Source organism: Lytechinus pictus, chromosome 12, assembly GCF_037042905.1.
Source record: "Lytechinus pictus isolate F3 Inbred chromosome 12, Lp3.0, whole genome shotgun sequence".
Lineage (NCBI taxonomy): Eukaryota > Metazoa > Echinodermata > Echinoidea > Temnopleuroida > Toxopneustidae > Lytechinus > Lytechinus pictus.
The window spans coordinates 8851578-8923666 of NC_087256.1; the positions used below are offsets into that span (position 1 = coordinate 8851578).

Below are 72089 nucleotides of genomic sequence, written 5' to 3' on the forward strand. Positions count from 1 at the left end.
GAATTGCCATCATATCTCTATAAGTGTATTGGTCTAGTTCATAAAACGTGGAAATAAGAGTAACCAAGTATCACTGAACATCTTGTGCGAGTTATAGTAGTTTTCAAAATCAGCACTGCTGCTATATTGAATCGCGTGATGCAGGTGAGACGGCCAGAGGCATTCCACTTGTTTCTATTTTTTTTTCTTTCCTTCCTTCTTTCCTTCTTTCTTTCTGATTTTCTTTTTTTTTTGTCTTTTGTTTTGATCTTTCTTTTTTTTCCATCTATCCTTTCTTTTCTTCCTTATTTTTTCTTTCTGCCTTCCTTCATTTCTTTCTGTCTTTCGTTGTATCTATCTTTTCTTTTTTTCTTTTTTCCTTCCTTCCATCTATCCTTATACCTTTTCTTTCTTCCTTTCTTCCTTTCCTTTCTCTCGTTTTCTTTCTTTCCCTTTCCCTTTTCCTTCCTTTTTGTTTACCTTTTTTCTTTCTTTTTTTCCTTTTATTAATTCCTTTCTTTCCTTCCTTTCTCTTCCTCTCATTTTTTTTCTATTTTTTTTCTTTCTTTTTTCTTTCCATCCTCCTTTCCCTTCTTTCTTCCTTCCTTTCTTTCTTTCTTTCCATCTTACTCTTCCCCGCAGCCATTCTCTCTCTTTCTTTATTTATTTCTTCTTCCTTTCTGTCTTTCTTCTTACTTTTTTTCTTTCATTCTCTCACCCTTTCTTATTTTTTTTCTCTGGTTATTTTCAGTGATTTCCCCTTTTTTAGTGTGTGTCCTAGTCCCCTCCAAAATATATGGAAAATATATGAGATTAGGAAATTAATTAAAGAGCATATTTACCATATATTTTGTCATGATGTTCAAGATAAAAATCATTTAAAAAAAAGAAATACAACTACAAGGTACATCAGTAGTCATGTTGAAAAAATGTATTTTTAAAGCCGTCAGTGGTATGGTATGTAAAACTATAAGGCTACATGTATAACTTGTTTTGAAGCAATAAAACTTTGTTTTGAAGGATTTTTTCGGGCAAGTGAAATCTATATTCGGGCAAGTATTTTCCAACTATTTGAAAATTTACTTGCCCGACTGGGCAAGTGCTTCAAAAAAGTTATGTAGCACCCTGATGATAGGATTAAAAAGGGGGCAGAGACTGCAGTGCGCAGTGCTAGCTAACTTGCTCCCTTTTTTATCCCATGATGCATTGTGGTTCTGATCTGCAATTGCAAGCCAATGCCAAACAAAGCCAGGGGCAGGGTTCGTCTAGTCTGCTGTGCAAACCCTTCACTTGACTTAAGGGTCTGAATGTGCTGCCTACTCATGCCTTGTGTACTGAAGCCAAGGCCCGAATTGAAACGGCAAGTTTTTATAATGTGGTAGTCTTTGCGTGGTCGTGGAGACACACTTGCTGATCAAAGTTTTAATCAGGGTCTGTGCCTGCAGACTAGGGTTCGTCGGAGCTAATGAGTGTTTCGCACCGCTGGCTTCGAGCAAATTTCCCCACCAGAACTTCAGAAGGCAGAAATTGTTCACAAATGTGATACAGGGTGACCAGACGTCCCATATTTCCTGGGATCGTCCCGTATTTTGCTCCTTTGTCCCAACAAACCCTTCCCGTATTTCAGAATATTGAAAACATAATTAGATCTAACGTTAATACAGACTAGAACAGTGAAGAAGTGAAGAAATAACCAACAGATGACGAAGCAGAGACAATAAAATTGATTGCTGTAAACTTGTACAAGTTCTGCGGTGATTTTCTTGCTAGGCCCTACCCAATATTTTCTTCGATCTTCACACAAACACGCAAAGTCAACATGTAGGCCTACTAGCTTCTGCATGCACAAGGCCTGCACTGGCATCCCGCCTGTGTGTGGCAGGCTACTTACTAGCTACGCATGTAGAATCAGAGCAGATTCTCAATGTTGCGAACAATCTCACATGATAAACAGTTTTTCCACCCAAATAATCACAAAATTGGCAGGAAATCTTTATAACTATATCATGGATTCTCAGATTACTGATTTGGTGATGGAATCAGAGGAGCAAGTTATTGAGTTTTCATAACTAGATCTAGTTTCAGCTTTCAGCTTTCGTTTTGAGTCTTGTTATGACCTTGTAATGGGATGAGAGATGCCTGTGTGTAATGCCGCAATGTTTCATCTAATTTTTAAGTTTGACAATATTTCACTCTGAAATTTTATTCATGATTTGTTTTGCCCATGTTTTGGTGTATTATTGTGGTCCCTAGGGTGGCAAAGGGCTGGAAACTTTCCAGAAATTTTTGAAAATTTCCATGGAAAGTTTCCAGGATTTTTTTTTTTTCATACAAACTGCTAAATATATTTTTTTAAATACAAAATTACCATGTGTGAATAGCTATTCTCCATGCTTTAGACTGTATGCTAAGGGTGAAGAGCCAAGATAATACAGGGCCTTCGCAAGCAGGACGGGAGCAGATTGTCCAGAAAATCTAAGCAGGGGGTCCCCCAATCTCAAGAAATTCTCCCGTACCGCTGAAATGTACAATGGTACAGAACCAAACTAGCATTTGGTCCAGCCACAATACCTTGGCATGGAATCAGCGCTGTTGTTGCAATCCTGTGCGAAACAGTAAATATTACTCTTGTGTAGCTAAGCTCACATGTTATGCTGTAACTGGCATTTCCGTACATAGTCTGCGAAACTGTGATTTGGCCGAAACAGGAGGTTCGTTTGGGTATGGTCGCAGTGGACTGATCCCCGTACTCAAGGCTCCTGTCACCGTTTGCGAAAACTCTGGATTTATCTTATTGTACAACGCCTAGCTTATTGTATGCGAGCAAATGGGATACTGAATGTTAAACATTCGTACCATTGCACACACGACGTACCATCCAAAACGTACTGTTGTACGGCTTTAGGGGGTGGCGTCACAATATGATTCAATTCATTTCGCTCAGTAAAAAATGAAGGTGAAATACGCGTATAGCCTACTGGCTAAATGCGCAATGCTGCCCTAGGTCATGTGGGATTTTGCTTTTCACTTTCAATATTTTTGCTCCTTTTTCATAGATTACTGCAGGGAAAAACTCTTTTCTAAGGGATGGCAAGATTCTATTCTGTTTTACATCCTCTCTGCATCCGTAAGTGCAGTGGGACCGGGCCTTTAAAAGAACAAAGTCCTTGCTGGATCACTCATCTTTTGTTCAGTATTGCTTATGCCCTGTTAACATATGTTATAGGATCATTGTAGGGTGATTTATATATCCTGCTTATCATATGGTCTCCTTCGAGTGGCATGCAACTGTTGTACAATTTTCTCACTGATTCACGTTTATTGTATTTGTAGGGTCTATGCAATCTTAGTGCATATATGCAATGCAATGGAATGTAAAGTTTTAAAATATGTATTTGTCAGATGAATAATAAAAAAGATGTACAGTGTTGCTAGAGAAAAACACCAAAGATAATGATCGATTGCCTATTAAAGGGCTCATTAACATAAATTAAATTTTGTACATACTGTGACATTTGTTGTTTTTATGATCCAGTGTGTGACTTTTGATTTGAATGTGATTGTTAACCTTATGTGAATGTATCCTCTAATCGGGCTAAAAGGGTGCATGTACAGTACCCCACCAAAATAGTGGAACTATTCAACAAACAAAGATGAAATTTGTCAAACAGCTGTATAGATTTATACATACATGTAGGAAAGAATGCTAAGAAAATTATGTACCACAGGCTCAGTTTGTAACAGGAAACACAATTAAGAATAATTGTGGCCCATGTGCTTTGGATGATCCCTTTGTGTGTGTGGTTTGTTGTTTCCAAGCAAAAGTACCAACAATATTACAAGAACCATGTGTGTGTAATTTCATGCCCATACACACCAAGCTTGGACCTACTAAGTACTCTCTTAAAGTCCATTGTCAAAACAACAATCATCAAAGGATTTGGGGTGAAGAGGGATTAACCTTAATCCCCTACTTTAAAGCTATGAGGTCACCCCCATTAGGACCCTTACCCTTTATTGAAAGGTGACACAGATGGTTTAGTCATTGGTAGCAGCAGGTTTCATTCATTGGTGACCAGACACAGGATATTCTCAATTCTTACTCAGTAGTTGGCAAAGTCTGTCTGTGCATACCTGTACGTTTTTGCTCCAGCACAGTTTCTTTGTTTTGGTTTGGACTCCGTGTATATATATATTTGTACTTGTAAAGTGAGACAGGACACAGAGCCAAGGCTTGCCGTTCTTGGATGCGCTTGTATTAATAAGAATTTTGCTGTCTGGGGCAGTTCATTGGTGAAAAATATATCTCTTACAGGGATTTTATTCATTTCAGAGATTCCAAAGGTTTGAACAGTAAGTATATTCCTTGTGAAATTCTTGATGATAAACACAGTTGTGTGCAATAAATTATTGAGCCTTGTTACTTGTTGAAATTTGAATTCAACTTGTTCTTGAAGATTTCCTTCCTCCGGTCTTCAGAGATCGGTGGCAAGCCGCACAGTGTTAGATGGTGCTGTCGACATAGGTGAATTTTTAAGATGTATGTTAAGCAGTGACATGTCAAAGAGGAAGCATTATTTGCCTATTTGGTTCAAGGGCAAGTCCACCCAAAATCTAAAGTTGAGTATTAAATAGGCCTACAACTTGAAGTGACAAAATACTCTATGATTGATTCCATTCCATAAATGTCTTGAATTTTACATCAAATTTAGAATGAAATAGTTATCAACACATTTGTGAAAATCAGGTTAGGGTGGACGTCTTGATCTGGATATGTGACTCAACACTCCAGAAGAGTTAAAAACAAGTTGGGTGGGTGTGCGCAATAGTGATAATGTGGAATAAAATGGAATTCTGCTCAATTTCAAAGCTAAAGTAATTGGTATACATGTACAGTAGGCCTAAGCCTTCATATGTCTGTCACACAGTGTCCTGTCTGTCATGTAGACACGTAACTGTCCAGGCTATGTACACTATTACCCTTTGTTATCTGAAGTGATAGTTGAGCCCTTAATCAAATATCACTTGCTCATGCTGCTGTGGACTGTGATTCTTCTTTATTTCATAGAAGTGCCCTCTAAAGCTTTAGTACATCTGTAGTTTGGTCTTTTCATTGCACTTGTACAATGTACATGTATGTCTGATGATATACATGTAGGCCATACATTTGAACTCCAAGGTCATGTAATGTGGAAGATTCAGTCAGTTTAAAAAAATCTTCAAACTTTTAGTATGGCAAACTGAATTGTGTATTAAAAACAATATGCAATCAATATTTCTGGTGTAAGTCGCTTGTCTGTTCACCTGTGTTTATTTTATACCTTGTCCTTCATGATTATGCAATGTGATGTGCATTTTTTTGTACAAATGTACAATAAATAATATTTAGCAAAATTCATTGTGAACATCTATAGGCCTACATGTATTAAACTGAATGTTAAATCAATAAATGTGTATGATAAATTAAATGAGCACGAACTGTTTGAATACAGATACTGGGAATTGTGATGCTTTCAATCTGTCTTAATTCCATTTCCATTCCATGAGCTCAAATTGCCCCAACATATTTTGAGTACAGAGTCACTGAATTTAGTGAATTGATGCTGAAGTGTTTACAACTTGAACTGTGTTCATTCTTCTTTTGTTATCCTCTCTGGGTGGCCTGTTATGCTTTATTGCTTCAGGTAATAGTCTGGAGTATACTGAATGAATAGGAAACCTTTATAATGCATTTCAGAAGATTAAGTGTAGCCACATTAAGTGTAGCCACTCAAAACATTCAGCGTGGCTTTGAAAAATTAATGCTTTGACCCTGTTTACATTTGCCATCCTGAGCTGGTTCCATTTTAACCAATATACAATTGGAATCAGTTCAGTGTGACTGTGATAAAAAAGTGTTCTTGTGAATTGCTAAGAACATCCATGCCAGGAACAAGCTCAGAGAAGTAGTCATTGACTCCGGACAGTTCTTAAAATTTATGGACAGGACTGCTCTTCGAGCATGTCCAAGTTGAGGGCATTTAGCATTAACAAAAAATTACCACTTTTATACTAGTAAAATTTTAGTTAGATCATAAAATTTATGTGGTTTCATAGATCATAAAATTTATGTGGTTTTATTGAGAATATTGCATTGAGTGAATAACTGACCAACTAAGGGGTAATTTGTAACTTCCTATCTTTACTGACACTTCATTGATACCCAATGATTGACTCACCTGCACAACCAGACTGTTGTTGACAAAACCCTGATTACAATCTCTTTATCGAGCTATGTAGGTAGAAATTGATTCATTCAATCAACAGAACTTGATTATATGGTGTGGTATTTGTTGATGGAGACACCATAATGTGAAGTTTGTGTAGTTGGTAACTCACTGGTGAAGCAATGGTTGTCTAAGATAAAATTCTTTTAGTTTTAATATTTTTATATTGCTTTTTTTTTAAAATTAAGTATAAAATGATTGTCTGGAGAGGAGGAATTGTGCATTTCTGAGTGTTGCCTGTTTGGCTCTGTGACCCCGTTTTCATTACCGTCCCAAAACTAGTTTACGTGAAACTAGTTTTAAAGGAGAACGTTTGGACCGGTCTTGGAAGCAATCTTCCAAACTGCTTCAGAAAACCACCTTGCAATGTACATGTAGTTTTCAAGAAGGCTTTGCCTCGTTCAACTGGTTCTAGTGAGGACACAACCCTTCTTCGGGAAGCGATCTTCGCACATGTTCTGTGTAGAATGCCTATGCTGCGATGTCAAATTTCGCACGATACTGAGAATGTGTCCATAGCAACTAGATCTCTTTCCATGAAGTGGCTATCAAATGGGAATGTTAGCAAAGCGATCTTCCTAACTAGTTTCCTGAATCGGTTTCCAGCAAATTAGTTTCTAGGATTGTAATGAGAACGGTGTCATAGATATTATACTGTAAATGTATTGAAAATAACTTAAATATTTAAATTTTTATCAGCCTAAAGCTTTTTATAAAATTGATTTGAAACATATTATAATTTTGGTTTGGCAGGATGGACAATGTGCACAAGGAGAAAATTGATAAAGAATTGAGGAGAAAGAGAGAGAGAGAGAGAGAGAGAGAGAGAGAGAGAGAGAGGGAGAACCAGAGAAGAGGAGAGAAAGTGCAGACTTTAATAAAAACTCTGCCTCTTGCTACCTATACTAGTGGTCACTGACCTATTGCCTGAGGAGAGCTCTGCCCATGCAATCTCTTTAAAAAATGGTTGAATACAAGTCATGAGTTGTTTCCTTTCTCTTTGTGTATTGACTATAAAACAGGCTGTAAAAAAAAATTGAAGGAAGGAAATGGGAATACAATGAGTGATTTTTCATCTGGCAAAATCAATATCCAATATGGTATTGAGTTGGAGACAATGTCCTCCAATTCATTCTTATCCAATTTTCTTCCCAATTTACATGTATATTTATATTTTTGGGGGTCATATACTCCCATTTGCAAAAAAAAAAATTCTTTAAAAACACAAACTTGAATTTAGGCATTTGTTGTATTTACACCTTTGTTATGTACAGTGGAAAAAAACTCAGTTAACCAGGAGGCTAAAATTATGTCCACACTGCTTCTGATGACAGTTGCTTCTTCATTACGTTTTTGGGCCAGCCAAAAATCAGGTCTGCCAAAATATACTACAGGTGGTTTAAGTCTGAACAGGGGAGCCTATAACTGGTTAGGAATCTACTGAACCTTTTGGCCAGACAAAATCTAAGAGATAGGGCATGGATACATTAATTTTATTTATTGGTGTTTCAGCAAGCCCTAAATTGTTACAGTAATGAACAGCTTTTTGTTGGTTTAAGGGTGTGTTTATGCTTTCATTGCGAGGACAGAATCAGTGTAGAGGCAAAATCACGAACTCCAGCTGGCTTCGCATTGTAATTTTCGTTGAGCAGGAAAGCGAGGTCAAATTGGGCGCGCCCTTTTTCGAAAGTTTTTTTTTTTAGTGTTATGGGGAAGATACGTCGACTGTTATTTAAACATCGAACAATTTCCGATATTTTAATCATTGTATGGAGCTACTTGACATAGCCATAAAATTTCCACCATTATGTGCATAATAGTGAGAAAAAATAAGGAATATTAAAGTATACATATTAAATGAAATGATAAAACATCAATTTGTTTATGGTACTGGGCATCTGGCAATGTCTCCTGAGCATTATAACTCCTGTTCCAGGTTGTTTTTAATGTAATTAGACGAAGTGATGATTGGACCAAATGGTTAATGGACCAAATGATTGTAAGACGAAATGTTGATGGATGGGATGGCATTAGACTAAATGAAAGTAGACCATGTGGTGAATGGACGAGTTGGCAGTAGACGAATTGGCAATTTACCGATCTAGCTACATGTAGTACCTTGTTCTTTGGAATGAAAGAGTGGAAATTTGAGGGGGGGGGGTTTCACCATTGGGCAAGGTCAAAAGTGTTAACCTTTTACATGTACTTCCTGAAATGAATTTTCATTTCCTGCTCTAAAGATGTTTCTAAGAAATCAAGGTTAAGAGAGGGGGGGGGGCTGTACTATAAAATGAAAGCTTTAAAATCAGCGTTATTGTATAAAAAACAGAACAATAACTCTCTGCTGGTACATGGACCTACAGTATTGAGTACTATGGCCTATACATATGTAACTATTTCAGATTTTCAGTTAAAGACTAAAGTTACTGAATGAATTGTGTGTGTACTGTTATTGTAACACATTTTGTGATATTTACCGATGACATTTTCATCACAATTTGTCATTGGTCATTTGGCCGTAAGTGTCAAATTATACTTGTATAAATTTCCATTCAAGGCAGTCAGGCAGTGGCAGGACACTTATTGACCTTCATAGATCAAAAACAATTTAGCCGTCTTACAATGTAACGTACCCCACCATCTCTATAATTTTGAGTTTTGTTTTTCCTCAATTCTATATAATAAATCCTTTTAAACAAATCTTAGTATGAGAACGGAATATCAATGAAATTGACTGTCCAAATATTATGTTGACATTCCACTGCTCCCCAATTGTGTTTTGTCACCACAATCCATTGCCTGAAACACATCAGTGCTTTTCCTCAAAAGACTATTCCAAGATACATGATTCACTTTGTTTGCTCTTGAAATTGAGTTGTTTGGTTTCAAATCATTGCCTTTCAATGAATTTGTTTCAAAACTCATTCATGTCAATGTTGCAATTTGTCATTTGAGTAGGGTGCCTGTTTTGAGTGCTCTTGATACTGGAGCTTGTCTTTTGTACCGTAATTCATTGTCCAGTTTTGACATATTCCGAGGGTATTACTAGCAGAGATATTCACTGTAAGTTTTTGTTGTGTTTTTGCTTTAATTCCTTATTTTTTTTAAATAAAAGGATCCTTATTCACTGTTTGCCTTTACCATAAATTTTGAATGAAAATTGTGTTACATGTATGTATTGTAGTTGGGAGTGTTTCTTACTTTTGTTTGTCTGTTATTGATATTTTATGATAATTATCTATTACAAGTTTCAACACATTGACATTTTCCATACATGTATGAATTTTGCTTATCAGGCAAAAAATGAAAATTATGTTACATATACATGTATGTGCTTTATACTTGTGCATCATATTTCTTGGAGGCAAAGTCATTTTTTTGGGGGGGAGGTCTACTTTTATCAAGAAACATACAAGTATCCTGCTATGTTCTGTATAGTATGATGATAAAGAGAATGATATCATAGACACCTCTGTCACAAAAGAGGAACTTGAATTTGCCCACTACCATTCACACAAACACAGGAAAGATCAGAGCCATCAGTAATCCGACCCTCTTCATCCCTCCTCTCGCTGTGCGCAACCTATTCTATCTCGGTGGCGTCTCCTTTCTTATTCAGCTCCATATGCTCTCCCTCGTGCAGTGCTTATTAAATCTATTTCGGCCGGCCACGTTGAGCTTTCTCATGTGCTTCTGGGAAGTTAGTAGTTAGCTGAGGCTCCCTCTTTGCCTGGATGCAGTGCGGTAATTCATCACCACCCTGTGAAACTGTTTTGATAGCGCTGTCGGCATCGCACGGGTCCCATCCTGCAGTGGTTCGGGGTTTATAAGGAGGCAGAGAGTAGCATCAACTGCATCGTTAATCATCTGATTTTGATTTCGAGACTTTTGAGAGTCATCAAGCTTGGTTCGGGTTATGATTGGAGATGATTGATGAAATGGAGAAATAACTGGAGTGGATCTATGGAAATCGTGTAATGATTGGCCCAGGGGAAGATATACACTGTACACTACTAATCTTCCCAGGTCTCGAGTCATTATGCATAAAGAGAGAGAAAAAATTATTGCAGGATATATCAAATCATTAGTGTCAATGCTGTTCATATGATGAATGTTCAAATATCTGGTGGATTTATTTTCTTCATTCAGTGATTTGCTTTTCTACGGTGCATCTCCGCTGAATTCTCCATGTAGGCCTATTTCATACTTGGTGTCTATTTCTTTCATTCTTCACATTATTGGCACATTTTGTAATCATTACATCATAGCAATGAAGGAGGAAATATACTTTGTGATCTGAAGGATTATGGCCAGCTAGAATGGAATTCAGTCAAAGGCCTTGATGAAACCTACAATTAGTCAAACTGACTGAGTTACTGCTTTTCAAATGAAGTTAAATACTGATCTCGTATATAGAAGGACAAGCGTTTTGCTCATTAGCCCTTGAAAAGCCTTAGGAGATACTACTAGAGCATTGAATTTATTCCATTAGACTTGCCAGATGAATGAACAACTTAATATTTGATTGTGCATCTAGATTAATTGATATAGCTTCAAATACACAAATTATGCGGTATTTTACCGCATGCTGATATGAATTAGTTTTGTTGGATCTGTAAAAATATTAACTAATTTTTGATAGGCTTGCTACAGATTTGATGGATATTGGAAGTCACGAGTCCTTGAGTGTCGGGAGTATTGCGAATGATGCGTAAAAAGGATGCACCATTTCACTTCACAGTCAGTCATGCGCAAGTAATTGAGCAATGGGATTGTAGGATGGATTATACTCCAGCTTGATCCATGTATAATTTTTAATTGAAAGATCAGTGTATCAACGACTACATGGATTCTGGATTCCGAAACAAACATACATGTAAGTGCTTGTGCTTTGTTGTCAGTTGGTGATTGAGAGTGCAGCACATAGGACAGAATAGAGTGATAGAAATTAAAAGAAATAGCCTTCAACATAATGATTGCATTCTCTGAACTGGATCGATCAAGAAATAATCTGGATTTTTTAAAACAATTGTTCCAAGTGTCATCCAAGGAATTGTGTCAACTGATTGCTTTGATTTTGATCTTTGAAATGAATTCGTAGTTTGTGGAAGTTCTTCATCCTGTGTATTCTGTGTGACTTTCTTTGGCCATTTTATAAGCATCGGAATTGAACAGCAGGTCAAAGGAACCATACTCACCAATCCAATGGAATTTGTAGTATTTTGTACAAATTCAAAATCTTTTCAATTTGATGAGATTTCATGCGAAATTGGAACCGTCTATATGTTTATTAGGGAGACAATCATCCAATCCTGATGTGTGTAAAGCTTTTACTAGACTGCTCTTTGAGTAAGATTACTCTATATGAATCTTGCCATTCATATTTTATCTCTTTTTTGTAAGAGATAATCTTGCAGATTCTTGCCAATTGTTGGATTTAGCTTCAACTGTGGTTGAACTTTGTATGGTTATCCTCATTCATCGTGATAAACCTTATCCATTCACCATAATACTATTTTTTTCAGCTATGTTCACATACATTGTATGAGTGGTTAAAATTGAAGCTGCTTGACTGTTAATCTTGTGATAAATGTCCCATGTCCTTAAGTTGAACTTGATAATGACCTATTCCATGATCGTTCCAATATCATACCTACAATGTTCAAATATGAATGATTTTAAATGGAATCCACTTTATCACAAAAGTGATCTTACCGTGATCTATTCGAGCTATTTTTTTTTCTACAATATGCTCTGAATTAAATGGAAGCCACATGATTGCTGTGATAAACAATGCACAGTAGAAGTAGATTTGATTACTTTGCTCAATCAATACTCCAAGTGCTTCTCTATCGAATCAGACAATACCATCATGTTTAATTTGCCAATATTCAACTCGAATGGATAAGAAACCCAGACTGATCAAGCATCACCAATTATCTGTAACTCATATCCCTCTCCAAAACTCTATCACACATTGAAAATAGAGAAATTGACACAACACCATTGCGAGTTTACCCAGTCTCGGGATCACCTACATGTATTGTTGGGACATTCTGCACCTGATTTGCCCAACGTGCACTGGAAGAATTTCGGAGCATCCTTGAATGTTACCAATCAATTACAAAGTATCTCTTGGAATTTTCCCTGTCTGATTTTTAGATTTCCATCTAGCGATTGATCTTCAGATTTCTTCTCCATTTGCACTCTGACATCATTTCCCTGAGGTTTTGAGCTGCAATAAAAGGACATGTTTGAAATTGGAGTTCGTAAACGTGCTGGAAGCGTCAGCAGTGCAGCAGTGAGTATATTTGTAACCCTGCCATGCCTGTAAATAAAATGGAGTGATTTCCATTTCCATATGGAGTCACTTTCTGAAACATTTTCATACTACAAGTGTTTATTCAAATAAAGGAAAGCCAACTTGCAAATGTGTACACCTATAGGCCTACAACACTATGATTTATATATTTTATGCCTGTCTTTTTGAAAATCAATTTTCATAGTCTTAAATTTGTATGTTGATAAAATTCACTATTATACCTTTACTTTACTTACTTGGATGTTGAGACGTAAAGCAATATGCTTATGTGCCCCTCATTGATTTTCTTATCTTTGGGAAGGTCTGTACTTCATGGTGTTATCATGGAGCTATTGTTAATAGCTCTATGGTGTTATTATGGTAACTTCTATTTAAAGGGATGGTCCAGGCTGAAAGTATGTATAGCTTTAATAATAGAGTAGAATTCACTGAGCAAAATGTTGGAAATTTCATCAAAATCGGATAACAAATAACAAAGTTATTGAATTTTAAAGTTTAGCAATATTTTGTGAAAACAGTCGTCATGAATATTCATTAGGTGGGTTGATGATGTCACATCTCCACTTGTTCTTTTGTATTTTATTATATGAAATTAGGTTTATTCAAATTTTTTCCTCCAAGAACTAGAAAAATTGGATTGACAACTGATTTAGTGCATTAGATATTTATTGCTGCAACTTAATTCATTATAAGGGAGACATATTATTCACACAAGTATAAAATAATGAAAAAATTATGATTTTATGTAATAACATAAGAAAACGGAATGTGACATCAGCCCACCTAATGAATATTCATGATGACTGTTTTCACAAAATATTGCTAAACTTTAAACTTCAATAACTTTATTATTTGTTATCCGATTTTGATGAAATTTTCGGCATTTTGCTCAGTTAATTTTACTCTATGTATTAAGATATAAATATTTTCAACCCGGACCATCCCTTTAATGATGATACATCATACAGTAATAAAAACTTGGTTCTTTGATACTGTGCATCGCACCTAGCAGATTCTTTGCCTCTATGCCCATGGTAACAGGGCTAAGCAGCCAATCAAAATCAAGGTACAATGTATCTCTGGTAGTTACCATATAATGATGACATTGTCAACACATTTCTATCAGTCTCCATGAAATGTTGCCCAGAGCTCCGTAACACAAAGGTTTAATAGTGATGAATCGTACACTTGATTTTTACGATTGATTGTAAATTGTAGTCAATGGAATCAATCATAGAAAAATGTTCTACGATCATTGCTATTAAAGCTTTGTGTTACGGGCCCCAGATTATAATTAGACTGTAAGCCCACATGCACATGAATAGGATGTATATAGAATCCTATCAAAAACATACATTTTCAAGCATTTCAATAGCCCCTTTAATTTTGAAAACTGGGCAATCAAATCATTTTATTCCTGCTGTGAACTGAACTGAGTTCTACAGGTCTCTCTGTAGGGGATGAATTTTTTTTCTGAAACCATGGTAACATTACAGATTTTGCACTTAATACTCTTTGATATCACTTCTTATTATTCATGTAAGTTTTATTGAGATTTAATATTGTGCTAGACAAGTTGATGAAGACTGCTGAGCTGAGATTCTGTGTTATGTTTTCATATTCTATTGTTTTGCAAAATGGTATCCCTGATGTAGGAAACATACATGTACTGTTCAGCTGCCAATTGGCTCTTTGTCAACATGCAAATAACACTTAATTTTACAACTTGATCATGAAAGAACCTCAGAAATTAATCTCCTTGGTTTCTGCAATTATATTCACCCTTCAATATGATTTCTAATTTGTTATTAAGGTGAATCAACCAACTGAGATTAAGATTGAACATTCAAGGGATATGTTGCCCAGTGAACATTGCCACATGTATTTAATGAAATCTACCCCAGCTTATTTTCACACACACTACTGTTTGTCTTTCCTCCTATTGAGTGTTAACCCCATAACCAAGTAGTTCCCTGCTTGGTCTTGAATTCCATTTTCATTTTAATCGCTCACTTTCATGTTGTAGCCAGTAGCAACGCAACCCATACAAATACATGAATTTTTAAAAATTAGGTGGCCCAATTATTTTTTGTAGTAAATGGAGCAATAGGAAATCATTTTAGATGATGTACATTGTATTTTCAAACCACATGAATACAGCCCTATTTCAACCCCCTCTTTGCTCACCAGAGACAAAATGATATCCCATGCTGGGGGATTTTTCAAGTAAAGGAATTCATGCACTTGCTGCAATTTCCTGATTTTTCTACCGGATCATCCCAGAGGGTTTGATTAGAAAACACTTCTTCCACTCCAGGCTCTCCAATGCTCTAATCGTATAAGCAGGTGTAATTAACCATCCCTTCAGGGGCTAGAGTGCATTGGCTTTAGACCCCTGTCACAACGAATAGAAACAAAATGTCCCAGGATGCTCGTCAGTTGGTAAGCTCTACACCATCTTTAACTAGTCTGCTGCGCAAACCCTTTACTCGAGTTAAAGGTCTGAATGTGCAGCCTACTCATGCCTTGAGAACTGCAGGCCCTCTCGGAAACAGCAAGTTTTGTACGTGCTAGTCTTTGCGTGGAGACACACTTGCTGATCAAAGTATCAATCAGGGTCTGTGCCTGCAGACTAATCTTTAACTGTGCCTTTAAAGAAAAATCAAGAAAATAAGTCCATGGTCATAGAGATGATGGTCTGATAAAGGCTTTCCAATGTACAGAGCAATTTAACACCTTGATACTTCCATTTATCATATCCCATCAATAAACCTGACCTGTCCAAAAAGCACAATATAGATTGTGGGTCACTTTGCTGAATCCTTCTGTTCCCTGAATTTAATATAAGAACTTAAGAAGCTTTCCGATAAGTTGGCACCAGTCTTGATCCCTTTATGCTCCCTTTTTGCTCCTGCTGCCACAGCAAAACTGACCCTTTTGTATCTTGTCTTGGGGGCACCCTCCTTTTTTGGACACGGGATTGCAATATTAACGTAATCCTCACGCAAGTGTGGTTTCAAATTTATTGCCGTTAGCTATGATACTTGTACCTGGAATATTGGCAGATTACAACTGACCTGAAATCATCATGACCACTGTTGTCACTGCAGAAAATGGTCCCCTTGTATTTCATTGTTTGAACTTGACAACAGATTGCCCACTTTGACAAATTTATGAATAGAATTTCAATAAGTTATTGGCCCGATATCTAATATAAGATTAAAGCCTCTTCCTACAACAATATAAACTCTTGTCTGAAGGCATTGAAGTTTGGGTTAGGGTTAAGGTCTTAGAGAATATGAGTTCAGAAAAAAGAAAATATATGACATTCTTTCTTCCAATTTCATCTTATTTATTCAATTTTTCATTAAAAAGGGGGTTAAAATATAGTAGTACCAATTTCTCCTGACAAGAGAAAGATCTGTGATTTTGGGATCTTCATTTTTTAATCATATATATGGGGCAGATAAGGGATGTATGGGGGTGAATTTTTAATGATAAAAATGAAGTGAGATTTAAGTTCATCAAATGTCAGAGAACTAGACTACCCTTGATGCATATATTTGATATTGGTGTAACTTGGTTCTTTTCATGTTTTGGAGGGGTGGGATGAGTCAGAAAGTGACACGCTCCAGGCAATTGAATACATCTCCATTCCTTTTGGTTCAGTGAGTCATACCGGTGGAGTAGATATCACCCTCGTTTGACCATGCCGATTTCAATTTCCACCCTTGAGTGAACCTAACTGGTAATTATGGCGCAAGTGTCCACTTCTGTGAAGGTCATGCAATGCAATCAATGATTTGAGTAGAATTGAGTTGATAATGGTGAAATGGGATGGTTATGAGGGAGTATTGGGAGGGCCCTCAGTTGGTAAATTGCATCTTCTTGTATGAGGGGCCCTGAATAGTTTTGAGCCTAACATAGATTAGAAAGGATTAAGATATGAAGACCAAATTTGGTCCATAAAATATTTCACATTTCTTAATCCTACCCGCCACATTTCTTGGTCATAGCAAGGGGTTACCAACACTCTTTGGTCATAGCAATGTTGAGTCTGATTTTACAAGTTCCTGTATCATAAGGTGGTTTCAAACCGCCTCGATCAAAAGAATCCCCGTTAAATTACGAGAAATTTTTCAGGCAAGGAAATTCCCGTTAGTTATTCCAACATTCAAACCGCCCGGAAACATACCCTTCGGGATAAGTTCCTGAAGTTATGAGCATGCACAGTATACGGTCTGATAAGCGAGCAAGGCGCGAGATTCAAAATTGCTAGCTCAGCAGCCACCCACGGCACCCGCTCCCTACTACACGCTGTGCTAAAAGTTCATGTAATTTGCTTTTACATTGCCAAAATACCTGCGACCTTGGAAAAATCCCTGCAAAAGTTCTCGTAATTTCGACAAGTACCTACTATTTAGTGGGTATTTTCTTTCGGGGAGATTTTGCGTTAATTGCTTTCACATTGCCAAAATAACCTGGTATTTTCTGATCGGGGTAAATTTCCCAATCATAAAATACGTGGAAATGACGAACTTTGAGGCGGTCTGAAACCACTTTAGTGTGATAATTAACAAACTTGAGTTGGCCATCAATTCATTGGGGTTGATGACATGGGATGCTTCCATTGTTGTTGTTTGTTGTGACTGCTCCTTGGTCTTGTCCATAGTCACAACTCATTGCAAGAAATTGGATTGGTTACCCTCGAAGGGTGCAAAGTCTCAGTGGGGGTCATGCATTTCAGCTGCAAAAACTTGATGACAACTCGATACTTTGGTTTGTCCATTTTTCATGAGACACCTGATACAGAACCTTAGGAACCTGTATAATAAGACTATTCAGTGTGCAAAATTCATGACACAGTCTTCATAATTCATTTGAAGTGATTGAAAATTACCTTCATTAAAAGAAAACACAATATTAGGTGATCTATCTAATAATAGAATGCAAATTTTCACAAAATACTGGTAGAGTGCAATGAAAAATTATATGTAACTTTCACATTTGTGAGAATTTAATGATAGAATAATAGTCTGATGTGATATTTAATGTCTTTTTCGAGATTTTAATTTGTTTGACTTTGGCAAAGTTAGAAGAGGACAAGAGGTTGACTTGTGCAAGGCTGAATATTCATGTAATATACAAAAGAAGATGTCAAATGTCATATTATATATGGTGGCATATTATTTTCACTTCTTTTATTTTATTCCAGCTTGCCTCTATGGACGTGAGATCCAGTATAGCACAGGATGGATCACGCTGGGATATCATTGAAGATCTGGATCTTTTCTACTTTAGACAGCTTGCTGTTAGTCTTCAGGTAAGCTTTTAGCATTTTATCCATTTCAAGCAATGAAGATGATGGCTCTCTGTGGAGAAGAAAGGGGGGGGGTGGAATTTAACCACACCTAGGAGTAGGACCCATCGCAGACAGAAAACTTTGCATTTAAACGCAGGTAAAAAAAAAAAAGCACAAGTCTCGAATGCCCATGTATGTATGTATTTGTGTGTTGAGGTATGGGTGTATAGTTTGTCAACTCTTGTAATTTCTTAATGTTTAGATATAAGAATGCTAAACATGTCTTAATTTTAAAAAAAGTGAGGGAGACACACCTGACATCGAGCACAAACATTTGCGCTGCGCTATAAGGACTCTTTTTTTTTCAATTTCAAATGTTGGCAGGCCTGCAAATCACCGGCATAAATCCTTGTGTCACACCTATTGTTGGGGGGGTGATCTATTGTTCCATTCCCCCTCTGAACACTAGGTGTGATGCAAGGATATACGCCAGTGTTGCAAATTCATGCTTTTGATCGCTTGAAAATCATGTTGCATATGATTTTTTTTAATGATTTTAGAGTTGCGTTTGATCCCAACTCTCTCTGCAATGAGCCCCAGGAAAAAATATAAGGTATTTTGGGGGTTCAAGGGGGGAGTGAACATTATTGAGCAATTACTAAAATTAGCAAGCTCATTCATGTGCTGATTCTGAAATGAAAAAAAAACACCCCATAATACATTATAGTTTCTTGCACTTTAAAATACTGGTTGCTTTGGCTTCAGCGATTTGTTCTCAATAGGTGGTTTCAGACCGCCTCGAAGTTCGTCAGTTCCAGGTATTCTCTGATCGGGAAATTTACCCCGATCAGAAAATACCAGGTATTTTGGTAATGTGAAAGCAAACTACGCGTAATTTCCCCGAAAGAAAATACCCGCTAAATAGTAGGTACTTGGCGAAATTACGAGAACTTCCGCGGGGATTTTTCCAAGGTCGCAGGTATTTTGGCAATGTGAAAGCAATTTACGGGAACTTTTAGCCCAGCGTGTCGTTGGGCGCGGGCGCCGTGGGTGGCTGCTGGGCTAGTGGTTTTGAATCTCGCGCCTTGCCTGCTTATTAGACCATACTGCGCATGCTCCTAACTTCAGGAATTTATTCCGAAGGGTATGTTTCGGGGCGGTGTGAATGCAGGAATAATTAATGGGTATTTTTTAGCCTAAAAATGTTCTCGTAATTTAACGGGGATTCTTGTGATCGAGGCGGTTTGAAACCGCCTAATCAGGGACTTTTGTTCCATGGGCAAGAGAGAATGATCGAGTTCAATGTGGCATGTTGAAATTTCATTATCAAAGGCACTGCTGGTGTGATTATTAGATCAACCACTCTTTAACAACAAAGAAAAAAAAAGGTTGAGAGAATCCTGCTGACAAGTCATTATAAAGCCCCATGATTGATAGACTGGGAAGGAGTGTTGAATGTTCATCAATCAGTATGAGCCCGGTTCACATCTAAAATTTATGACGATTTCTTTTTAAAGAGAGAAATTGGGAGAATAGAGTATAAATTTATACGAGAGTAGAATGTGATCTTGTAACATGTATGTGTAGGCCTACATACAATGTAGAAATACACCATTGAATGGGTCATTCACATTTTCATAAGATGATAGATACGCAACATAATGATGTGTTCATGCAGATTTGAAAATCAGTCATTTCAATCATTATCATAAGGGCTCATTTGCACTTGGGAAAGAGGGTTTAGATAAAATGAAACCATATACTAGTACGATAGGTCTGCATCATGCAAAAACCATTTTTTAATGTATAGGGGCTACTTTTCACAACTTACTGTCTAAATCTGATAACATTGGATAAGCTTCAACATTGCAGTGAATGGTTATTTTCCATGGCTCTTTTGAGCACTTCCAGGATGAAATTGCCCTGAGCCCCCTGTATTTTTGTTCACTGGCCTACATGTAGGCCTATTAAAATGATTCTAATATAACATTGATGTATCTGTAATTGACTAATTGTATAGGCATACATTTAGAATGAAGCCCCATTCACACTCAAAATTTTATCATGCAGTTCTTATAGAAATCCAAGTGTTCTACCTGTTCAGTCAGTGAGTAAAATAAGGTCACATTGAGTAGGCCTACATCTTAGAATATCAGTATTTTGGCCAGTCTACATGTAGGCCTACCCTTTCCACAAACAAATTTGTTTGCAGTACGTGCTATACTCAATGATGTACTTGATGTCATTGAAAACCTCTATGACTTGTATTTCTGTATGTTTTGTGAGTACATGGCATTTTAGAATGAAAATTAAAAGATCAAAATATTACTTAGGTCTAACTTTTTAACCAGATTTTACCAAATTCAAGTTGGTCTATAATTTTAACCAATATGCTTTGAAGTTCATCAATGATTCACACATTTTGTCAATGCTGAATATCATTCCTACAAAAATGAATTTGATTAGGCCTATTGAATCAAGCCATTCAAAGGGTGAGTCGATGTATATTTTGATGAGTTGCAGTCTCCTCGGTGGTTTGCTCAAATGAATTTACAAGGCACCACCAAGATTTGACGAGGACCAATATGTTAGTGCCCCCTGGGTGTATGATTATGGCTTGAAAGCTATTTCCCCCTCCCTCTCTCTCTCTCCTCCTTTCTCTCTACCCCTTTCTCTCTGTATAACCCTTTCACTTTCTCAACTCCTTTTTGTCTCGCCCACTAGAGGTGAAGGCGAGACTTAGGGATCCAAATGTCGTCCGTCCGTCCGTCGTCCGTCCGTCACAAACCTGTAATGACACATAACTCCACAACCGTAAGTCGCTTTTCAACCAAACTTGGATGGTAGATGGACTTGGGGGACCTGCATGTTATGATGCAGTCTGAGGTCACATGGTAAGGTCAAAGGTCATTTTCAGGTCAACGTTAAAGTTTACATGCAAGACTCTTATGACACCTAACTCCACAACCGTAAGTCGCTTTTCAACCAAACTTGGATGGTAGATGGACTTGGGGAACCTGCATGTTATGCTGCAGTCGGAGGTCATATGGTAAGGTCAAAGGTCATTTTCAGGTCAACATTAAAGTTTACATGCAATACTCTCTTATGACACCTAACTCCACAACCGTAAGTCGCTTTTCAACCAAACTTGGATGGTAGATGGACTTGGGGGACCTGCATGTTATGATGCAGTCTGAGGTCACATGGTAAGGTCAAAGGTCATTTTCAGGTCAACGTTAAAGTTTACATGCAAGACTCTTATGACACCTAACTCCACAACCGTAAGTCGCTTTTCAACCAAACTTGGATGGTAGATGGACTTGGGGAACCTGCATGTTATGCTGCAGTCGGAGGTCATATGGTAAGGTCAAAGGTCATTTTCAGGTCAACATTAAAGTTTACATGCAATACTCTCTTATGACACCTAACTCCACAACCGTAAGTCGCTTTTCAACCAAACTTGGATGGTAGATGGACTTGGGGGACCTGCATGTTATGCTGCAGTCGGAGGTCACATGGTATGGTCAAAGGTCGTTTTCAGGTCAATGTTAAAGTTTACATGCAAGACTCTCTTATGACACCTAACTCCGCAACCGTAAGTCACTTAGATGTTAGATAGACTTGGGGGACGTGCATGTTATGCTGCAGTCAGAGGTCACATGGTAAGGTCAAAGGTCATTTCAGGTCAACATTATTGTTTACATACAAGACTCTCTTATGACAAGTGTTATTCCATCCCAGTCATTTCACCATGAAGTTTCGATATAATTCTCTTGCGTGCCCTCGCAAATCACGATAATTCTGGTTATTTTCATAAGTGGGCGAGACACAAAATTGCTTTTGCCTTGTCTAATTTTGTCCCCGATTCCACGTCTCTTTCGTCATCTCCTCTCCCTCTCTTTCCCCCACTCCCTTGATCTCCCATGGTCCTACTTGTACCTCCCCTGCTTGTTCACTCTCCCTTTTATACCTTTCTCTCCTTCCTTTTCTACTCTCTTCTTGCTTCTCATCATCACTTGTTGAACTTCCTGTCAGTGTCAACTTAAAATGTATTTTCAAGTGCACTCTGTCTCTGCCCTCTGAAATGCTGTCCTCTGAAAAGATTTTAATCAAGATCACAGATGTGAAATGTAAATATATGTTCCTACATATTGCATTTTTCGATGTCAAGTTCAAGAATTCAGATTTAACTTCAGAGGATTGTATGAACACACACAGCTGGAGTCAAGTTGATTACCCCCAGCCAGTATCCAGGGTTGCTGTCACATTATGCAGCATGGTTTGGGGAATTGACCTGAATTACATGTACTGCATCCATATGAGGAGGCCCGTGAAATCTTACTATTTCCCCATCATGATTTTTCTCCTTTTCATTTTGAAATTGAGGACCTAATTTATACCTTCAGTACATTTGACCATCTTAATGTATTAGCACTAGCGAACTCCCATTTGTGATGGGGATGGTAGAAAAGTGCCAAAATTGACAAATAAATCCTTACTAGTAAGTAACAATATTATTATTTATTTAAAGTGTTATTTTAAAATAGCATTAAAAACATGAGCTTTCAACTCCTAAAACTACAATATATCATTTATGACTTTAATCACTAGGACTATGACATGCAACAAAAGATTGACTTGGAGATCAAGATGAGAGAGGGTACACGGAAGCTCCTAGCAGCCTGCAAGAGGGAAGCACAGAGCCTTGAAGCAGCCAAAAACCTTCTCACGTCCAACGTGCGCGTCCTCTCGTACATGTCAGAGCTCCAGCGACGTAAGACGGCTGAGTTTGCTGATCGGGCAGCGTCTAGGAAGATCAAGAGTGCTGGCAGTGACTCTGGTGTAGATGCTGAAGCGGGTTGTGATGTCATCGAGCCTTGTAGGGCTACTGTTTGTGTCTCAGGTGAGAAGAAATTTATTGAACTTATCGAAGAAAAAAAAATCATATCCAATTTGGAATTTTAGGGCATAATTGTAGGTAAAGGAAAAGTTTATTGACTCGTCCTCTGTCTCCATCCAATTCAGTCTTTTATTTAAGTCAAGAATAGGAGCCCAAAAGCATAAATGAATTAAAATCAATGATTCTTTTTACTTATTTTTGGATTTTCTGTTGGCATAAATTGGATTTATAGGCCTGATATAACAACAAATTAGTGTTGGCTTCACCAGAATGTGATCTTGTCCCACATGAACACATTAATGTTAGTCTAATATCAACTGAAATTTGCAGGATTCAATCATTCAGAGTCAAGAAGGAATAAATTATTTCTCAATTTGTTGGTATTTTATGACTAAATCACAATATTGAATTGAAAATTTGCACAATATAGAGGGGTACTTCATGGATGTATAGGTCAAATGAGAATTTTAACAAGTTTTAGAGACCCCCCCTACTGGTTAACCATAACCGCTTGTTTTTAAAAAAGAGTAAAATGGTTTTAAAATAATTGTATTGACTCGAACCTAGTTATTATACACAACACTTGTTAAAATCCAATTGAAACCCTCTCGAAGGTACTTTCTGTGAAAGTTTACGTGTTTTAATTTAATGCTCTGCAATTTTCACATTCTTTTGATTTTATTTTCAGATTTACGAATTCCCCTCATGTGGAGAGATGTGGACCATATAAAAAACAAAGGAGGTAAAAAACATTTTCTGAAATTATTTCCCTCTAAAACTGTATGTAAAATAATGATACCTACCATTATGATAATAACATTCCTTTGCATTGTGAGTGTGGCCACGTACAAATGACTGTCATTGTAACTTGTTTTGATGTGCACTTCATGTAGGTGACCATTGTTTCAAATAAGTATACAGATAACACTGGAATTTTACAATTGAATGCATTTGTCAGAAATTTGACAAATTTACTTTTCAGAAGTAATATACATATTTTAGTTGTAATTTCTGTGCATTCCAAGTTGCTTTAAGAGTTATCAGTTTGTGTTTTCTATTATTTGGTTTCAATGTTTGTCACTATTGAAATTTAGAAATCCGTTTGAAATGAATATGAAGCAATCTGTGTAATCAAATCTGTTTTAAATCAGCATTTATCACTACCGATAGGGTAAAACAATATATTTAGATAATTGCATGAGACAAAGAAAAAAAAAAGAAATAGAGATACATTTACAGCAGAAAAAAAAAAGAAAAAAATTTCTCTTGATCTATTTCAAGAAAAGCATTTTTCACCATCAGTGAGGCAATAATATTAAATTACCCTGAGAAAATTTTGGTATGGATAATTATTTAACTACAGAAATTGATACAAAGAAGGAAAATGAGCCAGTTATGTTATCTGAATTTATTAAAAGGTGAAATTTGTTCCTCTATTTCATAAAAATGCAATATTTCTCAGCTTCAGTAGGGGGAGAAATATAAAATTATCCTAAGAAAAAAATGTGGTTTGGAATTGGAACAATCATTTTGTACCAAAAAGATTCGGAGAGAACTCACTTTGTGATTCTGCATTCACATCCATTTATATGCCTAACAAACACAGAAAAGAAGTCACTGTAATGCCCCTTGAATAATGTCAGATCATTACCACACCTCATTTGAGAAGAAGGATCACTCTGTCATTATACATCCTTTATGGGAGATTTCCCATTTCATTCAACCCCTTAATGACTTCATACTTATCACACAATGGTTTCAACCACAATGGTTGAATTCTGTGGTCTATAGAAGGTTTTCTATTGCGTAAAGTGCAATGTGATTTGGATGTTGAGTGCCTGAAGAAACACTTGGTGAATTGTAACTGTCAGTTTAAAGATTGTATTGTTAGAAAGTGCATGTAAAGGCTGAATTTTACATCAGTTAAAGCTTCTTATCTGTATATCTGTCAGTTGTTTGGCAATGTGTTATGTGAATGTGATAATACTATAAAGATGCTTTGCAATTTCGAAATACAAGACAGAGATTGAAGATATTTGAGAAGTTTACATCATACATTTTTACATATTACAATGCACATAAGGAGCACTAAAATATTTGTGATCTTTAAACAGAAACGAGATGTTTATTTCATATCATTATTTACATTAGAAATCCCACACATAATAACCTTGTAAAATTCTTCTTACGTTAAAATTAATTATCAGAATTAACTAATTGTTCCTTTATTTTCCAAGTCAGAAAAATTATTAAAAGGTGTACTTCTGTTTACATCAATTACTATTACACTATCGTATACAGCATCAACTATGACAAAGAAATGTATGGGCCCATGCACAAGCATAATAGAGTCACTATTGTCCCCAGACAATTGGGCCCATGAAATGCTTTGTAGGATCTGATGCTAGATACGCGACTCTAACAGATATAACTATCGCTAATTGCTCCTTTTAAAACCCCAACCATAAAACAACAAAAATACTCCTTTTAAAACGAATTACTAAATGTAGTTGCTGATCATTCCCTTTAAAAATCCCAGACAGACAAATGGTGTAGCGTTTCACGCGCTTTTCACCTTAATCAGGATTATGATGGTACCATCATCCAGTACCTTAATGCTATTATCGCCAAAGGACATTTCTCAAGCATGAATGTCAAGACAGGTGGATGGAGAAAAAACTTAATTGATCTAACGATTGCTTCCTTCGTGCGTATTACTGGTTCAAATCTGACAGCTTACCATGACAGCTTGCCTTATATACACATACCCACACTAGTTAGTGTTCAGTGAATGTTACCCGGATAATGTTGCTTGTGTGTGTCAATGAAATGACTAACTTTCCATCTGGTGAATTGTAATGTGGTTGGTATTGAATACAGACATGCGGTTAAACATTGAATTTCACAGAAAATATATAGGGCGATTAATAATTGAAAGTAAATTTTATGAAAATTAAAAGAGAGAAACTGGCCAGATGACATGGCAAGTAAAAAGAGAAGTCCTGGTTGAGCATTTTTCATGAAATGTTTTTGTCAGTGATTTTCACAAGTTATTTTGATCTGAGCTATCAGATACAAAGATTTCAGTAGCTTTTAACAAAAATTATGGTCCTTGAAAAATCACTATTTGTTTTATGAAATGCTCCCTGGATAAAATGGTGGTCAAATGTACAAGGTCAAACCAGATTGTTTTTAATGTGTTTGTTGCTTGTGTTATTTCTTATTTCTACAAGGTAATGGGCACTGGACAAATTATCAACACTTGAAACATTCATTTATACATACATGTAGAATGTGCGATATAAAATATTCCTATTGTCATCATTATAAAAAAGACTAAGTTCTTCAAGCAAGCTCTTGAATTCACAGAATTTAATTTGGAAATGTATACTGATGATTGGCATTTGTTTTTAGAAGTAAATGGATATGAGTGGATACAAAGAATTCATGATAAGAAGGTGCATGTAGATCCTACATGTAGGCTAAAGTAAGATAAATACCCATCACAGTAAAGATGGCCCCTCTCTTGCTATCATCATATTTCATCCTGACACGTTTGTGTATTATACTTTTCCTCAAGAGACAAGTACCCTCCTTCTTTCAAATCACGTACAGCCTCACTAACAAGCTCTTATGAACACAAAAATACATCAGCTCTGTCATCATCACCCTATGTTTCCAAAGTACTGTATTACTGTTTGTTTTTGCAATGATTTTTTTTTTAAAGATTTGATATTTGATATTTTAAGATTTCAAGTTTCATGGAACTTATGACTCTATAGTAGTGAAAATGGCGCAGAAATAAATCACCATTTATTCCAAACCTATTCCAAAATATACATGAAATATGGTAATACAGCAGTCAGTTCTGATTGAGGGAAATTATTAAACCTGAACAAATGTAGCTTGAGTTAAATTTAATGAAGACTCGCTGAGTGGGCTATTTCGTTGGGCTTATGTTTTTAATAGCAAAACAGAACACTAATTTGCGAATTGTACTGAAAGCCAATGACAATCAAATATAGTATGTGCAGACTTAATGTACACCATGTATATGAAGGAATTACATGTATCTGGTTCGGCTAAGGTCAATGAATTTACAGTATTAATGATGGCGCTCTGTTCCCAAACATGGAACCCAAATTGTGCATGCTTCCAAAATAGCCCCACTCTACCCCTAATTAAAACAGATTATAAAACTGCATGTGTAAAGTCTTTCTTTCTCAAGTATCTAGCAACAATATTGAGCTTGATCAAGGAGATATCACCTCGAGAAGCGATATCTCTTTGGCTTGATCAAAATTGGGCTGATGAAGACCCTACTATGAAAATTATAATAGATTAGCCATCATTGGTCCATAGTATAAACATGGCCTCTCCCTGGTAAAGGCTATGCTTCTGTGCAAAGTGAATTGTGACACTCATTCCCATTTTCTCCAATTTATGAAAGTAAACAAAGGGATTTGCCCAGACACTGCTTGAACGTGACACCGGATAGGTTTCACTCGGATATCATTGGCTATGTTGCCATAACAACCCAACACCTGCCTTCTTGTTTGAGTTTTGAATAAATTTTTCTTTCTTCTATAATGTTTCCAACTCTGACAGGGTATCCTTGGCTATTTCACTTGTCATATATTACCACTTTTCATGCATGCCAAGTCCTTTAAATTGTCTATGACTGATTCCACTATGTTTTTCATTAAAATAAGGGACAAACCTATCTAATTATCTTTAATTTTAAAATATATTAAAGTTTCTTATTTTACATTTGATTTTGTTTATTTTTTTATTCTTTATTTTTATTTATTTATTTATTCTATTTTTTTAGGGGGGAGAGCTTTGCCTTTATTTAAAAGCACCTTTTCTCTATTTCCTGAACTTCTGGAATGACATTATTTTGCTATTTAATACCATAGTATGGATAGTTGACCTTAAATTCTTCCTGCGATAAAGCCTTTGATGACTATGACTGACCTATTGAAACACCAGAGTAGTACATCATGTTTGAAAGTTTTAATCTCACTTTTGAACAAATTGCTGGTGTTTTGTGTTCAGATCTGAATACAGATCTGCAGTATTCTGTTTGGTATAAAATTTCATTTTATTCTCCTAATTTTGATATCTTATTTTCTTTCAGATCATCACAGATATGCAGTGTTCTGCTTGCTGAAGATAGACACCCAAATATATGCTACTCAGCTGGTTTCTAATATAGACAGAAAAGCAACAGATGTCAACTTCAAAGATGTCATTGTATTGTAAGTTTTATTGCATTATATTCTATATTGAAATATCTAATCTTGAGTTTGAATATGATACCTAATCTTTATGCATGAAATCAACTTTGTAAATCATAATCCCCTGTCCTGAAACCAACCCAAAGCAGCAGTGGCTAATGAATACAAACATGTAATGATTGATAGTCACTTAGTGTTTTGATGCAAGACAAATCATCTCAAAAATATGTTTGTGTGCATAAGGTTGCGCAGAAGAACACAGAATATTAATTATTATTCTTCTTTTTTTGTTTAATATATTTTAAGTACAAAAAAAATGTGCTGAATTTTCAAAGAAGTTCTGTTCTTACATTTTTAAAGCCAGGTGATAAAATTGTCTGCAGTCTTTGCACATTTTTTTTTTACACTTCGTAATATCTCATTAAAATTGCAGACTAAATGATGTACTAGTACTCTGTTGCCGAGTCTTGTTGAATGATGTTTGGACAAGCCTCAAGTGTACCTTTCTACCTTGATTGTTGAAGTGAAATAAGATTTTTAACAATTTTGTGTTTTTGCTTATAGTTGGAAATAGTCTTTTTGACCTTTGTATTTGATGTCTTGCAGTGACAACGTAAAGCCAGCTTTCACATGTACCTTAGAAGTCTATTCATACAACCTTCACAATGACATGACAATAGCCAGCACACCACAGAAGATCAGAAGAAAGCTGAGCGCCCTCTCGACGTCTGTGGGTAGACGTGGTAGTCTAGGTCATAGGACACAGGTCAACTCATCCAGTGGGGTAAGTATCGGTCTCTTAACTCTCCCCTCTGATTTTCAAGTCCCAATACTGTGTGTATCTCAGTCTACCACTTTTCCTTTAGTTGAAGCCTAGCCCTTACTGTACTGACTTTCAGGTTTCATAGTGTGTAGTGAGCCATCACCAACTTTTATAGACGGGTTCTATAACACATATTCCCTATAAGTGGAAGACAACTTTGGGTGCCACCAAACAATTTTTTTTATTATAGACAGGTGGCCACTTTAAGTGTATTTGGTTTAGTACAGGAGGGTTAATCAAAACGGTGATATAGATCCTAATCAAGTAAATGGCTGAAATCTATCATGGTCGAAAAACATCCCGGACAATGATTCAGGCTTAGGTTGGAGGCAAATCACAGACCAGTAGTCAGTTCATTATAACACTATTTACAGACGTTTACTAGGTTAGCTGCAACAACTACATCACTGCTCCGACATCTTGGTAGCAGCCATGCCAGAGCTTCTGGTAGAAGTGGTCACGTGTAATAACATAGTATAGTCTACGCTTGTAGATCACCACAGACAAGACGGATGCTGTTCGAAAACGAACTTGAAGAGACCAAAACCAAATAATGCCAAGATGTCGAGGACATCAAAAGCAGGTATTCTCGAAGAAGGAGAATCTTGTTGAAGTGGAGGCTCGATCATACAGATTATTTTGCTTCCTCTACATCTCCATACATATCCCAAACGCTGATCTCCCTTCATCATCAGTTATTTGATCTTTTATTTTGTGTTCTATATTTTTATATACTTTGCGAAACAATTTTATATGAGTTTCATGAAAATAGTATTGTAAGACTACCGGTATTATTATCTCATCTGAATATTTTCTTGATATTGTAGCCACCTGAGGAGGAGCAGTCAGAAGGTCCCCGGTACAGCTTGGTGGCCAGAGCAAGGTTGAGTTTACAGCAAGTCAGCGATCAAGTTCAGACATTTGATCTTGTCACAGAGAAAGGTGAGTGTAAATATAATTCACTCTGATCAATCATCATTCATGTAACACACAAAAAAAGGGTTTAGAGGAGGGTTCAAATTTGTGAAATAATTATTGTGATAAGGTAACTTTTTGTCTCACCTGCATAGCAGAGTGAGACTATAGGCGCCGCTTTTCCGACGGCGGCGGCGGCGTCAACACCAAATCTTAACCTGAGGTTAAGTTTTTGAAATGACAGCATAACTTAGAAAGTATATGGACCTAGTTCATGAAACTTGGCCATAAGGTTAATCAAGTATTACTGAACATCCTGCCTGAGTTTCATGTCACATGACCAAGGTCAAAGGTCATTTAGGGTCAATGAACTTAGACCATGTTGGGGGAATCAACATCAAAATCTTAACCTAAGGTTAAGTTTTTGAAATGTCATCATAACTTAGAAAATATATGGACCTAGTTCATGAAACTTATACATAAGGTTAATCAAGTATCACTGAACATCCTGCATGAGTTTCACATCACATGACCAAGGTCAAAGGTCATTTAGGGTCAATGAACTTTGGCCGAATTGGGGGTATCTGTTGAATTACCATCATAACTTTGAAAGTTTATGGATCTGATTCATGAAACTTGGACATAATAGTAATCAAGTATTACTGAACATCCTGTGCAAGTTTCAGGTCACATGATCAAGGTCAAAGGTCATTTAGGGTCAATGAACTTTGGCCAAATTGGGGTATTTGTTGAATTACAGCCATAAATTTGAAAGTGTGTTGGTCTAGTTCATAAAACTTGGACATAATAGTAATCAAGTATCACTGAACATCCTGTGCGAGTTTCAGGTCACATGATCAAGTTCAAAGGTCATGTAAGGTCAAAGAACTTTGGCCACGTTGGGGGTATTTGTTGAATTGCCATCATACCTGTATCTCTATAAGTGTATTGGTCTAGTTCATAAAACGTGGAAATAAGAGTAACCAAGTATCACTGAACATCTTGTGCGAGTTATAGTAGTTTCCAAAATCAGCACTGCTGCTATATTGAATCGCGTGATGCAGGTGAGACGGCCAGAGGCATTCCACTTGTTGAAGATATGTATAATATTTTTTAAATTTGATAATCTCTAAGTGCTCTTCAATAAATGTAACTTAATTATCTTGGCCATTTTTTTTTTTTTTTGAAGTAAACAACCAGGATAGGGTTTTTTTGTGTGTGTAAAGTTACCTGCAACTTTGGGATATGGTAGGCCACACACATTTATGTACAAAGTATATTTTGGACAAGAAGTCCATGAGGTTATTAGTACTTACAGAAATTTCAGGAAAATATTCCAGGCACACATGCCTTAAATTCTGAAATTTTTAAAGACAATGTCACTTTCTCATGGGGAACATTTCTATACTACAGCACCAATCAGATTTTTTTTTTTTAAAGGGCTCTTCAAATCTCTAAGGCCAATGAGATTGATATTGAGGCCAATCAACAGGGCATCTGCGACTATGGTCTTCTATGGCCTTGGAATGATTTGAGCCGTCATCTCACATTTTGTCCCTTTAATGATATAATTCAGTTGCTTCTGAAATCAGGCGTAACTCTACCAACAGCTTTATAAATCACCGCAATGAATAAAAGATCTAAAATATTTGACATTTGTTAAAGATATCTGTGACTTAGTACAGCCAAATATGAAATTTGTTTTGTAGATGATAACACACCACATCAGCTGCAGTTGTTTGGTAACATCTGTTGTCGGCTTGCTGCTCAACCACTCTGTATGGCAGAAGAGACAATGTCAGGCTACTTATCCAGTCAGGTGAGAAAACAGGCTATATTTATTTTTTCCAAATTGTGACCATAAGGTGGAATCAATTATGTATGTGTAGGTAATTTTTCTACAGATCGATTCTATGAGAACTACAGGAATCTATTCGACTTAGGAAAATTTTGACTTAAGAGAGATATATATTGAACGTGATTACCCCGTTAACATGGTAAAGAAGGCAATGAAAAGGGTCAAAGAAAAAAATAGAGAAGATCTACTTAATCCAAAAATGAAGATAAAAAATGAAGGTAGAATTCCCTTCGTTTCCACATTCCACCCTCAAACTAAAAAGCTTGCCCAGACGGTTAAGAAAGAGTGGAGTGAAATCACGGCGGACAAGCATCTCACTAAGGTCATGCCAAAGGCCCCGTTGCATGCACAGAGGCAGCCTCCCAGCCTTAAAAGGTTGATCGTGAAGAGTAGGCTACCAGGACCCTCTCAACCTAAGGGTAACCAACCCTGTGGAAATCCTGTTGTCAAATATGTCCGCACATCATAACCGACAGCTCAGTACACCTCCCTACTGGTTATGCAATCAAACCTCCAAATCACAACTGTGATTCAAGCAATATTCTGTATTGCTTACTCTGTAGCAAATGCCCAGATGTAACATACATTGGAGACACCAGTACTAAATTTAGGACAAGATTCAATAATCACAGGTCTACTATCCGACAACACCGCGATGGTTTCCCGGTAGCTGAGCACTTCAACAGAGAAAATCACTCTATCAGTGATCTCAAAATAGTTCTTTGCGGAGGAGGGTATAAATCCGAGCCATTATTCATAGCCGAAGTTTAGGAATTTCTCATAGGTTTATTATCATTATTCTTGCTCTACTCTCCTCCATACATATTAACAGTTGATATAAGATAGAGTGATTTAGGAGGTCATTGTCGCCTCCTTTTATCGTAAATTATTTTCTTGATATATAAGCCTTTATCCCTTCTATTCCTGCACTTTCATGATTGTGGTGGCGTCATAACAAGTGATTGTGACATAACAATGATGTCCTCACTTACGCGATAATTTTTACAGCCTGCGCCTCTAGTATGCTTTTTTAAAATAATTATTATGATGATGATGCTGTTTTGTGCGCGGTTCCATGACTACCATAATCATGAATGTTATTATTTCAATTATGCAATTTAACTTGTATGTCTGACCCACTATATGTGGGACCATCCTGATTTGTCTCGTTTGCCCGTTACTTATAAAAAGTTGTCACACTCTCAAATTGTCTTAGTTTTGGCAGTTCATGATGTTGAGTAAGAATGGAGAGAAAAAAAAGAGGGTTGGGTGTACAAAAAGATTATTTTATTAAATTGCAAAAGAGAAAACCTCTATTAGTGAAATTTCAATATTCCTTTCTTCTGTCCAACAATACACTATCCAATTTATTGTAAGAAAAAATGCATTGAATCTTTCTAATGATCTTATTGTTAATGTGTGTTTGAATTCATAGGACGAGTTTCAGGGTAAACCTGTATCAAACAGACTGTGGGGTAGATTAGAAGGATCGTGTCTAACGTGTTGGGATGATCCTACAGACGGCAATCTAGGTGAACCCATCATGACACTACAAATCAGAAAGGTAAACAGACTCTTCTATCTTGTGATTTTATGGAGACACTGTTTCATGAAAGTTGTCAGCATCGACTAACTCGTCAGCTTGGACAGTTTCAGTCAGATCCTATGTTTTGATTTTTCTGGGTCCCGTTTCATAAAGACATGTGTAATAGCAACAAATGCAGAATTTCTATTACAAATTTACCTTCAGCCAATCCAACAGAAGGATTTCAGTAGCTTTTAACTGTTATTGCAAATATGATATAGCAAGTTTTATGAAACGGGTCTCAGAGACTCTGGTCTCTGATTGTCTCTATAGTAGTTATCAGAGAAAAGAGTGACTACTTGTGAGTGCAGTGCTGGTGCCTTCAATGAAACAGTTCCCTGATCACATCATTCAGGGCCATATATACCAAAAAGTTTAGTGATCAGGGATGCCACTTTTCCATCTTTATATGGAATTCCGGCTTTTTCCCTGCTATCTGTCTTATTTCCGTATTTCCGACTTTTCCTGTTTTCTGTGTATTAAAAAAACCGGAAAGTCCTCCTTTTTTCCCCCTCTCTCATGCATGTTGATCGACCGAGTGAGAGATATTTTCCCAAGATATTTGCTATTATTATAAACGCGTGCACTACCCACTACGTTCATTGAGTTATGCTTTTATCGAGGCTTTCCAATTAGAATAAATACTGGCCAATCAATGCGAGCGACAAGTTCCGAACGCACACACATAGACAAGCGCAAAGCAGCGGCACGAATCTCGGTATATAGCGACTGGTAGATACGTCTGTAAAGATGATGACGTCATCCAAGATGGCAACTTACGATGACCAAAGAAGGAATCGAGGATGACTAAGTTTTGATCATCATTTGAAAGGAATTAGCAGTAACTGCGGTCTAAGGTACGATGTTTCTGAATTTTATATATTTTCTCGTAAGTTTGGATGTAATTATTTTTTTTATAATGTGACATTTTATGTACAAAAAAACGATCCGAAAATCGGGTTTCCGTCGAATGTTAGATCTAACGTTACTGCTGCATGCTGATACGGAACCCAGGGAGCTCCGGCTCGGGAAGCGGGCCGGAGCTCCTTGGGTTACGTGTCAGCTAGCCCAAGGAGCTCCGGCCCGCTTTGCGAGCCGGAGCTCCCTGGGTTAGCTGATACGTTGTCTTTATATACGGGCCAACAACTCTTCAGTCTATGTATTGGTGAGTGGAGCCAACGCGGTTCAGCTGAACAACCAAAATACAGATACTGAAGCTTTTGGTCTAGCGTTCTATGAGAAACACACAACTAATGACCGTCAGTTTTTCAAACCTAATTGACTTCAAAGTCATCGATCACAACAAGGTAAGAAGCCACTTGGTCCTCCCCCCTCCCCTAAATTTGAGGTGGGGGCGGACCCCCCTCCCCCCTCCTAATTTTTATTTATTTATTTTTTTTTTTTTTGCTTGTCCAATTTTTTACCTGTGTCCATCCCAAAATTTAATGTGCACCCCCTAACTTTTTTTCCTTCTTGACACTGTCCCGGCCCGCGATAAGTTTCAGTATGTTTGGAGGACACCTAGTGGCATCCCTGAGTGATTGATAGTGGGGCTAATTTTTACGATTGATTGAATTGATTATTGTGTTTGATCAATCGTAAAAATCAGTCCCGTGATCAATAGCTATTAAGCTTTATGTAACAGGTCTCCCATCAGTTCTGATATTCCATTAGTAAATATGACTTGATATTAATCATGAACTATTTTTTATTCATAAAACTTAGTTACAATTAAATGTACAATTGAGATTGGTGGCTGTGAGATTGATGCTAGCTAATAGAGAAGTCAACTTGAGAAATAAAGAGTAATTCCTAAAAATGCATGTATGATTAGCTCAAAACCAAGTTGCGTTTGATTCTTAAGATTTATCTGATTGCAACTCTGTCACCAACTGGCTTCATATTTTCAGTAAGTATACAGTTGAGGCTAAATGTTTAAATACACCCAGGAAATTCAAACATAAAATTTGCTGTATCTTATAAAATATTTGTGCTAACATGACCAATTTGATATCAAACAAATGAGTATGTCATGCCCCTTCATCACATTGCTTTGTCATCAGGAGCTGAAAAAATTTAGGTGTCATTTTTTCCCCAAAAAATGTTCATATTTTAGACAAATTGAAAATAAAACCTTGACAAAAACATTTCCTATTTTTGTGCTAGTTGCTTCTCAACACAAACATTTCAGATTACACTTTTTGTTCAGTGGTGACATATCATGATAGAAAATGTAATATAAACCATAGATTTGACGTTTATACATTTCTATGAAACAATGTTTGGAAATATAATAACAAACAATATAATACATTGAGCACGAATAATACCTTTTTTTCTTCAAAGAAAATTCCACCTGAAATATACTTTAATCCCAACGGCATCCCAATTATGTGAAAGAGCTCAATACGCTCTTTCATTTGATACCAAATTAGCCATGGTAGTATTTATTTTTCTGAAGTTAAAGTAAATTTTACAATGTTTGGCAAGCGAACAAATTTAACTGATTTCCATGGGTGTATGTAAATTTTTGGCCTTAACTGTATATGTATTGTTTAACTGTAACTATTGAATTTGTTATAAAATCGTAATTAAAAAAAATTCTTTTCTTAAAACTCAGACTTCTTCAGCGGTTCGTTCAACGTGTTGTACAGACCCACTGTCGTTTGTGATCAGTGGTAGCGGCGATGATCCTGACAGAAAGCATCCATTCACAGCCGAGTCAGAAGAGGAACTAGAAATGTGGCTGAAAGCATTTGAACAGCAATTAATCAATGTTGGTAAGTAGTGACAGAAATCGAAATAATAATAAGGGTTGATTCCTGATGGGTTAGTGAGGAGCTGAATTTGTGGGAAGTCAGTGCTTTATTTTGGGCTTATCAAATGAACAGGAAAAATACAGAACAATAAGTTGGCTGAGTCGGTAACTCGTCTGCCCGTCGAACCAAAGATGGTGGGTTCGAGTCCACCCCAGGGCGGATGACTGAAGCCAGTGCGTTGTGTGTAAACGTCTCTCCCATGTTTCATAGATGCAGGCTATGTTACAGTGGAAAACACTCTGTCCCTCGGATAGAACATTAAATGGAGGCCCCGTGTAGAGTAGAGTCACCACCTTTGCATGTAAAGAACCCACTACACTATTCGTAGAGTAGGGGGAAACCCCTGTGAAGTGGTCCACCTGCACTCCCTCCAATCAATTATATCGGGAGGAGAGACTTGTGTGTCACAGTGATTCAGTTCGCTTTTCGCCTCCCAGGCACAGGTGACGCCAAACAAATAATAATAATAATAACATATGTTAAGGCACCAAAATGGAAGAGTTCTTTAGAAAAGCAGGAACTCATTACTGGCTTGATGCCAGCTGATGAGTTTACTCTAAGGGTCCCTCATATTTATAGCATTTTTAAAAAGATTTTGCTTAATGTTTTTGTCTGTTATGCTCACGACAAGTCAAACTCAAGTCAAACTGATTGTATGATCCTTGGTGAGTTGTCTTCAACAGAGTTACCTCAACTATAATGTGTTGCATCATTTGTTTTGATTGTTGACAATCTCATCTCTTTCCTTGCAGAATCCTGGTCTGAATGTTGTAATGAAAAGATGAAAATCTACTCCCCATTCCCTGGTCGATCTGACCTGATGCTAGCAGAGAGAAAAGGCTCCCTCTACGATGAATTATCTTTAGGTAACATCACTTTTAGATATCTTCAACAAAGTCCCAATGAATAATGATAATAGTTGATCTCGACGTTAAAGACCTAATCAGTAACAGAAAGTGGAATTGATGATTCATAAGCTAATGAAAGCTTATAAGCTACAAAATACAACTATGCTACTTGTCATGCATTTCACAGCTTACTAGCTTAGTGTTTGGGTTAGAAACCTCAAATTTGTAAGCCTGAAAAGGGGCAGTATTGCGCCACTCGACACCGATGGAACCTTAGGTGGACAGAATTGTGATTACATGCATTTGTGTGTTGTAAAAACAAGCAGCTCATCCTGAATAGCTTGGGCTATATAGGGTTTAAGATGCAGTGATACCCTTCCCGTCCCATTGTTGATATAATCCTGACATTTGTAATGTCTATAACTCATCGCTCATTGTATGTTCATATTACTTTCACTCAGTATCACCAGACAGAGAAGACTACAACGACGAGAATGTCTTCCAGGGACCTCCATCAGAAAACCTACGCAGCAGACGGAAGATGAGATCACACAGCATGGCGGTACCCAGCACGTCATCATCATCGTCATCATCTTCCTTATCATCCTCACCCCTGTTTCCATTCAAGAGGCCGGTGTTACCAGCGTCAGAGTCGTCTCCCTCAACGTCGTCTACAACTTCATCAGCGGTATCATCATCTTCAGCGCAGTCTCCGCCTCTCTTTCCTTTCCAGAAGACTGTCCTTCCAAAAGAAACCACAGTATGATCTTGAAATTTGATAACTCTTGGCTGTGTAACACAAAACTTAGCGATTAATCATGTAGTAGATGTTTATGATTGATTGCACATAAGAATAAATGCAATCATTCATAAAAGTCTGTAGTATAATTAGTCCCTAAGTTTTGTGATATGGGGCCCTGGTCGCGACACAAAATGTAAACTATTTTTTTTTTCTGTGTTAATAGACTTGTATATCGTGAAGTTTTTCATGTCTTGGTTTTTACTGATGACTGGTACAAGCTACTGAAATCCTTCCATCTAATAGCACATTTGTCAGTGAAAATCAGTGAAATGACACATTCCCTGTTCATAATATTTCCATTAAGTTTGTGGCATCATCTTTTTATAATTCCTGCTTATGGAACCTGATACCATCATCCTCTAAAAGACAATTTTACATTTACATCCAGTACCAGCTGCAGAGAAACCTTCTTAGCGCTAACAGTGGGCCTAGTCACATCTTTCAGATTGTGATGTCAAACGTTGATCCAAGATGTAAATAACGTGTTGTTATGACCTAAGGTATCGCTGAGACATTACTGGTTGTAACAGGGCCTCTGTTGGCAACGATATGTGGCCTGTACAGGTGTTCTGTAAGAAAGCTGAGATGACAATTAAGATATTGCCAATTTGACATTCCCACCATGAACAAAAACACGTCTCACTGTTAAAAACATTCTTGATTTGACATTCCACTAATGAAAAAAAAAAGATATTTCACTTTAACACTTTTAAAACATAATTTTTATATTTTCCAATTTTGTTCAATCGTAACAATATATCAGGGGTTTTTTCATATTTTTCTGCTATTTTCATAGCAGGGTTGGGTTTCCATTTTTTGTAATGCTCAACATCTCCAGTCATGACATGGACAGTAAATCAGTATGTAATAACTAATATTCCCAATTCGTCACAAGGAATATCAAATCAGTGAACAAAAGGAATTCTACAAAAAAAATCTTCATATATCATGCTATTTAATCAAATATACTCAGCAATAACAAACTAAAATCATAGATTATTCCAATGGTTATTCACTTTTGTAATCCAATCTTGCACTTTGTAACAAAATTTGTAGATAGAGCTACATATATATTTATTTTTTTAATAATAGACAGTGTATATTAATGGCACATATTATTTATGAGTTTATGTAGATTATTAGTATTATTATCTCAATTTTTGTTATATTATATAGTAGACCTTGCAGATATGATTTGAGTCACTGTTGTGCTGAAAATCTCATTGACTTCTGAAACCCTGTGACATTTGATTTTATCAGCCGGCAATTCTGTTACTTTTCAAATTAAGTATTTTCTCCATAGGGATTCGTTACAGTATTTGATCCCCGGCATCACACTTTCGCTAACCCTTTTTCAGTAATTCTTTGTATTCATATATAGAATAACATTTTCAATTATTTGTTTGTGGAGATGATACTCTTCCTGGCTTGATAATTTTGAAATTTTCCTCGAGAAATTCTTCAATTTTTTCCCCCATTTGTAATTTAAAGTTTGTCAGAAAGTGTTCTTCCAGTATGTGAATGGTTTAAATCATTCAATAAAAAAATAATTTGTGTTAAAAGAAACACAAAATGATGAGTACCTATTAATTATTATTTGAAAGTCATGTTTTTTGTGTACTCTTTAAAAAAAAAAAGATAAATTGTGGAACAACTACTAAATCGATATTGTGTACTTGATCAATGTTATTTCAATTATTAATTTTGTTGCCATATATGGACTGGATTTTATTAAATTTTTCTAGCCTCTTTAATGAGATACCGATCAAAAACATGTATTTTGAAATTATTACAGCAGTTGATAATTTTGTATACATTCCATTGAAATTTTTATAAAACAAGTAATCTTGTTTATATGATATAGGGAGATAGAAGTGATATAAAAAGGTGATTTAATTTGTTGCTCGTTGAAGTGCCAGAGTAATTAATGTATGTTTGATTTATGTGTATTTGTCATTTTTGACAAAGAATCTTATATAAATTCAAGACTGGCAGTCTTTGTATATTGCCCCCACCCCTCACCCCCAGGCTTCTACCCTCTGTCCCATATCCCTGAATTTGAATATATAAACTCTAGCTTCCATTTTTTTAAATTTCATTCCATCTTTTACTTTCTTCCAAATTCAGGTTTCTGTTGGCTTTAGATAATTTTTTTCCAGTTTTTACTAGGCTTCCATTATTGTTTCTTGTTTATGGATTGGTCACTCCCTTATTATCTCGTTACAATGTTACAAGAATTACATAACCAATTAGACTTCTGTAATTGAGTATTTCATCACATATTCAAACTTGAATACTTCATGATTTGGTGTCATTGGAAAATGTGCTAATGCTCTTTTAGTTTGGGCTCTGTTATGTTCACTTTTGTATCCAGGATTTTTTTTTTTTTTTGGGGGGGGGGGCACTAACCCAGACATGTGTCATTTGCCCCCAACACCCCCTCTCCATCATGACACAGTATTCCATTTATAGAGCTGCCAAGTAGTACTGATTTTCTGTATTTAGTTCTGAAAAATTAGAAGAATACTGATGGTTTCATGTAAAAAAATGATTTCTAAAGTTTCAGTTTTGTGTTGTCATATGGTATTTCTTTGAAAATATTGATTTCCTCAAAAAAATAATGATTTTCAACTTTAAAAATACTGCAATGTTCTTGTTCAGGTTGGCAGCACATGCACATATTCCATGATTAAGTTATCATTCCAATTTCACAGTGATTCAATGCAAATCCATGTAACCTAATGTATATTATAAAGATGATGAAGATAAACAAAACAACAGTGATATCCATGTTGAATCTCGGTTTACAGAACACTGTTTGATGAGCTTCAGATGTTTGCTATAACCTGTGTAATCTTTCAGCTCAGAAATCATGGCCCTGTCTCAAAAAGAGTTGCGACTGATTAAAATCAAACTCAAATCACGATTGACAAAATTCCTATATCTGAACTACACAATGTTATATTGTAATCAATCTCAATCTGATTTTGATTAAACTTAATCTCAACTCTTTGTAAGGCAGGACATAGGCAATATCTTGCATATGTTTTTAGTGATCTATGGAATCTGTGATCTTAAGTTCTTATCGGTATAATTTATATTTAAAAAAAAACCTATAACAGTATATTGTTTGCTATCTAAATGACAGAGCTTAATGCAATGTGATTGGCAAGGGTCTTCTTTCATATTATATCTATATGAAGTTTAGATACCATTCTAAATTGGCAGCTACGTTAATGCTGGGTTTAAATTATCAGGGGTGTGAGAGTTCAGATTTTTATCTGATTTCAGATTTTTTTGTTTTGATTTTCAGCTTAATTTCAGCTTATTTTTGGCCTTCCTCTGTACGAAAATATGGGAGCTCTTTCTATTTCAGACTTTTTCAACACTCTTTAGCTTTTTTCAGATCTTTTTATTTGTGACCACTCACACCCCTGATATTATGCAATGCTTACAAACATTTGCATAAAGCGGAAAGTACATGTTGCATATTATTAAATGCAATGGAGATTCAAAACTGTTTTTTGTTTTGTTTGGGCTACACAGGGATTATGAATGATTCACAAAGTTTTGGACTCAGTCTTACAAAGAATTGCAATCGATCCAATCAATCTCAACTTTGGAAAGCCAGTAAAAAACATAATATTAAATACAGTCACTTGTTTCCTATGAATGACCAATGCATAATTTTTTGTTACTAGTCAGCATGATTCTTTTCTTATTTTGGCAATTCCACATGAGTGATTTAATTCTGTTATGCTTTTTTTTTTTCTTATCTTGCCTTTCATTTTACCATTTCATGCGACAAAATATGTCACGATCATCACCTGAACTCTTTCATTCTAATAACTATCCACATACATTCATATTATTTAAACATGGTATTGGAATTACCCCCAAAATGACTGATTTCACATAACAATAAAAAGGTTGTCATAATACCAATACTTGATATGGTACAAAATCCGAGTATTTGAGTGTTTAGTATATCTGATTGAACACAGAGTGGTGATGTGATAGTTTTTCTTATGTGCAGTTGCACCTTTACAAATTAACACAGTGACATTGTATATATGAAAAATTATGATATCAGTGGCTTTCCATCGTTGATATTGATTTGATTAGTCACAAATTTATCTAAGGATGGGACCCATGTGCTACTTAGTAGACCATTCACAACACAGCATTTTAAGAAGTGTGCTTGTACTAGTTATCATGAGATATGTGTAAAGATAAGATACGTGTAAAGGATGCCATGAAAATATGTACGCAGTAATTAAAAGATTGACATCTTTTATATTTGGAAAAAAAACTAGAAATTTGTTTTTTTTTTTGCTTAGTTTGGGGATATACATGTAGTCTCTTGAGCATCAACTCTGTCTAACAAGTCATGTTTGGTATTCTTCATAACAAAAAATAAAAGTATAAAGGAGTAAAACTTTATTATTGTTATTTATTTATTTTTATTATTATTTTTTTTTTTTTTAGGGGGGGGGGGGCTAAGTTTAACAGAATTCACAGAGATGTCCATTTCAGTAACTTAACATTTCCTTATGTGACAGTTGCTGCTTTCATAATTTATGAGAAGTCGAGGGTTAGGTAATGGGCCATGATAAGGATTTTGATTCAGAAAATTGTCAGAAGTAAGATTTACATTTGGGGTTTGGGTTAAAATTTGGCTGAGTGTGCATTGTTTTTATTGGAGCAAAATGCTATGGAATCATTGGTTTCATATGTTTTCTCAGTGTGTTGTTACATTGGAAACAAACTTGTGTATGAAAAGTATTTTGAATATTATGCATTCCAAAAATTAAGAATTTAGCAAGTACATTGATCTGCCATCTTGTATTTTGCTATTTGTCTGTATCAACATTATGGACTAATTTTGATTAATGAAATATTGTTAAAATTAATTTCTATTCTTTCATTCTTGAAAACTAAGTTACAAAGAGTAAACAACAACAAAAAGTTTGAACTTTGATGAATTTGGACCAAAATTAGATTACATTTGGTATGCTCCATAAAGGTTAAGTTATTACTACCTAATATTGTAAGAGAAAGGGAACATAAATGCTTGTTTGGTGAAGATATTGGATGAAAGGTGTGCTTGATGGGCAAATTTTCATACATTGGATAAAATTTACACAGCATTTGAGCATTATTCTACCCAACAAACATACATTGCCCTACTTTACCCAATAACATTGAGAGTATTAACTTTCTGTACAGCTGTACCTCAATTCACAAAGTAATTCCATTCTACAGATGTATTTAGGAGACATTTAAAGTGTATATTTTCTGTCTTGATATATTATTGTTGGATATTATTAAGACTTATACATGATAACATATATTAAACAGTAAAAGAACTACCGGTATGTAATGTTCAGTGTGTTCTTGTTATGAATTATTTATTTTGAGTAAGAGGCTACTCTGGAAAGAAATGTTTTCGCCAGATTTACCAGAATTCTAGCATCTCTACTGGACCATGTAGCTCAATTCTTTTCATTCTCTTGCCCCACATCTTTGGAACAAATTCCAATTTTAAGAAACATTCATCTCCATGATATAAGTATGGGGATCTGCCCTTTCAGTATATTTTTTTCAAAAAAGAGTTCGCTCATTTATTTTGGAAAATAGGTGACATTTTCATCATTGTGAAAAAGATCGTGCTAAGAATTTCAAAGAAAATGAAATACTTGAGTACGTGAGTGATGATGATGTTGTTGGGGTGATGACGATGTTGATGGTGGTAATAATGCAGATGATGATGCTGCTGGTAATGATGATTATGGTGGTGATCAGGGATGCAAATTTTTAGACTGAAGTCTGAATTCAGACTTTTTCAAATTATTTTTCTGCCATAGAAAACACCTTTTTATATCCCTGCCATCCGGGGATGATTATGATGATGATGATGATAATGAAGACGATGCTGATGATGATGATGATGATGATGATGATGAAGATGTTGACGATGATGATGATACTGATGATCACGAGGATGATGATGGTGATGATGATGAAGACGATCATGTTGACGATAATGATGATGATGGTGATAATGGTGGTGATGATGATCTTGACACTGATGATGTTGTTGATGAATATTGTGATTATGATGATGATCATCATCATGACGCTGATGATGATAATGATGATGATGAAGGTGGTGGTGGTGGTAGGAATTGTAACAGTAATGATTGATGTGTATATAGAAATGAAAAAAAAAATTGGGGGAAATACTTTCCTATCGATAATAAGACCGATTAAATCTCATTTATCTGAATAACCGGCTTCTGGACATTTGTAATGCTCGTCTTTGGAAAATTACAATAGCATTTGTATGACTATGTTGAGTTTAAAAATAAATATATTTTGTTTTATCTAAATTGACAATTTAATTTTGTATCATCTCCAAATATAACATATAGTGGTCCTATGTCAGAAACATTAGGGAGGTCCTTGATATGCCTATCAGATCGTAAACTTATAATAATATTTGAGAATAGGTCTAGGCCTACCGCCTATTTAATACTGAAAGGGCGACAAATCATATTATGAAAGTGGTTTGCAATTTGGTACTAATGGCTAGGCTTACTGATTGAGGTCCAGTGGGGGAATCGGCGTGCCAAAAAGGCCCAAAATGCTCACAAAAATAGCATTCTTGTTAGATCATTTTCATTTTCCTGCAAAATATGTTTATAAAAATTATTTTGAAATAACTATTTTGACCCTTTTAAAGTATTTCAAAGTATTTCACTCCCTTACTTCTGCTTCGTCTTCTTCTTCATCTTCTTTTTCTTCTCCTCCTTCTCCTTTCTCTTCCTCTATGTTTTCTCTTTTTTTTCTCGCTCGTCGTACTTGTCCTTCCTATCGAATCTCTCCTTCAAGTTCATTCTTAATATCTCCCCTCTATGTTGTAAGGGTATTCATTTTTCTTTTCTGCAAGAACCAATATTTGTGTTACCTGAAATTCATTTTTTATCATTATATAGTCCTGTACTTCGTTCTAAAAATGAGTAAGCCTGGACGAATTTTCATTGTATCTTGCTTCCCTTTGTTTTATATTGAATAAAAGTTATAAAAAAAATAAAAATCTGTGGCCCACTCGCAAAGTTCTAGAAATATTGCAACTAATGTATGCATATTGGTCATGGGTGTCGAAAGGTGTTCCTGGTCGGGGGATGACTGACACAAATTTTGTTCTCGATCTGTGAGAGATTTTATATTTAATTTTTGTAGTTAGGGATCAGTGGCTTCTAGATTTTAAAAATTTCAGGGGGCCAGACATGGCAAAAGAACAAAATTAATGCTAAAATTTGTGAGCGACGGGAGCAAGATTTTTTTTTACTTTTTCAATGCAAAAGTTCTTATTTTGTAATAGATTTTGACATGATATTTTTTTTAATAAATCATATTTCACCTTTTTCTTTTCTTTCTCTTTCTCTTCTAAATTTTAGAATCACCAAGCCACTGCATGACCACCCTGAACTAAATACTGGAATGAAAAGAATATAATTGGACCGTCTCCCTCACTAGTAATTTTCAGAAATGCATTAAAACCCCATTCTTTCCGTAGTAGTTTGTAAATTTGAAGATTGAATAATTCCATATAATTCATTCATTTTATGCGCTTTTGACCTAAATGGAAAGTCGTGAAACTTTTGGGCTACATATGCCCCCCCCCCCCCCGACAAGGCCCACATCTGTACGCCAGTTTTGGGGGGGAGGGTGTCCGTAAGACAAGCATAATGTTCTCAAAAGACTATAGGTACTATATACATTCATGTAAGGACTAGATCAGTAATGCGAGCGCAAAGCGCGAGCTGAAATTTTTGAAAATGTACCCGAAAATGGGCCATTTTGAGGACACTTCTTTATTTCATGGTTTAATTCCTTTTAGACACTATTTTGAATGACGTTCAAAAGGGCCCGGTAAAATAAACGGGGCACACCACATGCGCTTGGTCTGTCGGTATAAAGTTTTTAAACATAATGCCATTCATAAAAACATAAACATATTTTAATCCTGCATGGACTTTTTTTCCCATCCACTGGCTATTGATGACCTGTATTTCTGAAATGATTGGTTCCAGTCATCATGGACATATTAGGTCCATGGTTTCATTCAATAACAATTAAAAAAAATTCCGTTATATATATATATATATATATATATATATGTATAAAAGTGATTGGGGTGATGGTCATCATGCGTGAAGGCCTAGGTCTATGACAGTACCATCATCATTACCATGATCACCGTGTACCCCCCCCCCGTATAATCATGACCATACCCCCCCCCCATACTTCAAATTCAAATTCAAATTCAAATTCATTTATTTCACTTCCATCAAACAAAAACAAATTGTATACCATATATAAAACATAAATATTTGTATCCGTTGCAAACAAAATTAATTATACATATGTAGTGAAAAAAAAAAAAATACTTAGACGATTTGGGCAACACATTGTAGGTTTTAAATATATATACTATTTTTCAATATAAATTAAATTAAGATGGAAATGGAGGGACCCACTAAAAAGCAATGCTTGTACAATGTGGGCCCCTCAAGAAATAGATAACACAACAAATAACAAAATGACAAAGTATAAATACAGATAATCAAATGAGAAAAGAATGAATAAATGAGAGGGAAATACTCACAAAATAAATACAAAGTAATAAAAAATATACAGTTTGGTGAAGGACAAAACAACCCGTCCTAAAAATATCTACCCTTCCCACCCCCCCCCCCCCAGAAAAACTTGAGAAGAAAAAAAAAAAAAAGGGAAAAAGGGGGAGAATGCCCTGAGAAGATGGATGGGTGCTGCTGTACGTAGATAGAACACATGCCGTCGTGGACTCAAGCAAACTGGATTCAATGATGTGTATACTTAGCTTGTCATCATAAGTAGTATTCGATCGTAAATTATTGGGGTGATAACATAGGCACAGGCCACCCCCATATTTGCAATATATCCCATCCCCATCCTCCCCGGATCGACGCCCGTGCCAATAATGTGACAAAATCACATCCCAGAAGCCTAAACTCTTTTAAAGGACTATTGTTTCGATGAGGCAAACATTTTGAGGGGTATATATACACCCCTCGAAATGTTTGAGGGGTATATATACATATATATATATATATATATATTTATATACATATATATATGTATATATATATTTCCCTCAAAATGTATATATATATATATATATACACATATATATATATATATATATATATATACATATACATATGTATATATATATATATATATATATATATGTGTGTGAAGTTATACATGTACTACAGCTTTGGCAACTCTTTTATTTGAATATTGTGTGAAAGAAATGGATGAAGAGAACAATGGTAGGCGTAGCTTAAATCAAGGTTCCCCAGAGCTATCTACCCTTTTTTTGGACAAATTGGTGATGCCGAAAAATTGTCCCTGCCGGGAATCGAACCCGGGCCCCCAGCTTTGAACGCCAGTGCCTTAACCACTAGACCACAGAGACGGGTTAGTGGCTAGGGCGACCCCGATCCGATTGGCCGTCAGATAGACAGATTTTCAACACCATACCAATTATAATTTCCTTTGTCGGGTGAAGGTGGGTTTTGAACAATGACAAGCCGCCATGCCTCAGCTGGATCAAAGCTATTGCATTGATACAGTACACGTATGGGAGAAAGTATACAAATGTGTGAAGTTATACATGTACTACAGCTTTGGCAACTCTTTTATTTGAATATTGTGTGAAAGAAATGGATGAAGAGAACAATGGTAGGCGTAGCTTAAATATATATATATATATATATATATATATATATATATATATATATATATATATATATATATATATATATATATATAAATATATATATATATATATATATATATATATTTATACATTTTGAGGGGTATATATATATATATATATACACCCCTCAAAATCTTTGCCTCATCGAACACCAACTATGGTACCCGATCTGGTACACTGCAGTATACCCAGTTGTTGTGTGTCCGGACAGGTTGTGTGTCCGGACGATCAATTTTAGAAAGTCATTTGGAAAAAATTACAAGCGAAGTAACATCAATTTTTAGTACAACATGTTAGAAAATATTATAGAGAACAAAATAGAGGATGATTACAACTATTGAATTCATATTTCTAGTGTAATCTTAAGACAAAAAAGAAGGATTCAAAAATATAAAGTGTCCGGACACCCGACCCCCCATCCTACTGGATCTGATCCACGCCACGGCCACCCCGCACCCAAGTACCGGTACCAAAGACCGGTACCATACATTTTGGCGGCGCCACGTACATTACATCACTGTCTATAGCTATTCTGTATCGTGGTACTTATACTACGTGCACCATTGCATGCATTGTTTCCAGCGCAGAGATAGCTAGACGAGAGGAGGGACTCATCTACATCGGTCCACGAAACCCTATCGTATTTCTGATATTGTCCCATTTCTGTTGGATCATTCAGTCCATTGCAGGGAAGACTAGATAAAGAGGAGGACAAAATGGGTACGTTTATTGGCCATGCATTACCGGGAGCATTTTTCATCATCGTTTCCATCTGGTGGATAATCCAGTTTGTGTACACGAAGATTGTCCTAGACAACGGCCGCCAGCGCCCGCGGTCTCGGCTGATGTACTGCCTACACCGATTTCCCATTGAAGGGTCTTTAATCGTGTTTGGAGGCGTTGTTGGCTTCATTGCTGAGATGATGTATCCGGCTCCAAAATGGACGCTCATCGACAGTGAGGGTCATTGGAAGCATCAAGTAGAATGGCAACACGTAACCATGTACACATACTTTGCACTTTATGGTGGGATTATGGTGATGGGGAGAAGCTGTGTGCCGTCCGTAGCTGGGAAATACGAGAAAGCGTTTGGTGCTCTTGCATTTGCCGTCGAGGGTTTCCTCTTTCATTTCCATACCCATGGCAGGAGCGATCTTGATGTTCAGCTACATACGATGCTGGTGGTGGCCATCTTTATATGCTTTCTGTCAACATCAGCAGAGGCGTGGCGGCCGAAGGACACGTTGGTGGAGCTTATCCGGATCCTATTCACGTTGGTGCAAGGCACTTGGTTCTGGCATGTCGGCATCGTCCTCTATATACCACCCGGTGGAGAGCCTTGGGATCCAGAAGATCACCTCAACGTCATGTTCACCACCGTCATGTTTACATGGCACATTCTTGTCGACATGCTTGTACTCTTCTTTTTCTACGGCATCACAAAGCTGGCTTTGAAAATGTGTGGCTTTTCGTCGGTCCGGTATTCCCAGATGAGCAATGGTCCCGAAGAACATGAAGTTAAACTCTTGGGAAACAACACAGAAGCAGGAAATCATCTTCTCAGAGGAAGTGAATCTGACTAATAACGCATTTATAGGAAGTTGGAGTTTCAAGTAGCAATTTATTTCTGTATACTGTATTTAGGTTAGATCACTTATATGTACATGTAAGTGCTCAGTACTTTCAGCTGTGTCGTGTTTGTAGTTTAATAGTACTATTGTGAGGGCTGGAAGGACATTGATGTGTATTCTTATGCCCTTCTGGCTCAGATGTCCAGTACTTTTGAATTTTGATCTAATTCTAATTCATGTGCAAATGTTTATTTCAGAATTGTAATGATAAGTAAAGTACTGAGCTAGATATATTTCAAAGCTCTGCAATATTATGATTTTAATGTGGAGGAAGTGATAGAGCTATATGATTTTATTCTAAATTCCGGAGATAAAACTTTAATATATTGTACTTTGCTGAATGACAAAAATTAAGGCTGCATTTGACTGCATTGGCCAAGAGGATTATTGGTGAGGTCATTGTAATTTGTAACATTATGTAAAAATTTTGCACTACAGGTATCCATGCATTAAAGCTTTTTCTTTTTTTTTATTAGGCAGATGACTACAAATGACTTATGGAAATGAGGTATTAGAAAAAATCAATCAATTTTTGTTTCATCACTTCTTCACGCTCAGAATAAGCAATTTATCAAGTTGACATTATAATGTTCAATGTGTGGTGTGAAGTTTTGAACATTTACAATAATATTATTATTATTGTTTACTACCTAAGCTACATGTATTACATGTGCTAGCTTTATGGAATTAACATGACCATAGTTGCATATAAATTGCACCCTCCCACCCCCCAGATTAGAAGAACAGTGGTTTTTAAACACATTTCGCATGTACATGTATATAGATAATGAAAATATGGTTTTCAGCTAGAAGATAGAATTGCCTGAATTAAATCAAGCGGTCTGCCTCACAGGCTCGCAGTGGTAGACTTCCATCAGAATTGTGAACAATGTACATCAACTTGACCCTATGGTTGACCTACATTCAAACTGCCACATTCAGGGATAGAGCTACTTTTAGAATCTCAACAGAAACTTTAATAAATGCTCAGTTGCAGAAAAAAAGAAAAACTTTTGCAAAGCCAGTAATGTAAACATAAGTTACAATGTCATGCTTGTGCCGTTAGATTAGGAATTAGCTGATTTCAGCCTGCTCTCTACAGTCCAAAGGTTGTTTTGCATTTCAGTACCAGTCACAATTCTTTAACCCACTATTACCGTTAAAACCAGAGAACAATAGATAGTGATACTTGTTAATATTCAACTAAACAGCATCTTATACATTGTGTGATGTTGGTACATTGTAATTAATCTGCAGTGAAACAGATTTTGAAGTGAATACATGTACATGTACAGATCAGGAATTACCAGTACAATGTACTTTGTGTGAGACTTGAAATGAAAGTTCAAATTTAGATAATGTAGAAGAATATAAAAAAAAAAAAGATTTTGAAAATGAGCCTGCGAACACTGTATGTGATGCTAAAACATTGACTCTGATATTTACAGGTAGAGTATTAATGCATTCCAATATGGTCTATTGCTTGATTTGATCCACATGTATTCAGTTTAATTTGGATTATTGTGTATCAAAGGCATTTTTATTGGTTGATCTTTGCCCTTATTGGATGCGCTTTTTCATGATAATATGGCACTATGTCACAGTGTACATAATTTACACTGTAGTACATTCAGATAACTTGAGGATATCCCATCATCTCAAGGGGATAGCATTTGATTCAATCATTATTTTAATGGATTCATTGATATCATTAATTGCTTCCAAGGGATTTTTTTTTTCTTTTGCAATATACAATGTAACTTTCATCCTGTGTTGAATAAAACTGGACTACTGCAACCAAAAATTTGTTACAAGATACACATTAAAATTTATCGAAACATTTAAAGGGATACCAAGGGGTGTAGATCAAGTTGGTGTAGATATTTATATCTGAATAAATAGAGTAAACTCACCAAGCAAAATGATGGCAATTTCATCAAAATCGGATAGCAAATAACAAAGTTATTGAATTTTTAAGATTTGCATTATTCAGGTAAAACAGTTCTAGGCATATCTTCATGAATATTCATTAGGTGGGCTGATGATGTCATATCCTCACCTGTTCTTTTATATTATATGCACATGATTATGACTTGCACTATGTGATTTAGTGTGTGAAAGTCTTTCACAGATGAACTTATATGGTCCATGGCATGACCTCTGTCAGTGTCAAGTGTTTCATTAGGATTTAATTACTTGTCAATCATTTTGAGTGTTATAACAGATAATATCTTATGTCTGCTGGTAGTTTTATGGAGTAAACCATTTAGTACATACAAGCTACACGCTGTACATTCATGTGAGAATCTCAGCATGATCAGAATATGAGGCAGCGTGTCCCGGGGGGTCAGTCAAATATATTGCTGTACACATGCGTGACCAAAAAGACGCGTTTAAAAGGTTTTTTTTTTTTTCAGTTTTGGACGCGGGCCACGCGTGCACTTGTTTGTAAGGGTATCAAAAATACAGATTTTCAAACTAAGGGGTGGTTTTGAAAGACTGGTCAATGGTCAATCGCAGGGTCAAACGTACATGTATTTAGGGTATGTTTTTTTTTCCAAAGCTTTTTTCCCTGGGGCTTTTTCCTTGTTTCTGAAAAGTGTTTGGGTTCTTCCCGATCGTTAGCAACGACCCTGGGAAACGGGGGAAACTTGTTTAGGGGTCATAATTATTCCCATATTCTGGCGACAACTTGTTTAGGGGTCAAAATGTGTAAATGAAACCCGCCAAAAATTTGTTTAGGGGGTTATTTTGCGTACAGAGAAAAACTTGTTTAGGGGGTGTTTGAAAATAATTTGGTCATGTGTGTGTACAGCAATATATTTGATATAATACTCTGTGGATAAAAAAACACATGTACAGTACATGTATATGGGTTTATGGAGCTATGGGAGTATTATTTTGTTTCATTTGTGTGTACAACACTCACATCTTTTATTTTGAATCCAGTACTGCAAACACAAGGTTGGAAAATGGTATTACTACAGTACCAGGAGAAGTTGCGAAATGATTGGGAAAAAATTATGTGAAGTGCCCTTATTATTTAATAACTTGGTTATTTGATATATGAAATTCATGTACATGAAGCTGTTTGCCTTGTTAAACACTGTGTTGGTAAACTTTCTGCTTTGATGACAGCGCCCAACAAATAAACACCCAAATGTACATGTACCGCACATGAAACCAATTATAATCAAGGGTGCACATTTTTTATGGTGATGAATGCATTTTAGTAGTTGCAAAGTAAGTTTGAAGTTGGTTCTTGCTTCAATGAGGGAATTTTAGCTACATGAATTCACTATTGAAAGCATGCATAATATTTTCTCCTATCAACTTGCTGTTTATGGAGTTGGGCTTGACCATTCAATTTCTCATCTCTTTGGTAGCACCCATTCATTATGTGCATGGGGACATGCAATCATGCATAACCTTTAAAGGTCAAGTCCACCCCAGAAAAATGTTGATTTGAATAAAAAGAGAAAAATCAAACTAGCACAACACTGAAAATTTCATCAAAATCTGATGTAAAATAAAAAAGTTATGACATTTTAAAGATTCGATTATTTTTCACAAAACAGTGATATGCACAACTGAGTGACATGCAAATGAGATAGTCGATGATGTCCCTCACTATTTCTTTTGTTTTTTATTGTTTGAATTATACAATATTTCATTTTTTGCAAATTTGACAATAAGGACCAACTTGACTGAACCATATAGTATTAAAACATGCTAATTCCACATGGTCAGGGAGGAATTAATTGTTGTTTCACTTGGCAATGAGGAGAAAATCAGAATATTTCATATTAATAAGATACAAAAGAAATAGTGAGTGGATGACGTCATCAGTCTCCTCATTTGCATACAGACCAGGATGTGCATATAACTGTTTTGTGAAATTAAGCGAAACTTTAAAATGTCATAACTTTCTTATTTTACATCCGATTTTGATGAAATTTTCAGCGTTCTGCTAGTTTGATTTTTCTCTATTTATTCAAATCAACATTTTTCTGGGGTGGACTTGACCTTTAAAGAGATATTGGCATTGATGCTCAGACAAAAAGAAATTTAGGTTGAATAGTTGTTGTTTGAGCTTGGATCTGCATGGATCAGGATAATTTCTTCTATGTACATGTATAAATGAACCACCCAGTACAAAGTGTATTGACATATTCTATACATGTACATGTAGGCCTCCATGTGCTTGTAGTCTTCTGATTATTATAGAATGTGACTGTGTGTTGGCCTTTAGTGGATGCTTTTCACCTCAATGCATTTTTACAGTATGTACATGTACAGCATTTTACAATCGGTTATAAAAAGGAGCTTCAAACAGTTGAAGCTCCTTGATTGTACAGTGTTTGTGCTGCTGTGCATGTACATTGATTTTATAACATCTTTATCTTATCTGGGTAGTGTTGTTTGTGCACTGTGATCTAGAAAGACATTAACTTGCAATTTGCTTGCATTCGGAATTAAGGATGCATCTTGTGCAGTCTCAATGTTTATATCTTATCACCTTCTATATCTCCTTACATTCTTTTTCAATCTACTCGGGGATAATTATGTCATTACTCAGGCCTGCATTAAACCTACTGCAAACAGAGTCTTAAGCTCTATTGTTGCAATGACTATGTTGGCTCAATAAAGAGGCCATCCAGCTTTACATGTGGGCCTATACTGTACATGTACATATGTAGATCTATATCATATATAAAGATGTACTGGTTAAGTACAGTCTGGAGGTTCTATTTTAACCATGGAAATGTTATTCCTTGGTTTTCCGTGGTACAATTTGAGTGGATGCCATGATGTAGACACAAAGAGAGTTTGTATTTTAACTCCATGTACCATCTGGTGTTTGTAATCTCTTTCTCATAGATAATGCAAACAAGCCATATGCAAATATGGTTTCAAAAGTAAATATCCAAGCAAATCCAATCCAAGAATTTAAAGAGCCATTGTTTCATTAGTGATACCTATTCAAAGCCACTGATAGGATTGACTGAATTTTACACCACAAAATGCCTGGTGTATAAAACATTGACTCTTTGTAAAGAAATCTGAAAAAGGTATGTAAATTTGAGTTCACTTTGGACAGTGGGTTGTGTCCAAGGAACTATTACCCCATCACAAATTTACCATCAAATTGTCCAGATTGGATGCAGTTCAAAATATTGTGGCTCTGCAATATGTTTTACGAATGCAGCAAGGAATTGTGTAGCTTATCATCTTGGTAAATAAGAGCAGTGCCTGTGTGTGGGAAACGACCTTCGACCGCAAAATAAGCCATATTATTTGAGAACATCGTTCATGGTTTTCTTTTAAAAATGAGATTGGATGAATTTTCCTAAAAGGAGGGCTTATTTTGGCTTTTTCTGGGACTGGACTCTTCATCATGTTCATTAATTGGAACAAGATGTATCAAAGGCAGCATATGATACACCTTGAATCATGACTCCACTGTACTATTACAGCATTCAACTCACTGTGTGCTAAATTATATGAAAATTGTCTGAAAAGGGTGTGTATTTTTGAGCCTGCTTTTACATGTACATGTACATATTATTCACCATCATACGGTAAATAATGCTGGATACTGTGGCCTTCTCCAGTTGAGAAGTTTTAATGTACTTAAAGCATAGACAGTTTGTATTAGTATGGAATTGCACACATCCTATGAGATTGATCTCACTATAAAGCAAAACGACCATTGTGTAGCCTACCGTTCTAGTGGCATTTCAGAGCCAATCCTTTTTATTAAATTATAGACATTTTATTCCAACTAACAAAAACACATTAATATAGTTCATGACGAAAAAAGGTTTGTGCTTTTGGAAATCATGCACATTTGCACAAGATTTAATACATAACTGAACATACATATACAAGACCTAAGAAGGTTAAAGAAAGTTTTCTTTTCATGCAAGCCAAAGTTCATTCCTGCAGGGTGTCCTGTTAAGATAAATGAGTGAAATACTTTCACATTTGATTATGGGTGAAAAATATGCCTGATAAAATATTAATGAAATGCTCGGTTGTCACGAAACTTGGTTCAGTGTTGAAATAATAATGATTATAACAGTATGCCACTAATAGTAATATAGTGTTTGTCACAACAGAACAACACCTCTATAGCACTTAAAATAATTGATTTATTTCTGTCTAGGTTCTGCATGCAATGGCCCATGTACTGTACATAGATCATAAAATGAAGTGTGATTTGTTATACTTTAATACAGTTGGGCTTTGATGGATCATATTTATTTTGTGCAATGTATACATGTATGTGTTTCTTTCAATAATACATGTACATAAACCTTTGAATTCACTGTGTTACAATGTATTAAATGTGGGATGATTGCAAGAACACAGGGCAAATCATCAATGACACAAAGAAAAAAACATCTCAGTTAAAAAAAATATGTTATCTTGCATATGCAAAAGAAAAAAAAATATCATGTAAGAGTAAATATCAAAACTCAAAACTTTTTTCTTTGTTGGTTGATGACCGTATGCAATTACATGTATATGTTTGATATTTTGATGGATAAAATAATGTATTGCAGCACTGTACTTAAAAGTAAATGTGAATGATTTAGCAAATTGTCATTGATTGAAGGTTGATGAATTGATTTTAACATTGTTTTATACATACATGAGCATGTATGTATTTTTGTGAATTCATTTCTTTCCATTCTTTTAAAACACTTGTGTATTCAAGAATAATCACACATATGCAATGAATTTTGTTGAACTATGATTTGTATGAAAATTGTGTAATTTGATATATTATCAGTTGCGATATCAGGCGAGACTCGTAGTTCATGAACCAATGTTCATTTTGGAAAAAAAAAAAAAGTATACAATGGAAGAAATGTGCAGCCCTACATGTATCTCTATTTACTTTGTATATACTTGTAGCATTCCTTTATAGAGTACTTTTACTTAATTTTGTGAAGTCATAGACTAACAGACCCACTCTTTACTGACCGATGATGTGTTGTTCGGAATAATTTAGCTTTGATCTTGGTATGTGGTTTATGTGTCATTCTAAACAGGGATGCTGGAATTGGATTACAATATAACAGTAAAATTGGCATTGATTTCATGTTTGATATTATGTTAGGATGTTGTACATGTACATTCATTTTTAGTGTACATGTACATGTATTATTGCTACCATGGACCTACATGTACACTGTTTTTGTTAAGCAAAGAGTGTTACTTTAAAAAAAGGGGTGCTTGTTTGATTTTAGACTCTCCGTCTAATTACATGTAGTGTTGAGTTGCCAAATCAATGAATATGATTATAAGCATTTTCCCCTTTAATGGTAATTGTACATGTACAAGTGAAAGAAAAATGCAAATAAAACAGTTTCAGTATTTTTAGCTCATTTTACCTCAAAACTGATTATTCACAATTCATATGAGTGCATACCAAAGTCAGATCATAATATAGAAGTATTGCAAGTGTATGAATTCAGAGCACTTTATTTGTAATTATGCAGAAAATATTCTCTAAAAATAATGAAGATCTATATTGGAGCTCTATAGAATTTTAATGTACTAGATTCAGATTGGATTGTTTGTATATATGTGTACCTTATGTATTGTTATTCATGGAAAAGAATTTCCTTTTTCTTAATTGTGACTTCCTCTATATTTATTGTCAAACATAAAAGTTATATTTTGATTGTGATACATATTACATTCTCTCACATGCTTGACTGTGAGTTATGTGATTATGTTTTTTGTGTTCATGTAAAAAAATAGGGGATAGTTGACAAGTAATTGAAGTTCAAGATTGATTTTAGTTTGTCTTCAATTATCTGTATGGCAGGCCATCAAAGCCATTAATCGCTCATGTCAGTAGTACATTTATTTGTCTCTCAACGGGATATGTGAAGTGAATTGTACACTCTAGTTGCTTTAAAGACAAATTTCACTCAAAATTGATGTTACAAAAGCATGGAGTTGATTCAAACTACATGTAAAACAAAGTGAGTAATTTTTTAGTTGATTTGAATTTTTTTGAATTTGCTTTCAGATCATGCTTTGCCTTTAAAAAGAAAAATGAATCTCTTAAATAGCCAACATGGTTGGCTATTTATAACTTGCTCTTTCTGATTTACGTTTGACTTTGTGAAATTTGACTCCAATCTGAGTCCACTTTTTCTCCATGACTATGTTTACAGAATTATTTGAGTGAAAATTCTTTAAATAGCAAAGAAAGAAAAGATTATCGGGTTCTACCCAAGACATTAATATATTGAATTTAAACAATTATGAACTTCATAATGTCCATTACAGATGCAAAATAGAAAGCAAAAATCCCAAGATTGATGTAATGATTGTTTACTAATTACTATGTAAAATGTACATGTATTGTGTCAGAATTGAATTTGTTTTCTTCCATAAATTGGGCTGCGAAAACGACAGTATTTCAGAGTTTGTTAATGATTTTGTCTCTTGACAGGCCAGTTTTACAAGATGATTAGATCAGTCACTGATGTTGATAGCTTGCATTATGTTTAAGTTTAACTGGATAGTTAATATTGAGTTTCTTTCTTTTTATCATAGAATCCTAAATATATGCTGGGTAGTGTGGGTAAAGTGTGTTTGATTTTTAAATGTTTGTGTTATGAAATTTATTTCCTTCCACTTTTTAGGAACTAATTTATGTTTTGGCTTTGAGGTATTTTTTTTTTTAACAATTCGGATATGAACTATAAATGTTTATTTAATTGTTATCATAATTTTGTTTTATACATGAAATAATGAAATTAAATATGTGTTTTCTTTCACTGTTAGGCCTGTATATGACACAGCAAGAGTGTGAAACAGTGCATTTCGCACTCTTTGTATTACAATTTTATTATTATTTTTTTTTTTTATAATTCTGTTTTTATTATACAAATTGAAATAAATCACAAAATTTACAAATGATTAATAGGTGATTGCAAATCACATAAACACAATTTAGTTACACAAAAAAATAACAACCATAATAATAATACAAAAAAAAACCTACCCACTTATCCTCCCCCACCCCCCCCCCAAAAAAAAAGGAATGTGGCAATGTGTTTGGTAAATAAAGTAGACAAAGCAAAATATACAAGCTATGATTATGAAGTGGTTTCCAAACAACTATTCATAGGATTAAAAAGCACAACTGGTTATCCAAATATTACAATTTTATTATTTTAGGAGCCATGTCATGATCTTTTGAGAACAAAGGACATATTGTTTTTTTTTCAAGGTTTTTATTAGAACTATGTAATGATACATTTACTTTCCCCCGTGATGGAAATTAATGTCTTTATGATTGAACCACATAGCAACTTAAGGTGTTGGATCTGATTATGTTTTCCATTTTCCCATTGATAAAGTCTAGGGAGTAGAATGAAGCATGATAATTTTTACTCTATATTCATCTCTGCATCAGCATGTTCAGTGACTCAGTCTGATGAAGAAAAAAATTGTAAAGTCTGGTTTACACAAAATTGTATGCATTCAGGCAGTGATTTAAAATCAGATTGGTTCCATTTTTATTGATATGGAAATCATAATGATTATGATTAATTAACTGTAAATTGTGATTGCTTTGATTAAGTACTTTTATTTAAATATTAACCAGTCTATGGCCCTTCAACACACAAAGAATATACAATTGATTTTGAAATTAATTTTAATGCAAGTTTATGATGAAGCACATACAAAAGCTTGCAATTTATGGTCAATATTGACTTATCTTTCTGTAATACAGATGACATGACCAACTTAGTGACGAATCAGAATGTTTAAATTTCATCAACATGTGAAAAGAAAAGTCCATTACATTGTCAACTGAATAAACTTGAACAATCAATTTCATTTGCAAAGCATAAGACAAGTGTGTGTGTTTTTTTATTATTTGCTTCATCGTTTGTAACAAGATATTATATTTATGATGGGAGACTAGAGAATGTCAAAGATGGTGGTTTACGTGTGAGAGAGGTGAAAATCGCTCCAAAAATGATGGATGTTGACAGGATAAAAGTAAGAAAAAGTGAAATTTGATCACGAGTGTGGCGGGCAGAATAACTTGTTTTGTCAGGAGAAAATATCATGTGATTGGTAACACTCCATGATTTCATTTTCATTTCTTGATATGACAAATAGTCTGTTCTCTATGCTCTCTGTGAAGAGAATGATTACCGCCCCGATGGAATTATGTATACTTTTTGGACCCCTGAAGCCGTCCCTTTGGGAAAGTTCTTATAATTGTAGCTACATGTATAGCAATGTTGTTAAGAGAGAAGGGGGAAATGTGGGGGGGGTAAGAAAAGGGAAAGTAAAATGTGAAAATTGTAAATTTTGTGTGTGTGTGTGTGGTTTTTTTTTTTTTTTTTTTTTTTTTTTGGGGGGGGGAGGCTACTAGAAAGGTGTGTCATATTCAGCAGGGGTATATTCTATCCGTCTTTCACATTTTTAAGTTATATTAAATGGGCTTATCTCTTAAATGTTTCAACCATGACAATTCAAGCTCCTATTAATTGTGTGTGATTGTGTTGCTTGTGACACGTATTCACTGTGTTGAGTTCAGAAGTCAGACTCCAGAGCAGTAGCGTACGCAGGATTTTTGAAGGGGGGGGTTCAAGCTGAATGAAAAGTTGACAAGGAAATAAATTAAAGGGAGTTGAACCCCTGTGACTACATCCCTGCGTACGCTACTGCTCCAGAGTCATTTAATGTCATACCCCCCCCACACACACACACATTGTCATGATTATTTCTGCCATTTTTGTCTCGCCTGTAGCTGCAGAGCCAGACTGTCATATAGGCGCCGCTTTTCCGTCGATCTTAACCAAGGTTAAGTTTTTGAAACTATCATAACTTAGAAAGTATGGACTTCGTTCATGAATCTTGGACATATTAAGGGTAATCAAGTATCGCTGAATATGCTGCCTGAGTTTCAAGGTCACACAACCAAGATCAAAAGTCATTTAGGGTCAATGAACATAGACCATGTTGGTGAATCAACATCAAAATCTTTTTTAATCGTCAACATAACCTTAAAAAGTATATGGATCTAGTTGCAGAAACTTAGACATTAAGAGTAATCAAGTATCACTGAAGTTGACTGAACATCCTTCCTGAGTTTTAGGTCACATGAACAAGGCCAAAGGTCATGTAGGATCAATGAACTTAGACCATGTTGGCCTTGGGGAATCAACATCAAAGTCTTAATCAAGGCTATGTTTTTTAAAGGTCATCATAACTTAAAAAGTATATGGATCTATTTAAATAAACTTGGACATTGAGAGTAATCAAGTATCACTGACGTTGATTGAACATCCCGAGTTTACTGGTCACATGAACAAGGTCAAAGGCCATAACGAGTAAATGAACTTAGACCGTGTTAGGAAATCAACATTGAAACCTTAACCAAGGTTAAGGTCTTGAATTATAACTCTGAAAGTTGGCCTTTATGGAGCTAGTTCATGAAACATGAACATCCATGAATATGAATCATCCAATATTGATTAACCCTTTACTTTTGTTAATATATTGATTTTTATGTACTAATTGTTCTTATCGTACTTTTTAATTGATGTGAATGAAAGCGAACTTTGAAAGTTTATGAATCTTGTTTATTAAAAGTGCACATGATGGTAATCAGGTATCACTGTTCATCTTACACGAATCCTAGGTCACATGATCAGTCAAAAGTCATTTATGGTCAATAAATCTACTTTTATTATCATAATTATGAATCGTGTTTTTTGTGAATAATTATAGTTGTTTTCAAAGTCGACACTGCTGCTATATTGAATCGCGTAAGGCAGACGAGATTGCCAGAGGCGTTCCACTATTATATTTATCTCCATATATATATTATGGAATCATCGCCATGCCATCCCGATTATATTTTTATCACTATCATGACTATATATCATATCTCCCGGATATTGTCTCTGAAAACTGATAAATCTATAAAATGAAATCGAAGATCGCTATCATCTGAACATTATACAGTGCGTCCCAAAAAAAACTATACACTTTTGAAATGGCTGCCAAATAAAAAATATAGCATTTTGGGGGAAATAACTTACATATATGGAAAGCCAATAAAGTCAACTTTCAAATGACACCAAAAAGTTGGAAAACTGTTCATGCTTGAGCGAGCACTGCCCACTGAAACAAAGGGTATGAAAATTAGGGTGGGCTGGAATTAGCCTTCCAATTTATGTCAGTTTTAAAGAGGCAAATCCTTTCGAACTTGCAAAGTTACGGGCGTTGTGATAAATTAATGATCAACCGTGACCAGTTTTGGTTGCTTATGCAAATTTTATAAATTATTAAATTGAACTTTAATGCATGAGTGAACACAAATTACACTTTTTGGGCAGCATTTCAACTTTATCATGTGGATCTCAGCAATGTGTTCATGGGAGTCGGGAGAATAGGGGGTGAGATAGGACTTAAGTGGGAGAAGTAGGTTGATGGAATAAGGGTCAACAGAACATTCATCCCCCGCCCCCTCCCTCTTTCCTCGCCCTCCCCTCCTGTTGAGAGACTGATGGCTATTGTCACGTACGCGTGAAGTCCAGAGCGGAATGTTGATTTAATGATTAATTCTGAATTGGGGCATCAACTTTTTCCTATCAATCATTTCATCAACAATTTATCAGTAAATCAAATCATTCAATGTGCAATGTGATCAAACGTTCAGTTTTTTTTTTCAATAAATTATTTCATTAGTCATCATAATCATTACATTTCTTGGTAATAATTCAATAAAAAAGTGATCATCAGCCACCGGTCACTTGGCAGCTAAGTTTTGAATAGGCTACAATCCAGGAAGTGAGACAGAGAGGGGGGCTGGGAAATGGGGGTGGAGAGGGGAGGGTACATATGATTTTTAATTTGTAAAAGGACAAAAAGAAGAGGAATGCCCTTTTAACCAAGTCTTAGCATATCTCGCCCTCTTGCTTGTAACAGGTACCATCACATTACTCTGACTCTCACGAACACACTTCTGAGGTCCACAAGATGAATATGCTACACTAAAATTTCAATTCCTGTTCACTCATGCATTAAATTTCAATTTAGTAACTCATGAAATTTGCCTAAGAAACCAAAACTTATCTCACTCATTAATTTAGCTTAGCAAGTTCCAAAGGACTAACCACTCAAAAAAACTATAAGGCTAATTCCTGCCCAGCCTAGCCGAGCTTAGTGTCTGAGGAGGAGAGAAGCGGGGGGGGGGGTTGAGATGGAGGGAGGGGTTGCTAAATGTTCTGTTGACCTTTATCCCATCAACGTACTTCACCTACTTAAGTCATATTACCCCCTCTTCTGACTTTTATAAACACATTGTTGAGATTCACATGATAAAGACAAAATGCTGCACTAAAAATTGCAATTCACGATCACTCATGCATTAAATTTCAATGTAATAAAATCAATTTAATAACGCATTAAATTTTCACAAACAACAAACTGATCATTTTGATCTTTAATTCACCAAATAACCCTCAACTTTGCAAGTACCAAACAAAAAACCCGAAAGAAATTGGAAGGCTAATTCCGGCCCACCCTAATTTTCATACCCTTTGTTTCAGTGGGCAGTGCTCGCTCAAGCATGAATAGTTTTCCAACTTGTTGGTGTCACTTGAAAGTTGACTTTATTGGCTTTCCATATCTATAAGTTATTTCCCCCAAAGTGCTTTATTTTTTATTTGGCAGCCATTTCAAAAGTGTATAGTTTTTTTTGGGACGCACTGTATAGGAATAAACTAAAAACGGAGGTGATCTACATTCGCTGGAATAATTTCAAACTACTAAAAAATATATTGCGGAACCATGTTTATACTCGGTCCTATTTCACCCTTTTATTTTCCCTTCCATATAATCTTGATTGTTTAGCTTGGCGGAATCAGTGTGATTTTTTTAACGTCAGAGTTAATTATAAATCACTTTTGTGTATCTTCCTCATCCTACACGGTAGAACAACATCACCGCTATCGAGTGATATGTCAACGAATATATACATAAATTTTTTATAAATGATTATTGCAAACCAAAATATTTCCAGTCATGCACCATGAGGTCAATGAATTGGATTATTTCTATTCTATTAGATAATTAAAAATTGTTTCCTATTTATCATAATCATGACAATAGTAACAATGGAAACTGAACATTACGACCGTATACATTTTGTTTTTATCATTATCAGAGCAGAAAGTATTAATGTTTTTTAAATAGATTTCTTTTCTTCAAAAATACTGTTTTTTATGCAATGAGCTGACCCGGTGAAATGCGTCTATTAATCTTGATATTATGCTGAACTCATAAATTTCACTCATGAAACAGAAATAGTCTTCTCTGACATTATGAGCGTGATTAATGGTGCTTTGATATTGAGAGAAAAAGAGAGAGAGACAACGATGTTTATAATCTACATAAACAACCCGATATTCCCGGGCTGATGATATAAATTATGTAGGCCTATATACAGGTAATGGTTATCCAAACGATTATAGTTCCAAAAGATGTTATAAAAATGCTTGTTATTGATATCAGAATATCCAAAGATTATATACGATGACTCGGTGTAAGAGAGCATGGCTCTACGAATGGAAGGTTGTGGGTTCGAATCCCAGCCATTATGTACGACTAAAATTTGATCTTCTGCTCACTGGCGCAATGAGCCAAAAATAATAATAAATAAATAAACAAATAAATAAATAAATAAAATGATGAGGGCGCACAAAATGGCATCTGCGACAAAATTTTGTAAAATTCTCGAGCAAGAGAAACTCTAATTTTTTTTATATAGGTTTTGACATAATGTTCAACACATAACATCATGTCTTATACCCTGTTCCTTTCCTCTTCTTTCTTTTCTCTTTCCTTTCCCCCTGATCGTGTGACTTTATATGGGAGGGGGGCTATGGTCCCCAATTCCCCCACCTGAACACCAGTGTTTCTCCCTAATTACCAGATTATATCACTGCCCTTTTCTGTGTGTGACTCTGACCCCCCCCCCAAAAAAAAAAAAAATAATAATAATAATAATAATAATAATGAGTGTTTAATTTCTAGAATATTCCCTCACACGATTGGTTAATTTTCGATCTTTGTTGATTTTTGTGGTAAGGAGTTTTGTTCTGGATCAATGTGGCTGAAATATTGGTATAAAAGGGAGGTGGATACTGTTCACTTTCTCAAATAATGTACCATAAACTCAGTAAGAACTCCCTTTTTTACATGACTGTCATTGATTGGGTAAATGTGACAAGTAAGGGTAATATTATGGTGCAGTTATTGACATTAAAACATTATTTTTTTTTTTTTAATAGTTTAATGTATGACTGGTATGTTTGTTTGCTTGCTTTTATTTCTGCGTTCAAAGTGTATGTTGATTATGGGTATCGAAACCTATAAAGGCATGATTAATTGCATAATGATAATCTTCAGTCATACATACCCCTCTTCACACCCCCACAAAAAATGAAAACATCGCACGAAATTGATTATACTGAGAGAAAATTTGATTTCATTTTAAAGCTGCTGATTTAGTGTCCCCCTCTTCTTTCAATTTGGCGCATGTAACTTTTAATACCCTCGGCAAAAAAAAAGAGAAAAGGTAAAAGGTTAATGTTCACTCATTTTGGTGACAAAAACTCATAGTAATATCCTTATTATTTTGCCAAATTGCCCTAACCAAATAAAATTATACATAAAAATGCACTATAGCCTATAAAATGGCATAGATAAATAAAATGAAATCATAAAAGGGATCTACATGAAAACAAACACAAACATAAAAATGCTTTCCGATCTCAATAATGACGTCTGAATAAATAACGATAAATATTACATGTTTGTTTTATATGATCTCTGTGATAAACGACAGTGATGGAATTTTTCGAGGGGCGCCATGTATACTGTCAAGAGTTATTTTTGACAAGCGCCCTCACTCGACTGAGACAGTTTTCGCCTTAGAGTCTCATGACAATCTACGGAAATAAAAGGAAGTGATGACAATCACTGATTTGTGATCTGCATGTACTGATAAAATTAAATATCTTGGGAAGAGATTGGGCTTAGGATTAGAGTTCGGTTTTGTTTGTTTGTTTTTTGTGGGGGTTGTAATGTGGTCTTGATTATTGGCGAATATGGCAAAATTTTCAAAATTCAACTGGAGGGGATAAATTTTCTTACAACCAGAAAAAAAGGAAGAAAATAAAAGGATCGCAAAAAGGGGCAAAAGTCACTATCAATTGAAAAAGCAATTTCCCGGAAAAAAATCTGATAAAGAAAAAAAAGGGGGGATTATTCATCAGGCACAAGCATCTGCTCTACAACGCTATAAAGAGTCAGAGGACATCTGTCAACATAATACAATGACTACTAGTATTTCATAATTATGTACAAAAGATTTTTTTTTCAAAAATTGGGACTTTTTCAACATATATATAATAAGGATTCCTATTCTACCAATACTTATAAAATGATTATGAGAATTATTATTCGATTATATTCGGTCTAATAATAAGCAATCTTATACGGTACTTGCAATATAGATCCCAGTTTGTTTGCTAATTGAAATCAACAATGTCTTCTTTATACAGGCGCCTCTTTTCCAGAAATTTGTATACCCATACGTGAGTCAAAGAAAAAAAAAACATGCAGACAAAAATTTACTGTGCAATGAGAATGTTGCTCTGTAGCTTGTGACAACGCACGGGGGTGAACATTGATGTGGACAAAAATTATCAACGCCCCCTGCAGACGGTTGAATGGAGATAATTTTGGAGAACAAAAAAGTTCGCAGCTTTTCGCAAGCAATTAGATTTTAATCAGAATAAGAAAATGGATCATAGATAATTAAAGCAACATTAAAGAAAAAAGCTGAATTGTGGATCGGTTGTCAGGAAAGTTCGATGCTAACATAAAATACAATAATAGAATAAAACAATTATTTAAAAAATGTTATACAAAATGTTTGAGGGTCTCCATCAGCCCCAGCTAATGTCTGACAACACGAAGATTTTCATTTCATTGAAGAGGAGGTATAATAAATGCATAATATTCTCAAATAATGAAAGTCGTAATTCGTAAACAAGTATCATATATAGGACAGTGTATAGAACAAAACAAAATCTAAAGAAAAAAAAATGAAAAAGAAAAGAAAGTTAAATACTACGAACAACATTACTCCAGGAGCATCATGAAAAGGGAAGGGGCAAGATTCCAGCCGAGATGATTATGTTTGAAAGAATGCATTCTTTGTAATTATAGACCGAGCAATTCTTTTCCTATATATGCCAATTGATTGATCATTATATGACAAGGTTACAGACTTTTAACAATAATTTTTTTTTCGACTTCTTTATTTTTATGATTTCTATCACATTCTCCCTATACAGCTAACGATAATGTTTGAAGCCCAGTGAATATTGGTTTACAGTGCAGAATGGAGGTATATCAATTTTGTAAATTCAAATTAATGTTTTTGATGGATGAGATAAGTTTAAAAAGGAAGATCATATAGATGGCGATGGTGATGAGGGTGATGACAATGGTGGTGGTAGTGGTGGTGATGATGATTGAATTGAATTGAATTTATATCACTGCATGTCAGGTACAATTCTATGGAATAGTACATCACTTATAAACAAAACATTTGGTAATTGGAGCTAACATAATAGCAAGATGCTAATCGGGGTTAGCCCCAAGTAATGTCATTATCATAGTTTAAACAATAATTTTAACTAAATCTCAATTTAGTACATCAAATTCATACTAATTCTATTACTGTTGCAGAAAATTGCGATCATTTTTAGTGAACATATTTACACTATTTACAAGAAAAAATATCTTAATTATTCACAAAATCTTTATATAGAATTATTTGTTTTCAGGCAGTATTTACCATATACCAAATTAATTATATTCTTCCAGTAGCATTAATTTTAACGATTTGATAAATATCTTGCGACTGGGGTCGTTTCTAATATTACTTGGCAGATGATTCCATAAAGTAGGACCAGAAAATGAAATTGATTGTTTCCCCAAATTGGTATTATTTTATGATTATGATGATGATGATGATAATAATGATGATGATAATAGTGATGATGATGAAAATGATTATATGATGATGATGATGATAATGATGATGGTGATGATTATGATGATGATGATGATGATGATGATGATGGTGATGATGATGATGATGAGGATGCCTGTTGATGATGATGGTGGTGATGATGATGATGGTGGCGGTGGTGGTGGTGGTGATGATGATGATGATATTAGATGCGATGGTTAGCAATGTGTTGAAATGTATAGACATAGTCTAAATTTAATTACAAAAAAAAAAAATTATTGAAAGAGGGGGCAAATTATTGACATAATCCACATATAAAAGAAGGAGAAAATGGTTAATGTTTTGAGTTAATTAGGGACGGCGTCCGGATTTTGTTAGGGGAGACTTAAACATGTTAAAGTTTGACGTCATTTTTATTTCTCATTCAAAATTAAGAGTTACTCGCCCCAGTCCCCTTGTTTTGTACTCGTCTGCCCCTCTTCTGAAGGAAATTATGCCATGGCTGTGATTCGAAACCACTCCCTCTTTTTCAAAGTCCGAAGGCTAATCCACTTGGCCACAACGCTCCACGTTACATATATAGTAATAAAAAGGAAATATGAATATATATGATTGTTTATTTATAGATCTATGCATGCATCCAATTTTGATGATTCAAATAATTCTCTCCATTTTCAAAAGTGGAGATTTTATATGAGTACCTACTGCTTATACTATTACTATTACCTCTACTACTATTACTACTACTTCTAACAAATTCAAGGAAAGTTCTCAGACTCAGAAATGATATGTGAAACGCTTCTCCATCTCCAACAGGTGGTGGGATCACCACATGCGACACGCCTCCTCCCCTCCCCCTATGTAGCGCTATGTAGCCTGTATCCCATGTAACAGTGGTAAAAAAAAACCCAGCGAAGTTGACTTTAAACACCAGACCTAGCATTAAAAAATGAATTACTAAATGTGTCCTATTAGAACAAAAATACTTAGTGATGGATCTAACGATTTTGCTTTAAAATGGTGATTTCCTGAGTTACTTTTCCTTTCCATTTCTGCCAAAACTCGTAAAACCACTCCTCCACGCTTGGTTGATTGACAAGCTGCTTGCACAGATTACGGACAGCATGCAGTGTGCATACAATGCTCATTTCGCGTTGTGTTGTTTGCCGCGAATCGGATCAGGGGTGGAATGTACCTTCCCAACTTTTCTTGGATTTATACTCGGAAATCAAGTCAAGCTGGCGTGGTATTCAGACGAAGACGATGAAGGGGTATGTGATTTTCAAAAATTCTCACTAATTTAGTACTTTACATTGCAAATTCTTCACAATTCTAGTTCGAAATTGGGAGAGGGAGTTCGATTTTGCATCGGTACGTCGGCGTCTCTCGCAGGCGGAGCACGCGGGGCAATAGGTAGTGTGTGAAAGTGTGTATGTTCCAAGACTGGCTGTGAGGGGAGGTGTGCATTGTCTACGTGCAGTCAGCCAGCCGGGTGCTGTTTATCGCCGAGTGGTGGAATGATGTTTAAACACGATTTAAAGTTTAAAGGGCCGCACGTTTTTCGCTGTGCGGGGATTTTCTTTTTCTTTGTTCATATAGATTCATCCACATGGAACTACTGTATCATGCAAGTTGGAGCTCTCAATACTTGGTTACTTAAAATAGTCTCAGTAAACCAGGGGTGGTATTCTGAAAATTTTCTGAAATATTCCTGAAAGTTTTCTTGTAAAGTTGTAACTCAGGGGCCGATTGCACGAAAGGGTCTTTCCAAGGACCGTCTTTCGTGTCGCCCATCTTTTATGATACGCCATGAGAAACGCATTTCAAATAAATTATCTGGAAATATATTTTATTTTTCCATTAAAATAAACAAAATATTTGTTTATAAAATGATGTGATATCTCATGAAATTGTATAAAATTTGATTTAAAAGCAAGCTTACGAATTTTATTTGTTTATCATAAATTTCAGAAACACCCCGCTTATAGCGCATCATAAAAGATGGGCGACACGAAAGACGGTCCTTGGAAAGACCCTTTCGTGCAATCGGCCCCATCAAGATAACAAGTATTAAGTAACACTAACAGCTTGCTAAAATTGTCTCAAATGGGTATTTTGAAAATTGTCATATCTCTGTAACGTAAGGAAGTCCCCTATTTTATCTCTGACACGCACAATATTTTATCAGTAACCAATCAATAAACTTTTTATGATATATATGCTTAGGTCAACCAATAGAAGGGTCTCTTCTGAAAAATAATTGAGCGCATTGTTGATATGATGCATAATTTCCTTGCACTTCTGATGCTAATGCTTGTGCGCTTCTGTGCTAAATTCACGTGGCTGTTCTCAAAGACATTTTCTCTGAAAAGATTCATCATCGCATCTTGAATACTGATTTTTAATTGCTGAAAAGTCTACCAATCCGTCATGTCTTTGGAATGTCTCCTTTTGTAACATGATGTTCTTGCGGGATGCAGCAAGAAATTATTTTTGCAGACTTGTGAACAAATATCGCATGCAATATTAAGTTACAATAGCCCCCTACCTCTTGTCCTCTTGTAAATTTTCTTGTATTTTGCAAGGAAGTTAAAAGTATGCAAAGATAAGAGAATTTTCAGAATACCTCTTTTGCTCTTATCTTGATATGTTATCTTGCGCACAGAGATATGGCCACCGTATTCGTAGGGGAAATGTAACTGAGGTGTAAAGATACATTGTAATTGTCCAGAACAGTTATTTTTTCCCACCTGTTTTTTCCATTCTAGGGTTTCGAACCCCAAACATCGTTGGCTCGAATTCACAGAGGTGGTTTTGAACACCCACGGTCGAATCCATGGTTTATGCAAATTTCCTGTATAAGTTACGCTTAATTAAGCGTGTATCGGGCGCGTGTATAAAACATGTCCAATGCTGATGCGCGCTTTTGTCACAGTGCGCCAAATTGACGCCTGTTACCATGGTTAGATACGCTATTTTATTCATGAGTGCACTGTTTGAAGAGTGCACTCGTGAATGGTGGTACTCGACCAAAAAAGTAGTAGGTATGTGCCGCGGGCGAGACAAAAAATGGGGGGCTTGGAGCGGGCTTATCGTAAAAAGGAGGGTCCTCGGAACGGGCTTCGGAACTACAAATGTTTGTGAAAACGGGGGTCCTTGGAACGGGTCACCTGCGTGTGAGTGCGTATGCATCCCTATGGAACGTGCATGCAGCTAGCCCGGCGGCATGGGCGCCGGGTGCGCTAGTGCAGATGCGATAGTGAGACAGCGCTCTACGGACGCTTTTTACCAAAATTGCGGCTCATTGTAGCAGATCAATGCGGCCGGAATGGCGTAACAGAAAATATGCGAAGCTTTGGAGCGGATTTCTTTTTTCTTTTTTTCTCGATAAGAAGAAAATGCTATGCTTTGGAGCGGCTTTCTTTGCTCTTTTTCTCAATAAGACAAAAATGATATGCCTTGGAACGGAAATTTGAGTGTAAAAATGGGGGTCCCCTCCGCGGAACATACCCACTATGCATTATATTCTGAGTGCCCCCCCCTCCTATATTTATACCAGACAATATTTCTGTTCTTATTGGTATGCTACTTTATCCAAAGAGGAAAATACAAGTAGAAATGGCGTGAGTTACATGTTTATGTACATGTAAATATTGAAATTTGATCTGTAAAGTCATACCAAAGATTCAATGATTCATATATTGCCACTCAAAGCCAAGTCAAGACCTTGAAAGCTTCGGCCTTACATGTATCTCAAACCTCTGTAGGTGAACTTTAATCCATTTCATATTTCATTCTCTGCCACCTCCTCTGGGGATGTATCAACTGTGCTTGTGTTGCAGATCAGTTAAGGCAGGTGTCACTGATCAGAATATCCTTCATCTGTACTCTGATCACCAAGTCGTCTATGACCATATCGTCCTATAACCAGTTGGTCTAATATCTATTTTCTTTTCACCCAATTAACACTACATATGTACAGTATGTACATGTAGTCCAATCAGGCCAAATGGTATATGGACTACACATGTAGATGGTTATTGGACCAACTGGTTATAAAGACAAAATGGTGAGTGGATGAAACGGCAATTACATGTACATGTGGATAGTGGATGAACTGATGGTGGATCAAATGGTAGTAGATGAGTTGGGAATTGGACGAATCGACATAAGACCTATCGGAAATGAACCGCTTGAATTCATGTACATGTAGGCGTAGATACTGTCTTTACGGGCTGATACTGTACATGTACATATTTCATTGTACTTTTATACATGTAGTCAACAAATCACAATTTTAATTTTATATGCAAATATGTGCAGTAGATTATTTCTGCATGGGTGTTACGTTTGCTGGTCCTGACAAGCTCTTATTGTTACCTGTCCTGGACAAACTCCAACGTAAACCTCCTGAATCTCCATTCAGACATGCACTCATGAATAAGCAACAAGCCACGCCATGTCAAATCGTTTAAAACAGTTTATATACAAAATGTACACATGACGATTCAGATTCACAAGTCCGTTGTTCACCTAGCGATATCCTTTTTTCTAGTCTGTTCTCCAGACTTAAACGTGTATTATTATCTCGTCACACTCCCTTCCTTAAAAACATGCTTATAATTTTTCAAAGAAATTGCAATAAGTATGTTCGCAACTCAAATTTTGCCTGTTAATATAAACGAACATTATCACAATGAATATAGCCCTTAACCAAACACAGTTAATGCATTAAAACATATCGAAATGCCTTATTTCAATTTCACGCTCTTTGTGCAGCAATTTTGTATACTTTGGCAAAGATAAGCATGATATAAAACATAGTATATATGAAATGAGTAAAACAGACATGTATTGA

General features: G+C 35.7%; 2 protein-coding genes across 3 annotated transcripts; both read left to right on the top strand.

Annotated features, from left to right (window-relative positions):
• Positions 1 to 3848: 3848 nt before the first annotated feature.
• On the top strand, positions 3849 to 39426 carry LOC129273479 (rhotekin-like). 2 transcript variants are annotated; one of them, XM_064107430.1, is made up of 13 exons: positions 3877 to 4332; positions 12408 to 12546; positions 17783 to 17890; positions 22481 to 22772; positions 23458 to 23511; positions 27910 to 28030; positions 28616 to 28793; positions 29660 to 29774; positions 31457 to 31566; positions 33041 to 33169; positions 35811 to 35970; positions 36762 to 36875; positions 37319 to 39426. In XM_064107430.1, exons 2-13 carry the CDS (start codon positions 12496 to 12498, stop codon positions 37621 to 37623), a joined length of 1737 nt encoding a protein of 578 aa, XP_063963500.1. In that variant the 5' UTR covers positions 3877 to 4332; positions 12408 to 12495; the 3' UTR covers positions 37624 to 39426. The 2 variants fall into 2 exon arrangements, with proteins under 2 accessions (XP_063963501.1, XP_063963500.1); XM_064107431.1 differs by lacking the exon at positions 12408 to 12546 and having other exon boundaries at positions 3849 to 4332.
• Positions 39427 to 48046: 8620 nt separating this feature from the next.
• LOC129273480 (transmembrane protein 45B-like) lies at positions 48047 to 59012 on the top strand. The gene has a single exon (XM_064107316.1). It carries the CDS (start codon positions 48208 to 48210, stop codon positions 49072 to 49074), a length of 867 nt encoding a protein of 288 aa, XP_063963386.1. The 5' UTR covers positions 48047 to 48207; the 3' UTR covers positions 49075 to 59012.
• The last annotated feature ends 13077 nt before the right edge of the window (positions 59013 to 72089 follow it).

Coding starts and splice junctions, on each gene's coding strand:
- LOC129273479 (XM_064107430.1), top strand. CDS start 12,496: ATGTTTGAAATTGGAGTTCGTAAACGTGCTGGAAGCGTCAGCAGTGCA. Junction 12,547..17,782: donor GAAGCGTCAGCAGTGCAGCA/GTGAGTATATTT, acceptor ATTTTATTCCAG/CTTGCCTCTATGGACGTGAG. Junction 22,773..23,457: donor GGCTACTGTTTGTGTCTCAG/GTGAGAAGAAAT, acceptor TTTTATTTTCAG/ATTTACGAATTCCCCTCATG.
- LOC129273480 (XM_064107316.1), top strand. CDS start 48,208: ATGGGTACGTTTATTGGCCATGCATTACCGGGAGCATTTTTCATCATC.